This window comes from Ammospiza nelsoni, chromosome 3 (genome assembly GCF_027579445.1).
Source record: "Ammospiza nelsoni isolate bAmmNel1 chromosome 3, bAmmNel1.pri, whole genome shotgun sequence".
Classification (NCBI taxonomy): domain Eukaryota; kingdom Metazoa; phylum Chordata; class Aves; order Passeriformes; family Passerellidae; genus Ammospiza; species Ammospiza nelsoni.
Window position 1 is genome coordinate 20,387,795 of NC_080635.1, and position 72,089 is coordinate 20,459,883.

General features: G+C 42.9%; 2 protein-coding genes across 3 annotated transcripts in view; both read right to left on the bottom strand.

Annotated features, from left to right (window-relative positions):
- Positions 1-633: 633 nt before the first annotated feature.
- On the bottom strand, positions 634-59,210 carry TGFB2 (transforming growth factor beta 2). 2 transcript variants are annotated; one of them, XM_059468516.1, is made up of 7 exons: positions 58,350-59,195; positions 21,552-21,715; positions 6,722-6,854; positions 6,493-6,603; positions 4,594-4,768; positions 3,883-4,036; positions 634-2,143 (listed from the first exon to the last, which is right to left on the bottom strand). In XM_059468516.1, exons 1-7 carry the CDS (start codon positions 58,690-58,692, stop codon positions 1,985-1,987), a joined length of 1,239 nt encoding a protein of 412 aa, XP_059324499.1. In that variant the 5' UTR covers positions 58,693-59,195; the 3' UTR covers positions 634-1,984. The 2 variants fall into 2 exon arrangements, 1 of the variants encoding a protein (XP_059324499.1); XR_009418073.1 differs by having other exon boundaries at positions 2,063-2,143; positions 4,594-4,656; positions 58,350-59,210.
- Positions 59,211-70,694: 11,484 nt separating this feature from the next.
- RRP15 (ribosomal RNA processing 15 homolog) overlaps positions 70,695-72,089 on the bottom strand; it is a 21,988-nt gene continuing 20,593 nt past the window's right edge. Inside the window, exon 5 of the mRNA XM_059469287.1 lies at positions 70,695-72,089. This exon is cut by the window's right edge and continues 265 nt beyond it. The gene's annotated coding sequence lies outside the window, so the exon portion shown is untranslated.

Consider the following 72,089-nt stretch of genomic DNA (forward strand, 5'->3'; position numbering starts at 1 on the left):
GTTTGTTTCTTTTTACTCCCTCTACAATATGAAAACAACAAAACCCCAGGAATCCCCATGTTCCTTTCTCTTTTTTTTCAAAAGAAGCTTTAGCATCAACTCAATGGAGAAAAAAACTGGTAAACTTGCAAAAATCAAGGGTCTGATCCTGCCAATCCTTACACACACCCCAAGAGCCTGAAGGGCCCTGCTGTGCTGCTGCAGAGGCCAAACCTGTGTTACCTGCACAGGAGCAGCCCCACGGAGGAGCTGCAGGAGCGAGTTCCCCGTGCCAGGTGGATGCATCCAGGTGTGCTGTGCTCCCGCTGTGCTGCGCACACACGGGCATCGCCGCTGCCCACGGCCCCTGCACAGCGCTGGGCTCATCCTCTGCAGGGCTGGGACACCTCTCCTCTCCTCTCCTCTCCTCTCCTCTCCTCTCCTCTCCTCTCCTCTCCTCTCCTCTCCTCTCCTCTCCTCTCCTCTCCTCTCCTCTCCTCTCCTCTCCTCTCCTCTCCTCTCCTCTCCTCGCTCCCTGCCCACCTGTTCAATGTCCACAGCCGAAAGGAAACGGGAAAACGGGAAGGCCCAGAGATCTGAACCGCATCGCGATGCAAGCGCTGTGAACGGGGACAGCTGGAGGAGGAGCAGGGAGCAGGGGGGGAGATTGCTTTAATCCATCCTTTTTTATAAAACAGGAAAACAAATGGAGTCAGGTAGCTTATGTCATAATGATGAACAATATACAAAGCACATGTATAGCAATTATTATAAAACATGTATTTGTAGTGCAAGTCAAAATACAGGGACTCTACTCATACTGGCCAGCTAGAGGGAAACACGTGATTCTGAGCGATCAAAAAGAGCCCCAAATTCAAATTCAAAGTCATGAGAGCTGACAGTATTACAGAGTACAAAAATATGGTGAAAATTTACACATTACACATAAAGTACGTAATTTTTTAATAGTTTACAAATAGAGATCTACAGATATGTTTCCAATTAAGCTGGCTTTTACTACCCACCTATTGTAATACTCTAGGTATGGTTACATATACCAAAAGAACAAAAAAATTCCCATAGCATAGCTATACAGCAACATATTAAGGTCTGAAGATTAGACCAGTAAATGTTAAATATTTCACTGGTTTACTAAACTGACATTTTAAATCATTTACAGTAAAAAAAAAAATCTTATAGACTTGTCTTTGAGACTGAAACAGAGTGTCCTTTATTAGTAAATCATTCAGTAATTAAAACAAGGGTTTGAGACCTTACAAGAAGTCTCTCTAGGCAGCTGGCATGAAAAATAAGGTATTTTAAAGGCAGAGTTTCTCAGTAATGTAATAACTGATTTCTATTTTAATTGAACTAAACTAACCATTACTTTTCAGATTGTTTTGAGCTCGTGTTCCTTTAGGCTTTATATGTATTTCTGGCAGCTTATTAGGTCTCCACCTTGTCCACATTGGCTGGTTTTCATTTTCCCAATGGTGATACAGAAATGTTCATTTGATAGTTTTTATACACAAATAAATAATGCACTGTTAACTCTATAGCTAAGAGGAATGGGTAGGATGCCTATTGCATAACAATACAGAGAGATCAAGTAAGGCACGGGACAGATACAGCAACTCCACTTCATGGGGTTTTCCTGTTTTTTTCCTTTCACATAGTAACACTAACAAATTTCTTCCAGTGTTTATTTTTTAAAAGGTTTCTTTTTTTCTTTAACTTTGCTTCTTGTCTATCTCACACTATGTGTAGGTGAAATGTAGGAAAAAGCCTTCAATGTTTTGCTTCAGATGCCAGTTTAAAAAAAAACAACAAAACAAACTTTCAAACAGTTCAGACTAGTACCGCTTTTTTTTTTCTTCTTTTTTTTCCTTTTAACACTGATGAATCCAGGTTTTTATTTTTCTTTCTTTCCTTCTCACTCTCTCTTTTTTCCCTTGGTTATCTTTATTTTTTATAAACACATGTCATGCTGTTTCAGGGATATCCTTTAGCTGCACTTGCAAGACTTGACAATCATGTTGGAAAGCTGTTCGATTTTGGGTGTTTTTCCAATGTAGTAGAGGATGGTGAGGGGTTCCAAATCCTGGGACACACAGCATGGGGAGGCTGAAGCTTCTGGATTTATGGTGTTATACAAGCTGAGTACCTAGAAGGAGAAACCAAAAAAGAGAGAGATTAAGCTGCCTCTAATGAGCAAACTGTTTTCTGCATCCCTTCCTCCCATGGCACCTGAGAGAATGCCCACTGAAAATGGTATAAAGATTCCTAGAATTTAGGGTTTTTATGCTTTTCCACTTCAATCTAGTGATCACAATATGCCCGAATTTCCTAAGATTTTGTCCATACAGTCTTAAGCCTCAAAGCAGGCAAGTACCTGGAGTCTGTCTCTAGAATGATGCCCTTTGGATCAACAGGCACACCATATTTATGAATACAGAGGAAATGTTTTTATCTGTTTCTTCAGGTTGCCATTTGCTGTTTACAGATTTTGGAATTACAAATGACCAAAGAGAAGAGAGACCTCCTCAGAGTATAGGCACCCCTCTTCTTTTACCCTCTGCTATGCTAATTAAGTCCATTAATGCCATCCTGCAAGCAGCAGGACTCAAGGTGCAGCTACTCCTGCTGAGAGCCAGATGCATGGAGTCACCACCTATGTCACCCTGATTCCTATGCATGGTTCTCTGCAAGGGAAGTATGTAGGGTTAGCCACTGATGATGCACAGGTGCTCCTGAGGATGCCATTAATGCCTTAGCCAAACACCAAGTGACCTTTTCCTAGAACTTCCACACAACATTTGCAGCTTAGAGAGACAGAAGATCTGTTCAGGACAGCAACACTAACTACTTTATTAGGCAACTTCTGGCTCCTGGGGCAATTATCCAAACCACGTATTTGTGACCATGACAGTTACTCTTCCTCTTTCCTTTAAAAACAAGTGCAGTTCCAAAATGTGTACACCATTACTCCACACCAGCACAGAAACACACTCACCTTATTTATCCCTCTGCCTGCTGACATTGCTAACAGTACAATGTCACAGACAGTGACAGCTAAAAAGGGGTCTGTAAGCTCAGGAAGAGCATGGTATCATGGTTTTACCAACCAAAAGAAACTCAAGCTGTCCCTTGGGCTTGGCAAGTTGTCCCTGCTGACTGACACTGATCTGTCATTTTAAGGAAGGCTTGAAAAAGGGGAGACATCATTCTTAGCATGGACCCGAGGGTGAAATTCTCACTTTATGACAACTGTGATGCAAATGTCTAGACATCCTTAGTGACAGCTGAGAGGAAATTAGGACTTCACAGCAGAATACTACTCATCCTAAGGCAGTTAGCTAAAATACCACATCCAATCCCTAAAATAAAAAGTCCCATCTCAGACAACTATGATTCAGTTTATCAGCATCCCATACAAAAAAAGTCCCTCCTTCCCATATACATTTTCAAAGTGTAAGAACGAATATGTCTTTTGAAGTAAAAGGAGGACAGCTATCAGTATGGCAGGTCATAAAAGAGGTGATAACCCGGTGGAAGAACTCAGCCCTTTTGTTACTCTCAAAGTGCCTCCCTCGGTGTCTTTGCTGACCAAACTCATCATGCCATCTTCCACTCATGTCTGTATTGAAAGGCCTTTTCCAAGCCACCTCCAAAGGCTACACACTCACGAGAAGTATTCAATCCAACCATGTGTTCGTATCAATGAACACATAAAAGAAAGTAAATCTCTGGGCCAGTACATTTCTCCTGCTTCAACTAGCTTGAGGCCATGAGTGAGTTTCTCTATAGGGCCACATTTCATCATCCTTAGTTACTGAGACTAACTCTGGATACTGGTGCTGATGTCAGTCCCAGAAGCTGAAAATTAGCAAATGCATTACTCACTCTGCTGTGCTGAGTATCTGAGCTCCATAAATATGGGCAGGCTCCTGCACAGAAATTAGCATGGTATCCTTTAGGTTCATGAATCCATTTCCAGCCAAGATCCCTCTTGAAGTCAATATAAAGTGGACGCAGACAGCAATTATCCTGTACATTCCTGGGAAATAAAATACAAACACATCGGTCATAACAAAGACAATGCTGGGAATAAAAATAATCCAGTTGCTTGCTCCCTGGAAATCATCCTTTACAGAAAGGCAGGTCTGAGTCACAAAAATTCTCAACTAAATCAGATCAATAGTAGCTTATGCTGTAACTGAAATTACAGTTATTGCAGGATGCTGGGACATGGCAGGACTTGCTCATACAGACAAAGCTAATGGCTTCCCTGGAGGATTATTTAAGTGCTTTTTTCCAGGTCCTACAGAGGAGACTCTGAGTAGGTGAACAAAGCGAAGGTGGTAATTTTGCTCTAACTATGGGGCAAATGCATCTGGGAATCATCCCACATGGAACTGAGCTTCTCCTGTCTAAGGTCACAACAATCTGTCTCTGTGGGATTGGAGACCGCTGGGCAGAGACCTGCTGCACACAGACCCCTGAGGGTCTGCATTCTGTATAAAGGCTAACTGTAAAGAAACGTGATCAACAACTGCATGACACCTCCAGTGTCCCACCACTGTGTAAGAATACGGGATGTGCAGGCATAGTTACCTAAAACAATAGGCAGCATCTAGAGCACGCTTCTTCCGCCGACTGGGCTGTTGCGACTCAAGTCTGTAGGAGGGTAACAACATTAGCAGAAGATGTGGGGTCTTCCCACTGTATTTTTTCCTATTGGACTTTAAAGCTTTCACATCACCACTGGAATATGTGTAGTCATCAATACCTTCAAAAAATACATTTTGGTGATAAACATTGTGTTGCTTTTTCTTCACAAATTAAATAAACCATCTCTTAAAAAAAATCTCAGAAACTGGGCCATGATGGTATCAGCTGGGCATGTTTACTGGGGAAGTGGGGACAAATTTCAACCCAAGATGCCTAAGATACTCACAGTTCTCATGTTAGCTATTGTATTAACCCTCCCAAATTCACATCTGTTTAATGCCATTTCAGTACATTTACTAAAAACGTTTCAATGAGTAACAGAGAAGGTAACTTCAGTCATTGCATCTTGCACGTCTTAGCTTCAAATGCCCCAAGCAGTGATTCTCTTGTTGCTTCAGTCAGAGCAGTACTCCCAACTTTTAACAGGTATGTACCTTTTAAAACCTTTTAACACACTTAAAGATGCTCTGGATACTGCACCTTCATTTTCCACTCTTACTTCTATCCCATTAGCTTCCACCATCATATTCACTCCTTTATGATACTTGTAAATTCCCCATCTTTCATTACCAGTTTATTTAAATCTGCTAATTTTCCCCAGAAATTAGTTATTCTAGTCTCTTCCTTTATATGGGCATGGAAAAGACACTGATTAAAGCATTTCTTCTTGAAATGGCAATCTATGGCCTCACATTCTGTATTCTCTTTTAACACTAACTGCCTTACTAGCTTCTTACCATGGCAATAGCACAGACAAGAGACTCAAGGTATTGGCCTTTCACAGGAGTCACATTATGCCTTTTGTTAACATCCTTTAGAAAATAATCTCCCCAACCAGATAATACCATCTAAACAGAAAGAGATACACTATTCTTCTCTTAACATATGCAATTCTAGTGACCAAACACCATACTAATCACTTTTTAAATGCACACAATGGCTTTAATCATATATACAGTACATGTATTTACTTACAGGAAAAAATTCCAATGCAGTGAAACAACAGTTAGAAAAACTTAATACTTGACAAGGAATATAGCCAAATACTTGGATCACAAGTGAACCAAATCATGATACAGTTCAATTAATGGGAACTTCAGGAACAGAATTTAGGTTAAAATTAGCTATAGATTCATGTGTGCTGGTGGACGGTAACTGTAGTACAGTCAATTAAATATAATTTCTCTTTTGTGAAACTGAAAGTTTAATGGCTCAAAAACACAAGAGAGCTTATACAAACTTCATATATTTACTCTGTATCACTTTGCCTGCTGTCCATAAAGAACACATATAGTCATAACCCTCAGTACACAGTTTTGTTTTTAATGCCCACTCATTCCAAACTTTTCAACTAAGTCTGACTCACTACAGTACTAGGATGGAAAGCAAAAGGATAATTTTGAAAAAATTGAGCTATTTTCTCATTATTATCCAAGAGTGGATGGCAAACTGTGCAAGAGTCTGCACAAAATCCAAAAATGTACATATATCCTGTGAGCATGCTGCAAACTGTAACACAGATTTTTAAGGACATCAAAGCTGCATGCATGGAAAGAGACAGCTTTTTCATGCCTTGTGATTTTAGAATTGTGCAGGTGATACAGTTTTACCCTTGTGACTTTAGTATAATTTCCTACCAGCTGAGAATCACAATTCTCAAATGAGCAAGTTTTCAATCAGCTGAATGCCATTTAGAAGGCAGAAACAGCTTTTTATTTCCCTCCTCTATTAGTACATACCACAACATTTTAAAAAGTTGGAGTTTTTTTTTACTTTAATTACCTGCAAATCTTGCTTCAAGCTCCTCACTTTTATTTGGGATGATGTAATTATTGGAAGGCACGAAGGTACAGCATGGACAATGTAAGCTTATCTTAAATCCAAGATTCCTGTCTGCAAAACATAAAAGTGAGTGGAGTTGGTTTTCACATGTGGAATGACTCTGAAATACTCCTGAGTTACTGGAGGAGCATCTGGGGCAGGAGTGAAGGCAAAGAGCACTTTTTGTCACCTCTGTGATGGAGCCATTCATGTACAGCCTCAGTGACATCAAAAGACAACCATTCTCCTTCAGCTCTTGTTTTAACTACTTTGCTGTCAATATAGCGCTGTCCTGGTGATGATAATTCTTTAGATTTTAAAACCTGAAAGAAACAACAAATAAAATTTCCTACAGGTTAACATTTACCTGGTTGCCTTTAAAATGGACCACTAACATTAGAAACTAGCACAAGAAACTATTACAGCTGAAACCTCTATGCAGCAGATGAACATTTGTGCACATTTTCAGAAAGAATCTTCTCAGGGTGTGTAAGGAGAAGAAAAATATAAAAACACCCTAATGAAATCAGCTTAGGCTCCCAAGCAAAACATACCATCACATATTCCTTAGTGAGAGAAATCACACAGAAAGAACTTCCCTGAAAACCTATCCTGTAATACAACTGCTGAAGAGATCACAGTGAACACCAAAAGAAGCTATTTCACCTTCCTCAGTAATACTTACACTGGCTAGAGCACAAGATGCCAAAGTCCAGGCTGTACAATGTAGTCTGTACACTGAAGATGTTACATTGCTCCCCTATAACTAACCTATGGTATTGCCTTATTCATGCTTTTAGCCTTCCCTCTGATTTTGGATACTAATCATACATTAAACAGATGGCCATGCATAGATTCGTGCCAGGTGAGGCTGCTTCCATCCAAACTTTGATACAGGCCGTATTTGTATTTTTGTCAAATGTTTCAGCAAAGCTTCCACTGATCAAGGAATAAAAAAATACCTGAACAAAAGAAACCCAGGCCCTGCATGACCAGAATTTCAAGTGTCCACAGTCCTCCTCATCCCAGGCAAACAATTCAGTGAGTGCCTTCCCATATACAAGAATAGCCTGCTATTATTTACCCTAAGACAAAAACAATTGGACTTCTGGCTGTTAACAGCTAGTTTCTGGTTTTCTCTTTATTACTCCGTTGATAGTCTTGTGAGGCAGGGAGCTGGAATGCCATGCAACATTTAGTCAACTCCAATCAAGATACCACACGATAACATCACTTTGTAACTTTTGGCATGCCAGCTGTGCGACTTCATTTTTGTTTCGGGTTTTTCCTTTCTTTAAGCACCCAAATCCATCTCCAAATGAGTAACTGACAACATCTCATTGTTTCCTCCTATTTTCTCAGCCCAGAACAACCTGACATCTAGCAAGCACTGCTGTAATAAAATCATGGTGAAACCACATGATACATGTAAAGAAAAATATTTCAAAAGAGGTGTGAAACTATGTCATCGTGATAAAATCAGGCTTTTCGTAATTAAACAAGCTTGAAAAGCTCAGATTCTGTCCAGCATGTGGAGTCAGCATGCAGAGTCTCCCTGTTTATGGCAAGGCAGTGCTGGATCTCTCATAGGCCAACAACGTGGCTCCTATAATAACATTTGTCTTATGAAAAGAACAGCAACATGACAGGCTCTTTGTCTTCTTTCTGATCAACACATTTAGCAAAAAGCCATGAGAAGATGTTGGTTCAAGTCCAGACGATTACTAAGGGCCCCTGGTAGGCAATGCTGAGCTCCCCAGTAGAAACTAAGGGCACTCCAACACTGAACATTGGGACTCCTTTTTATGAGGTAACCTTCAAACAAAGTGTCTGAACAACTGTTTACAGAGAGTCTGGCAGCAGCAAGGGGACTACCACTGCTCAGAAGTGCCAGAGGGATGAGAGAATCAGTAATCAATGCTGGGAAAGTCCCAGAGAAGTACAAATATAGCTTTGCCTTCCCTTTGGTCTTTATCAGGTCAAGTGTTTCTGAGGATGTAATGCAGCTGTCATTCTGCAAGGATGTGTTGGGGCTGGGGGGTGTGAGGCAAATGGGACACAAGAACTTGGCTCATTTCTCTTCCTTTCTGCACAGTCATATCTTTCCAAAGACTCCAGAAACTGCATACCTCAGTTTTGGCAGTGATGTAAGGACTAAAAGTAAGTAATGTGCCAAAAGCAATCTCCTGATGTTAACTATAATTGGTCTTAGACATATTCTGAAGACACAGCTGTGCCTTGATATCAAAAATAAATGTATTTATTCCAGTCTTTATCCCAATTGCTACCAAAAGACAGAGTCAAGGGCTGTCAGTGTGTACCTGGAATAAAAGGCATTTGTAAAAGTACAAGAAATCATCACTGTATGTATCCAATGGTCCAAGGGAAATCCATCCCCACTGCTGAGCTGAATGGCAAGAAAATGCTTCTGAGCTGTATGGCACTGTGGGACAGGACGGATACCATGGATTAAAAGAGCTGGATATTATCCCCCCTATGGTACCTACAACATCTGAGAGTAAAGTTTCTCTCCATGTTGCTTACACAGCATGCCCAGGAAGAAAATTATAAAGAACGAGGCAAAAAGTCACAAACTAAGTAAGAGATAATTTCCACAACTGACACCATGGGCACTGGCAGTTCTTAAGCAAAAGGCTGTTAAGAGAGAAGAGTGTTACACTTAGTGAAATTAACTTAAATCTCCTTCTCTTGAGTTAAATATCTTTATAATGTTAGGGTGATGTATGATCTTAACAATCTGAGTACTTATAAGCAAGAATGATCTTCTAGTCTCACCATTTCGATTTTCTCCTCTTTTCCTCTTACATTGTTGCAAGTGTGGAAAGCTAATGAAAGATAAAATCCGAGACTGGAGCCTCAGAGTCTATTTTCTCCCTCAAATTAATCTGATTAAGTTTCTTTTCCTACACTGTTTTTTATTTCCATCCACACTGAAGCAATTGCACTCTATAAGGGGGGTAAACAAAGGGGCCTTTTTGTGGGAATCTCTCAGAAATTTTTACAGCTGCAATATATTCTTCAAATGAGTCTTCCAGAAATCGCTACATGAAATAAGCATTTTAGGCTCTCTCTGCCATTTCTCCACTTTGGTTTGCTTCTTTTTACTCTGCCCTACATTTCTGGTTTTAACCTTCCCCATCAGCAACACACCTTTTTCTTCCAATACACCCTCAAGGAAAAACTTCTCTTTCACCATTCCAACCCTTTCTTCCTACTAGATCAACTAATTCAGCTTCAAAAAAGAATAAAAGCCTCGCAGCTTATGTGCTTGAAAGCTTGTCTACTTCTTCCAACCACACTTACTGGTCTTAGAAGAGATATTACCTTCACCTATAAACATTGCCTTGCCTTACCCATAAACACCACCTCACCTTCATGCTTAGCCCATCACAACCACATCAAACACGGTTATCAGAACTGCTGCTGCACAGCTTGTACCTGCAGGAGCTAAACAAAAGCCTTTGTGCAAAAGTTTTCAGTGCATTGAAAGTATTAACAGAAGGCAGGGGGAAAAAAGAAAATCCACAGAAGAGAAAGTCAACTGAGTTGAACTTCCCCTTTAATCCTTTCTTACTTCCGTTTGGCACCTTACCCAAACGCTCCCTCTCGAAGAGGTACAAAGAGCCGGGTCTGACTACAGGCCATGATGGGAAGGCAAAGGTTTTCCGGTGGGGGAATCCTGTGCATCACCCACGGCGTGCAGAGACACAGATCCCATCATTTGCATCAGCAGCAGACAGAGTTTCCACAGAGCAGCCCCACCTTCCTCCGTGGGCAGGGACACATCCCAAGAGCCCCAGGTACCGGCACGGTGATGCACGATGGCTGTGCAGGACCTGCTGTGAGCACGCACACCTGCACACGCCTCAGACACAGCCCAGAGGCAGCAAACACGGGCTCTGGACATGGACATGTCTGTCAGGGATATCTGCTCTCTCGTCTTGCTCCCACTGCCTGTTAGAACAATGATTATACAGGGAACGGACATACACGATCACACACTGCGGATGAGCTGAACTGGGAGAAGTGTTACCAAAGGGTGATCCGCCAGGCTTCTAGGCCAGTACACAGAGTAACTTTCATTAAGTAGCAATGCCCTAAATTCTTAGAATGATTTCAGGTTTTTTCTACCCCATTTTTGTGTTTGATTCCTCCCTTTCACACGAAAACCACCAACTAAAACACTTCTTAATCTTCTTTTGACCAATGCCTTGCACACTGCCTTCTACCCACCTTTTTCAACACCCACTGCTAACCTACCTCTCATACATTTTATTTCAATTCTGAGGTTTCTTGAAAACACCTGGTGAAAAAATTATCTTACAAATACCCATGAGGAGTCTCTAGATACGACACACATGCAGCTACTGCCAGCAGACCAAGGTGAAACAAACACATGAATAAACGAAAAATGCAGTTAATTGCAGGAAATGGCTCAGGAAGAAGCCAGATGCAAACAAAGCATTGCTCTTTTTTGTACAGCTCCATATGTTTAGGAAGCCCAGCCGGGGATCTTGGTGATGACAGCACTCACATGCCACCCTCATCAGGCCTGCCAGATTTCTGGTATTTTACAAATCCTGTTGAAATATACTCTTAATTCTGCTCAGTCTTCTGGGGGAGAACCTCTGCTTGGCTGGCAGGGACTTGTCTGTGCTCCTCTTCATCCATTAGAGGAGGCTGACCCATGATGTTATCTTGAAAGCTTTTCCCAAATCACCACGACCAGGGCATTCAGCAGTGAAAAAATTTAGTTTTGTCACAAACTGGTTTCAGAAGCATGAGGAGTTTCCAGAAAATACTGATTTGTAAATTACTTCTGTCACTTCCTATGCTTATTTTTCAGACTAACTGGAAAGCCTTGACAGATAAATTTTTTTAAAAATTTAAGTATCAAGTAGCTGAAATCTTCATTCAAATACTGGAGGATGAAACTGTTTATTTATAGGCACACACATTTATACCCTCAGGAAACTATCACACAGTAAAAGTAAGGATAAGGATTATCTTAGTCTATATTTTATAAACTGTAAAGTACACTGAGAACACTACATAATTCATGATAACAAACAAAGCAGAATGCTTGCAAAATTAGCAGAAACTCTTTAAAGAATGGGACATATCAAAAGTTAACATGAGCAGAGCAGCAGCACTCAGTGTCAGGGTAATTAAACTGGTTCAAAAACAAACTTGAAAAAACTACTAAGCTCACGACTGTTAAAACAAACATTATTTTGTTCAAAGTTTCCTCTGCCTACTCCCCCGCTCATATATTTAGGGAGCTAAGGCAGGGGATAACTGAATCAACACATCAGTGTATGCATTCTAGACAATAACCACTGACAGCAGACGCCAGAACAGCCTGTCTTCGTGACTCATTACACAGCTAAAAGGAAAAAATTTGACATGAAGATACACTGGTTCTTTCAAATAACTAGAGCCCCAGAACAGCAACTTGTTTAGTTCATTTCAGATTTGGTATTCTGGCCAATAACTACTTCTAGTCTTCTATTGTCACCACAATCAGATGCAGAAGAATGGGAAAATTACAATTAAGTATAATTTACAGTGGAATAGTTTTGGCTAATAAATTCACCACCTCCCCAGCAAGCAAACAAAGAAAGAACTGAATGTGGTTCAGCAGTGATGATACACAGGCTGATGCATCAATGACATACATCTGCTGCAGCCAAGAAAACCAAGAGCATTTTATGGCTGGGTTTGGGAATTATGGTCACCAACTCTTTGGAAATATTTCTGGTGACTTACAGTTTCTTAAAACAAGTTGATGAACTTTCCAAACATAGTAATAAGACCATATGGCCACTTAAAAATATCTATCCTATTTCCTGTACTGCATTAGAACTTGAATTGGTCACTGCTATCAGCCAGTGTGGGTTCTGCAGTCACTGAACAGAAGTAAATGTGGCATTATCTTGTGAAAACCTGCTATTAATCTGTCTTTCCTCTCCATTCATTCTGGACTGTCAGATCTCCTCCCTCCAGATGCTGTTGGCCCCCTGATAACTTCCTTCCTTTCCCTTCCTTTCTCTGTCATTTCAAACTCCTGTGATGTTCTTGTATTACAACATCTTGGCAGGCTCACTGCTCTTTCTCTCACTTATCAGTCATTATCCATGATTTCCATTGGAACTTCATGGCCCTTTTAAAAATAATGGAAATAACCTGACATGTGCTTGGTAAGCCTAAAGTAAATAAGCACAAACAATGAGATCCAGTGGTAAATGAGGTGCTTATGCTGGTTAACATGAGAGCAAAGATAAGTTCAGCTATGCACACACCATGGCTGAAAACTGCCATTTAGGATGACCTTTCCTGAACCAGAAGAAACTGCAGGGGACTGCAGCCTAACTCTTTACACTGGAATGACCACATTCCCAAGGTCTGCATACACAGCTGCTGGGAGTTTCCAAATTCTTACATCCGACTCACCCTACTGAGAGATTCACTCACTGCCTGGTTCCAAATTTCAAAGGTCTCCTCGGACAGCTCTCAGGGACTTCAGCCAGCTCTTTCTGAAACTTACAGTTAAAAAATGGCCATGCTAATTATCAATCCTTTCTCATTCCCTGGTTAAATCTGAGGCCTTTGATCCTATTTTGGACATAAGAAAAAGAAAATCCTTAATTCTGCTGCAAACCTCTCCAGTTTATCACTCATTATATGTGAAAACATATGGTGTAAAGTGCAAAGCTTCCATAAAGTACCTTTTGCCAGATAATTGGGAACCTACTGGCTATCAAAATCTTAGCTGCTTCTAAGTGCAAGAGACCAGCTTTTTTAAAAAATGTCAGTGAATTTTTAAGCTCTTCTTGTAGCCACTCCTGCAAAGGAGTAATTCAGACTCTGCTTTCAGTGCTATGGAGTTAAAAGGGCATTACAGTCCCCCTGCTTATCAATGAAGTCTTTCCATTACTTGCAATGGTCTCCGAATCAGGCTCAAACTGAGGGCAGAATCTTTAGAGACTACTATATGAGATGCAGAGTTCCTGCCAAAATACAAAGAAAGGTATGGAGTACTTGCCAAAGTTTGTAAAAAACCCATAGGTCTCTGATCCATCTGCTCAGAACTTGCCAGACACGTTCTTCATGCAAACTTGCAAATAAAAAGAACATATTGCACACATAACCCAACTGCTTTTATATCTGGATGGGCTACAGCTGCAGAAGGATTCTCTTACAGTGCTGGCTGATGCTCACTTAAAGGTAAAAGAAGGTGAAGTGTGAGGCAGGCAAAGAGATGAGCACTTCAGCAGCTCAGAAAGGGAGGGGAAGTCAAGTGTGCCATGGAATCACTGTGACTGACTCCTTGCATCACCCTGCAGTGAGGGGATGAGCTCTGGGAAGAGAATGGATCCTGGGAAGGGATTTCCTCTCCATTTGTTCCCCAAGGAGGGCCTTCCTCCTGATACTGAAGATACATTTGCAGTGTAAGTTGGGGACAGAGCCCTGAGGCTGTCCAGCCTGATTTATGTTTAAGCAAGCAGGAAGACTCTGCATTGTTTAAGCAATAAAGAAGAATGGAGGGTCTGGGGTCCTTCTCCTGGAAGATTCTGAAATATTGAGGGCAATTTCCTGCCATTTGGGAGATTTTAAGATAGCTCCAAAGAAAGATTTTATATAAAATGAAGCAAAACAAAAAAAAATCCCGTAAACTTATCTAGCCTTTAGCTTTAACTTGCCAAAGGCACATTATGTTTTATTAAAGTATCAACAAAGAGGAGCCAAAGTCAACAGAAACAGAGTGGGTTCTCCTGTCTTCTAGCCAAATATCCCAGATCCTGCAGGGTACTCCTGTGTTCATATCCCCTTTATGCACAGGTCTCCTAAGGCTTTTTCTCTTCCTTGGTCCTGTCCCTGACAGAACTATCTCATCTTCATGTGCACTTTACTACATTCTGGCATGCAGCTTTCTTGGCTAAATGAGTATTTGGACACAGTACTTTCTCCAAGATGTTGTCTTCTTCCACAAATCCCTCCTCTTTCTTCCCTTTCTCTTGCCTGCCTTGTTCCCTCACTTCTCCTTGTAGTCTTCTCTTCCCACCACCTACAGATTTCCACACAAATCACTCCCATTCTCCTCCATTTTCTCCCATCACCTATTCTTCTTCGCGTAGGCTTCTCTCCAACAAAGCTTCACATTGTTTCCTAAAGCTCCCCAGAACAGGAGCACCACCTTCCCCCCTCCAACAGCACACGGCCATAAAGCCAACCTGATGTTCCTCAGCCAGTGACCACCACGCTGAGCTGCTTGCTTCAAACTTGCTCGTGTCCCAGTGTAATGTAGGCCTGGCTACCCCAACAAACCCCAGCCCAAAGAACAGGAACACAAAGCTAGCTGCTGTTTTCAGACCCATGCCCTGCATTCCCACACCTCCAATACTGCACAGGCAGAACAAATGGCAATACAGCCACCTGTGGCCTGCATTTCTTGCATGTGGACATGGCAGTGTCCAGCTGGGAAGGACACACTGGCTCTTGCCAGGAACTGACAGAAATATTATATATTACATTCCTTCAAGTTGTCTTCAGTAACTGCTCTATTCCTGACAAGAGGCGGGTGCAACTGAGATATGCTCCCAAATTACAGTAAAGATGATGGAGCCCTAAACACTTGCCCTCACACTCAAAGAGTATTTGCCAAAGGTACTCTAGATATGCTCTCTAATGTTCTGACAACTTTTTGTAGGGCATATAGCATCTGGAACCAGAAAAGAGGGATTCAGGAACAAGAAGAAAACAGTAATTCAAGTGAAATATACTGCAAATGAACTTCCTCTGGTCCTGAGCTGCTGCTGGGGGAAAGTGAAGGAGTTTGGTAGAGTGGAAAGTTATCATATCCATACCTTATACTGGGTTTGGCACTTCAAAGAACACCTTACATTTGCCATTCAACATAACCTCATAACCCTTCAGAATGCAAGAGTCTGGTTTCAGGATAGCAACACATAAATGGTGAGATCCAAATGCACTACTTTAGATGTGGGTCACAGCCATGGCAGTCAGTTACAACCAAGTGCCCCAGGTGATATCTGTAATACAGACATCCTGAGCCAGCTCACAGCCACAAATCCTGCTTCATGGTATCCTCTCCCATGCCATCAGAGACGGCACTTTTTGGCAAGAAAAGAGAGCACAGCCCCTCTGCTCCTGATTATACGGAGATCAGTCTGAAGGATCGCAGTTGCAGTCAGTGTAAATTGCCTCAGATTTGCACTGCAGAGATTTGGCCCAAATCTATGGTAGCTCATTCTAAACATATTCCCCAACTGAAAAACAAGACAAAGCACTGTCTGAATTGAAAGTATTTGAACAACCGACTGTGGTTTAAATTTAAATCTGACTCATAATGGGGTGTATGTTCCACAGCATCTTCCTCCTCTTACCTCCAAGCAGGGAGAGAGGCCCTGGAGGAAATGGGGGCTACCACTGCCTAGAGGACAGATAGCTCTTCCTAGACCCTGAGCAAGCTCCACAGGAGCTCCTGACATGGACTGGGCCCTCCCCAAAATGGAAAGACCAGAGGTCTCCTCCTGTTTGCTTCAGATTCTTCACTGCAATCTGATGTGTCTCCCCAGCTTTAACCTGGCACTGTTCATTTGCCTCAACCCTTGCTCTGATACATCCTGTGGATCCATCCCTCCCATCCACAGCCTCTCAGGTAATCCCACCCACAGCAGCCTCAGACAACGACGACAATAAAACACAGAGCTTCAGCTGCACTTTTTGTGATGCTTTATGACGTGTTAACAAAACATGGCACCACTTCCACAGGAAGTAATTATTATTTGTTATTGTTTGACTGCCTGTACATAATAAAAATACCTTAAACCCAATACCACAGCACTCTCTGAAGGATGTCTTTTTACCCTGTAAGGGTTTCTATTAGTTCTGCTTTGCAGTGGTGCCTATTTGTTTTTAGGAATGCTTATTCATAAAAGACGAGGCTTTTTTTGAAGGGTGCAGGAACTTTATTCATAAATACAGAAGCACCTTAATAAAAGAAAGATGTGATGAAGTCTTCAAAGCAGGCAAGAAAACTGATGAACAAAGACATTCCCATAACAACTGAGCTTTATCTGATCAAATTCCAATAAAGCCTGCATTTGGCATAAATCTTTAAAAACATAGCAAGGGCCACTGGAGGATGCTAAAACTTGTTTATTTAATATTATTTCTCCTCCCTTCCTCAAAAGCACTTTATCCTCTTAATATTTTCTGAAGTCTTGGTGCACGCTGGGAAGCGCACTGAGTGAGCACAGCGTGGTGGAGGGACAGGAGAAGCGCGCCTTGTCCGAGGTCACGCCGCTTCCTTCCTTCCTTCCTTCCTTCCTTCCTTCCTTCCTTCCTTCCTTCCTTCCTTCCTTCCTTCCTTCCTTCCTTCCTTCCTTCCTTCCTTCCTTCCTTCCTTCCTTCCTTCCTTCCTTCCTTCCTTCCTTCCTTCCTTCCTTCCTTCCTTCCTTCCTTCCTTCCTTCCTTCCTTCCTTCCTTCCTTCCTTCCTTCCTTCCTTCCTTCTTTCCAATGTGCTCTGCTGATGATCAGCAGCATAACCATCTGATTAAGCCTCTCTTTTGGGCAGAAGAAAGAACAGAAAGGGTAGTGCCTTTAAAGAATTTAATTCTCTGCAGATTCACTTAACCAGAGCCAAGAAGAGACAGAAGCCTTCATACCAGCCTTTTAAAAGTAACTTAATTCCTACTTCTGTGAGTTTTATTATTTTCCATCCTAAGACTTCTTAGTATGTGCACTGTACTTCCCATCTGTGCAGGAACACACAGATGTGACTGACTAATCCTTAAATACCAAGAGAAGTATTCTGGGTGAAAACAGACATTTTCTGCACACAGGGATTACTACTTGCCCATTGGCTTTGTGGATGCATGCAGGGCACCTCCATGAGAATTAATCTCTAGGATTCACTGCCTGGAGAAATCCAGATGGCAGAAAACCTGACAAGCAGATTCATAACCATTCATTCTCAGCATAAATACGACGGGGTGCTCTCTGCTCCAGCTCAGGCTCTGAGGTGGGAACAGGGTCCTGCTGCTGCTGCAGCGCCAGGGGCCTGGAACAAGGGGCCACAGCCCTGGCTCACCATGCCAAGCAGCCCCAGACTGTCTTCCTGGAGTCAGTGCAAACAAGGGCTGTAAGAAAACACAAAGTCCCTTTCTGATGTGGTTTGGAAAAGGGAGCCAAGTACAGCCTGAGGAAAGCTTAGCTGAAAAGGTGCAGTTTTGCGTTTCTTCTTTCATTTTAAAGGGTAGATCTGTAAGGTCAGAGGACCACACAAAGAAAGAATCAGGAGGAAAAACAAATATTTATATTCTGCTTGCTTATTTTTTCAATTTACCCTTCACATCTGTCTCTAGCTGTTCCTAAAACAGTCCTTTAGAACAACGTTGTCCCTTCTGCATCAGTGCTATATATATCAGTGCTACTACTAAACTGCCGCTGGACTAAATCAGAAAGCTCTTGGAGGGCAATCAGAAGATGTGCACATGGTCAGGGACTATCTCAGTGAACCACAAGAGAGCTCTGATTCTCCCCAGAAGGCTTCTGCCTTCTACCCCTCTTCCCCAGAGAAAGACCAGGGGACAAAGGAACAACCATTCCTTGAAACTGCAGGTATGAAAGGAATTTCAAAAACCCTCATCAAGAAGAGCTCCACAACAAAGCAAAACACTAGGCAACCTGTAACTTGGTTGGAGGAGAAAAAAAAAAAACCCCTAATAATTAAATGTTGCTTATGCAAGATGAAAAACCACACTGTTCCTTCTGGGCACAACAGCCCTGGCAAGCCCAGCACGTATGTCACAAGACAGGAAGCAAAGCTCATGCACAGAGGAGGAGCGGCAGCTGCTCATGCCAACTCCACCGGCAATCTCCTCTGCAAGGCTCACTCCCCAAGGCTTTTCATGCTGGAGTCAGAGATCTGACTAAGGGTTCAGCCCTTACAGAAGATAGCTGCCTCTCCCACTTCCACTGAAATGAGGATCTTCCTGACTCTCCCCTTTTACCTCCCATGCTTGTACCATGTTCACCACTAGACAACTCTTATCTGCATTCTCAGTACATTAATACACAGCCCTGAAGCTCCTCCATGACCACTGGGGCACCAATGCCTCCTCTATCCATACCTCTTCACCTTCATCTGCAAATATTTCCTTCTTTCTAATCTCTAGAATTCATACAGTAACTTTTAGAATGCTTTCTATAGCACTGTTCTATAATACACCACAGAATCATAGAATATCTCACATTGGAAGGGACCCAAAAGCATCTTGGGTTCCTTGTCTCTGATTTCTCCCTGCTTTTGCTCTTCCTGCTAAACACTGCATCCTAATCTCATGTGCTGTGATGGACATGAGCTGCAGGAACATTTAGGGACTCATGCTCCGGGCAGAAGAGCTCCTGCCAAGGAACTCATGCAGTTCAGACTGCCCACCACAAAGCTGTAATACCCCCGTACAAGGTTTTGGGAGAGCTGCATACAAGACTGCAAGAAACAAACATGACCAAAAGGAAATGATCCAGAGACAACTTGCCTCTCTACAAGCAAGGGAACAAAGTAACATGCCTAAAATATGCCTGGCACAAACACACAGGGCATGCTGCCTTTGGCTTGCCTGTTACTTGGTGGAGAAAAGATCTAATCCTACAATAACCTGCACTCATTACTCACCTAACACTTCACTTAGTTTGCTCCACCCAGCCTAAAAAAGAAACTGCCTTACTCACCAGCCATATATTTATCCAGGGACCCAAGTACCTGCCCTGGATGCAGGTGTCAGTCATTTCCATGGGCACAGGCTTGCTGGAGTCAGGCTCTTTCAAGTAAGCCCCAGCTGTTTCTCATCAGAAGGCAAAATCCCAGCCAAGCAAAGGCCCTTTCTTCCATACCTCTGCTGAACTCTTTGTGTCCCATGTTCCTCAAACACAGAAAGGCAATGAACTGAGCTCAGGCAACCACAGCTGTATTCTTTTCAGGTGGCTGACTAACAGCTCTCAAAAGTAGAACAACAGAAAGCCCAGAGATGCTATCAACTCCTTTTAGGGTGTCTGAGCAGTGAGGTCAAGCCAGAACATACAATTGTTCCAGCAGGCTGCTGTGGCAGCTTCACCGGGACTCACAGAGTATTTCTGTGGGATGGCTGTTCTATACAGGCAACACCAGTGATTCTCAATAGAGGTTCTTAGCTTTAACTTTTAATAAATAACACATTATCTGCTCAGCTTTTCTGCCATCCTGCTCTTGGAAAGAATGGCAGTCAGGTCACAGCCACCAGTGACCACCTGTGGACCTGAACCACATTCAAATGGGAATTAACTTTTCCTACACTTAAACAACTAAACAGAACAATGCACTTTTCCTGCTGCAAGCCTCCATGACTGGCTTCTACTATCACTTCAGTGAGCCCGTGAACCCAAAGTGCCCCCTCTCTCTGCTTCAAGTTTGGCTTCCACTTTACCAGACCAGGCAGGAAAAGCTGAACTTTCAAAGTGAGGGAGAAGACTCAAATTTGCACCCACTGGAGCCAGCCTGCACAGCTAATGCAGGCAGTAAGAACAGAGCTAAACAAGGTCTCCACACACTTCTACAAGGTGGTATTCTATCCATCAGGATTTTCGGCAGAACATGTCACAGGTTGCTGGGACAACCACAAGTTTTACTCCGTATAAAACTTCTGGGAGCTGGGCCCCTTTTAGTTGCTGTGTTTCCCAGTGAGGAGAACTATGCTTTAAATGAAATATGCTCTAGACAGTATTTGCACAAATGCACAGACTCTGTTAAATGAGGTTAAAGGCTCCAAAGTCCTTAAAGATTAAATGACATAAATCTTGTCAACACTCAGGAGTGAGTCATAGGGCATTTTCTTACTCACTCCACAATCCCTGAAGTGTCCACTCCCTCGCCTCAACCCTGGACTACTATACAGAAGCCAGGTTTGAAACTCCTTAGCTTTGCAATTCAGTTTTAATTCCATTTCTACAAGGAAGTCTTAAAAAGCTTCTCCTGAACATGGGCCAGAGAGAGGAATTTGACCTCTGTGTAAACTACAGTTCAGGTCAGGTGTTGGGAGACAGAGATCTTGGGAATAACTTTTTTGATGTCTTGTTCTCTCACCTTTTTTTATATGCTGTGAAACACAGAATCACAAAGGTTGGAAAAGACCTCCAAGATCATAGAGTCCAACTTTTGACCAAAAACCACCATGTCAACTGGACCATGGCACTAAGTGCCATGTCCAGTCATTTCTTGAACTCTTCCAGGGATAGTGACTACACCACTTCCTTGGGCAGCCTGTTCCAATACTTGATCACCCTTTCATTGAAGGAATTCTTCCTGATGTCCAACCCAAACCTCCCGTGCTACAGCTCAAGACCATTTCCCTTTGTCCTGTGGCTGGCTGCACAGGAGAAGCCAATCTCCACCTGGCTACACCCTCCTTTCAGGGAGCTGTAGAGTGATAAGGACACCCCAGAGCCTCCTTTTCTCCAGGATAAACAGCCCCAGATCCCCCAGGCACTTCTCACAAGACTCCCTCTCTAAACCCTTGCCCAGCTCTTCTGCCCTTCTTTGGACATGTTCCAGCACCTCCTTGCAGTAAGGGGCCCAAACCTGGACACAGGATTTGAGTTGCAAGCTCATCAGGGCTGAATAGAGAGGGAAAATCACTATGCTGCTCCTGCTGGCCACACTATTGCTGATACAAGCCAGGATGTCATTGGGCCCCTGAGCCACCCGGGCACACTGCTGGCTCAAAACTCTGGAGTCCTGGGGCTTTACTGCTAGAAAAATTTGCACATTTCAGCTTTGCATGGTTTTGAGTGAAGTCCTTTCTGGGGAAGGCACTGCAGTGAGAGGCTCCCTTGCAGAGAGGGGACTCAAGAGCTCGTCCCCAGCTTTGCTCTGCCGGCTGGATGGGTGTGCAGCAGCAGGGCAGGGGGAGCTGAAGCGTGGCAGGCGCCTCCATACCTGGTACAGCTCTATCCGCTGCTCCGAGACGCGCGCCTTGGTGTTCTGCAGGCGGAAGACGCGGAACTCGGCCTTCACCAGGTTGGAGGCGTTCTTCTCCATGGCCGACACGTCAAACCGCACGATCCGGAAGTAAAGGCTGTAATAGCTCGGCGGGATGGCGTCTGCAAGAAAGCACTGGGGGTTTATTCCTTTTCTTGGCGACAAAACACACTGTTCCTTCAAACACTTTAATACAACACAGCCCCAGACAGGGAAATACCTGAAGCGTGGTTCGGTTTCCAATGGTCAATTTAGTACTATTAACAATTTAATTAAAATTAAGAAAATCTATGCCATGTGTTTTTTATAAGACTGCCATATTAACAGAGATTAACAACTACTTTCAACTCTACTTCAGGTCATGCATTTAAACCTCTCCTCTTTCAACCTACGGGTGGAAAATCCTGAATACTTATGAACTGAGGAAAAAACATAGCAGTTGGTCCATGGTAAATGCCTTCAGGCTGACAGAGAGTTCACAGGGATCTGCTAAGACAACAAATAACAGCAGCTCATCTGATCTATATGTTTTCTGAAACCCACTTCCCCTCTGAATATGGAGTATGAATTAGCCAGCTTCAGATTTTATTCCATACCTAGTTATTAAAGGATATTTTTGGAACAAAATAGTCATTCTAATTATAGTGATGAGGGCTGGAACAAGAGAGAAAGGAAAAACAAGGGGAAAAGGCAAGCAGACAGTAGACACTATGAACACGATTACTTGAATTTTGACCCCTGGAAAGCAGTAAAAGCCATAAACATAACACCCCTTACTATAAATTTGGTAAAAACAGAAAAAAAAACCCAGAGAAATGGGCTCAAGTCTCCAGCAACAGTGCCAGACATCTCAGTTTAGGCTTCAAAACAGTGTTCCTGCCTTCCAGTGGTAAACCCTGACCGAGGGTAAGCAGCAAGGCAGTTCTGCACAAACCAGGTAACCCTAAGGCATTCAGCCATCACCTGAGGCCCTTTCACACTGCCCAGAGCAGCAGCACCACGAGAAGTTTGCCTGCAGCTCTCCTGCCTGACACCCAAACTCGCTGCAGAAGAGACAGGAAGAGAGTGGAAGGAGACAAGCTCACACTCCCTAGAGGGGAGATGAAATTACTGTAAGGCCTGATAAAAATCTCAGTTCAAATGAAGAGAACAGTTTCTTCTTTTCTTACAGTGTGAAAACTGAAGTGGATAAATTAGAAAACAAAAAGAAAAAGGAAAATTGCTTTTGAGGGCTGGGGAGGCATTTTCAGCTGAGGAAGCACATGTGTTCTCACAGTTATATGTTTAATAACCTGTTGTAGCTCTTTGAGGAAGTTCAAACTGACTATTTAATAAATGTAGCTATGAGAAAATCTTTGATAAGAAATAATCTCAGCCTCAACTGCAGATGCATTGTGAGAGACGACAAGTTCTCAAAGCACTTCAAAAAATTCCTCTGAAAGAGTACTTCCCAAAGCAGACCCTCAGTATGATCAAACAGGTACAACTACGAAGAGGAAACTCCAGACTTCCTTATGATTCCACTTAATTTAAAAAAAAAAAAAAAAAAGGTTCTCGGATTTTCACATCTGCAGTGCTTAAAAATAACCCCCCAGGCATCATAATCACTATTCTTGGCTACCATGCTCATTGACAGGAAACTGCCACAATCTCACAGTGAGAACTCAAAGGCAAACAGATGCAAATTACTCCTACACCAAAGCTGCTCCTCTCTCCCATCAGCAACATCAGTGCCAGAGTCTCTCAAAACACCAAGGGAAGGGGTTGTGAGAAACATTTAACTGTATGCCACTATGACCTAGATATATGTCGCGAATTCTTATAAAAGCTACTTGGTTCAGAGATTACATCCTTCTTTAAGAGAGAAATAGTATCTTCAGTTTATTTTTCTTGCTGTAGGAAACTCCAAGACTACTACTTGCTTTTCAGCCAAACCTAATCCTACTAGGAATATAATTTGGCATAATAGTATGTATATATAAGATTGATGCTTCCAGGATGAGTTGTAAGTTGTCCTTCCCTGTCATTTGTTTGAGGCATCAACCTACCATTTCGTTCACTGTGGACAAGCCAAACTAGCAGCCCTTCACTTGCCCTGGCACAGACAAACCCTGTCCATCTTGACTTTATTTTAGATTGAAAAGCCCTATTTAACTGTCAGCTTGGTTTATATTTAGCCTCTTATTCCTAGAACCTTCTTGTGCTATATTTGTAGGCCTTCTTTCCAGTTTCTTTGTTTTAGATGCTGTGTATTACAAACCTCTGAACATGTATCTGAGAGGATATTCCTGAGCCATTCCTGCATTTACATTTTTTCTCTCCTTCGTATATAAGGAAGACAGAGAATGAATACTCTTTCAGTGTGCCTGTTTTTGTGTGGCATATGTGCATTTGTATACATTGCAAACAAGTATTTACCTTCCACTGGAAGGCAGGCATGGGAAACCCTCTACGAGTAAGCAGAAATTCTTGTCTTACAGAAGTTTCATCTCTCTTGTAAGACAGTTTTACATCTTTATATACAAAACCTCACATAAGAAATTTAATTTATCATTCATGACAGTATCCACAGGAAGTCAACTGAGGAAAAGGCATTATTCATGGAGAGATGAAAAAAAGAAGGAATGGCTGACTGCATAATTGGGGTTTATTTGAAAATTAATCAACATGAAGACTGAGAAATGAGACGTGCAACTTTCTTTAAAGGAACGCTAAGAACCCCATGGAGTCTACAGGCTTTTGGATTGGCCTTTAAGTGATCTCAGATGCTGCAATTTATCTCTCTTTGTGACTCCACCTCAACCTGACAGTTTTATCAATTCAGATTCAGTTGGATTCCTCTGCACTCCCCTCTGGTTTTGGCCCCATGACTCCAGCAGACACCAGGACAACTCTGGCCAAGCTAGTCTGCAGTCACAGTTACCCTGCTGCAGACTAGACTCCTGAGGCATTCTTTGAACTATTATCAGTAATGAGTGGAATTAAATCAATATATTTCCTGTAGCTAGGAAAACACAGATTTCTTTTGTTTTGGTGGGAGAGAGAATAGTAAACACAATGAAAGGTTCAGTTTTTATCATTTTTAAATTAGCCATTAAATCAACCCTCAAAAAAACCTGAAGACTTCCAGCTGTAATAATCACAATCACCACAGCTGAGATGAGTTACACGACACAGCTGGAGAAGGTGAAGGCAGCATCCATCCTCCTCCTCCCTTTAGGCTGCTAAACACCGAGCATCACAAGTATCACAAGGTTACTCTTTTTCTTTCTGTCTTTTTTTTTCTGTCTTGAACAAGCTGAAACTTCACCAGCTGCTCCACGTGGGACAGTCCGAACTGCCAGGTTGAAATGTACTCTGCTGTGTGAGTGATTAAGTGCATAAGGACATGGTGGTTTCTGTGCCTCTCTCAGACTTTGTTCAATATCCAGCATCCTCCAGGCTCCTGTGCCAGCAGCCTGGACAGAAAGCAGCCCTGCTCTGACAAAGCAGAAAAACACCAATGGGAGGGTGCAGGAGACCCATCCCAACACAGCCTGCAGTACTGCTCCAGGCTGAACACTGTCCATGGGAGAGACTGGACACATTCTCTGACCAACCATCCAAAACAGCATACAGGCCCCCAGGAGCACCTGGGAGGAGAGCAAGGTGCAGTCAAGCACCCTGAAACTGAAACAGGGATAGAAAGTTTGTTTCATGCTGAAGATACTCCCCAAACCAGGAATAACCAGCACAAAAGGATGACACTTCCGCCTTGTGCAGTTGTGTTTGATGAACTGAGCCCTGCATTTCCACAGCTTTCCTCACAAGTACTGCATGTACTGACATTTCAGGAGAAACAAAACACTCTGTTTGACACAGCTCTTCTGAGAGTTGAGCTTTGGTTCTGGCGAGGAAAAAGACCTAAATTCAATTGTATCCAAATGAGGCTTTTTTTTCCCCTCTGAATTTTCATTTCTGCTATTGAAACAAAAAGAAATCAATTACATGCACAGCCCAAGTTAAGAAATGTAAACAACTTTTCTTTTCTCGTTGGAAGAGGCCAGACAGGCCGCCTTCACACATACACCCACACTGGAAAGGCTGAGAGCTTCAATCTAATCCTTCCATCAAGGGCTTGTAATAAATGCTCCAAAGATTTATTTTTATTCCCTTTTGTGTTTATTAAACTTTGGAGGGTTTCTTTTCCTTTTTCCTTTCTTTCTGGTGCTTTGCCCATTCTTTATTATGGCAGCTACAAAACACGGAGTGCCCTTTTCTTCTCGCTCTCCTTTTTATCCCCCTCCTCATCTTTCTAAATGCAGTACATGAATGACCGTGTAGTAGGCTTTGAAGCAGCACATGCAAATATTTGTAAGAGTAGCTTGATTGTTATTAAATGCAGTTGTTATGCTTTCCATGCTCTGGCAAGCTTCCCTAACCTCTCTGACTATTAGGACCATTTAGGCTGTTTAGATTTCAGCTCACTGATAGCAAATTCAACGTGTTTTTTTCCTACCAAGCAGCATAACGTGACATAGTTTCTCCCTCTGTGTGAATTTCCCTCCCTGCTCAGCTGTGGGGTCCCTGCCAGGAGCTGGGTCAGGCTGCCTCCAAAGACATGCAGACACGGTAAGTGAAGCAGCATGCGCTGGAAGGATGAACATCTTGTCAGCTCTGACAGCACATCTTTCCAGCAGGATCCCATCCTTCCTGTCAGGCACACTTCAGTCACCAATCCTCTCCTCTCTTCCAGGGAAAGTCTCTCCAAGAAATTAGAAGCTTGTTTAATGCATCTGGGCTCCCAAAGCCCATAATAATCACTCTGCTCACCCCTCCTGACCCTGATGTGACTGCAGAATCCTGCTGGAAACTGCCTCTCTGCAATCAAAGGGGACCAAATAATGGAAGCCACAGGTCATATCCAGGAACTGGGACTGGCCCTCAAGGGCAAATCAGTCATACACCACCTTCCCATTACTCTGAACCTCTGTCCCACTATGACACTAAGCTATGAGCACATCCATTAGCTGATCAGTGCTCTTGGATGGAACACTTGTGCCACTCTTCCTCAGGCATCACTTCCAGGCTCTTGCCGCAAGGCTTCCAAGTCAGACAGCACAGAAGTAGTGTAAGAGACTTACTCCAGTATTCCAGTTTTTATCTACCAAGTTGTCTCTGAGGTATTACCTTTATCTGTCATCAATCATTTGCTACTGAGGAGGGACTGTGCACTGGAAGTCAGGAAAAAACCCACTGGGAACACAGTAGGTTGAGAAAGAGTAACTACCAAATTACCAGATTTTGGGACATGTTTTTCACAGTTGAACCACTTGCTATTCCTTTTCTGAAACACATTTAAGATCTATGACAATATATGAAAAGTAAACAACCCCAGGACATACCAGGTTGAAAAAAAGGCACAATGAGGCAAAGAGGGAATTTTTGGAGGACACATTTATGAAATTATGTGCTCCTTACTTAAAATCTGACAAGAGCCTTCTGGTTCTGATGCTACTTCCTCATTGCTTCACCAAGCCTGACTCAAAAGATGACTAGCCAAAGCAATGACTTCAACAGCAAACAGATCTGCTAGCCAGGTTTCCAACTACCCAAATAATTCATTCCCTCAAGATACTCCTACTGCTCTGGAGCTTGATGGACTCTGACACTTTTACACAACTGTCTTTTTTACTTTTACGTTCTGTAATGGTGAAAAACATCCTGCAGTTGTCTTTGGGTCAAAATGCAACTGGCATAGTAAGGATTCTTAGACATTGTAATTATCCCCTGAAGAATCACAGGATTAAGTTTAGGTTTCAAGTTCTCACAAAGACAAGAAGTAAAACAAACTCAAGTAATTGTTGGTGGTGTAGCAAAGCTGCTGCATACAATTCTTGTACAAAACAGGTTTAAGTCCTGGCTTTGTGGGTCACCATAAAGATGCAAAGAGAAAGGCATCTTATTACATGCTCCCTTAATTTCTGTCACTTCTTCCCTAGCAGCACATTGGAGCTGGATGTGAGTCTTACAGTGGGCAACAAACCTTGCTAGAAAAGCTACCATTGCTGTTTTGCTGTTTTAAGGCTGTAATAATTCAACACATTTAAATTTTTTTTTGTAGTTGTTTTCCCTGGGCTGAGTCAAATTGTGTTGCAAGTTTAACCTCAACTATGTTTAAATGCTGCAGCTGAAACTGACTGCTTTGGATGTTATTTGGGTATGCAGACCATCATTAGAAGAGCTGTAATTTTGCTATATCACTGATTTAAGTGAATCTTATCAGCCAGAAAGCACTCATTGAGATCCTTTTTTTTCCACTGGACCTTCTGCCACACTTTCACAATTATTTTCAAGCTACTAGTCTTTGTACACTCAGTCCAAAACAGCACTTAGTATGAAAAAGTCCATACTACTCACACCAGCCAGAAAGAAAGAAGAGAAAATGTCTATCCTGAACAATCAGTGATGGCTTCTTCTCTCCTCCCTCTCTTTCCATAAGGAAATAAAAACCCAGGCCAACATCACACATGTTTGTTTACCTCCTATGAGTGCAACCCCAAGACTCTGGGCTACAGGAGATGCCCCAAATGGATCCCTTCTGGGAAACATTCCCAGCTATTCCATCACCCAAAAGGCAAAGGAGAGTCAAATCTAACACCAAAGAGAAAAGCTGCAGGAGCATTCTGCTGTATCTGAGATGACCAAAAGCATCAGACAAAGTCTCTAGGATCCTGGGAATGACAGGGAGGAGCTGCTGCCTCACACACTCCTGCTGCAAGGGGAGGGAGAGTTCAGGTGGTGCAGCCTGCCACAGAAAAAACAACTGTCCCCCATCACAGCGAATGTGTTTCAGCAATGGGAGAAAAATAGGAAAACATACATAGTCCTTCCAGACAAGGTACACAATTTACTTTGGAGGAAATCAGTAGTTTGTGTGGGATGTCTGGAGCAAAAAGGTGACACCTGTGGAACACACAGGAGGACACCTGGAACTAAGGGCTACAGACTGCATGTGTGAGTTTACATCTCCAGAGGCATAGTAAGGTAAATCAGTACAGAGATTGCAAAAAACGTGTAACTACTTTAGCATCACAGAGCAGTCCTGAGGCCACTACAAGAAACTATCCTGGTCCTTTACAGTCTCCTGTTCTGAGAGTGTGTTCTGTTGTGTGAATTCCTTTAGGAAAGTTCACTTTACCCCCACAACTGTGAAGAAAGCAAAGGCTGCCCAGATCACTTCTGCTATAAAACAAAATTCTCTGAGCATTAACTACTAGAACAATCTGAATAAACACTGAGCCTCTCGAATCAACTGCCTGGATCCAAACTTCTGAAGCTGGAGGAGAATCAAAAACTTGTTGAAATCACTGAAACCTCTGGCTAAGATGAAAGGGGAAACTGTCTGGTCCCTCTCAGGAACACAAAACCAGAACTCCAACCCAGGCATATTTGATGTGACCACTCCCAAATACTCCCATTTCTTAAAAAGGAGCATGGAATCCCTCCTAGGGGACAGACCCTCTGGACACAATGTAGCACACAGGCCCCAGGCCTGGAGTTTCTCTTCCCTATTTGCAAAAGCTGGAGTAGATGGGAGCAGGTAAACCAGCACCTCGCATGACAGCACCTGCACAGTGCTCAACAGACACTTTCTGCCCCTGCCTTTATGACTGCTTGAATGTGAATTTCCTGAAGAGAAATTCCACCATATTCACTAGACCCTCCTCTCCCTGGAAAGCCTTCAAAGCTTTGAAGGAAAGGCTGTAGGCTCATTATCCCTCATCCATGCTGAAACACAGGGGCTGGGTAATGGGAACAACTCTGAAACATCACATGAGCACTGTTCTCTTGAGCACTGTAAAGTTTGAGCCATTTGAGCAATGCTCAATTGGGGTAACTTAATTACTTGGGATTATTTTGGAGAGTGGCAAATGCTGAGTTTTCCATTCCAGACCATCTTTCACATATATAAACCTCCAGGCATTTTAGGAAGTCTGAAAGGTCTGACCTCAATTCTCCTCTTCTCAAAGTCCTCTTTACACATCACCTGTCATGCAAAGCATCCGGAGAGGGAATGTAAACACAAACCCTACTGCTATCTTTGTTTCTCAACAAAGAAATCTTAATCTTGTGGCAGGTTAAAACATATGGGGGTAAAGGTACAGCAAAACCACTCTCTCTCTCACACATGAACCCCCTCTAATCTCACTGCTGTGTATGCAGTGTATGCAACACTGCAATTTTCATAGTGAGACAGAAAAACACATCTTCAGATGTGCCCCTCACTCCTGTGCTGGGTGCCAGCACAGCAAGCCCATGGCCATTCTCAGGAGAAACTGAGCCTTTTCTGCAGGCAAGGTGCATGACAAGCTAACAGGAAAGCTGCTGTGTCTGTCAACAGACATTAGAACAACCTAAAAAGATGCCAAAGCCTCTCCAAAACCTGAGTAAAGTTTTGCTCCCAGTGAAGTCACCAAGCAAACATTCCCAACACTTTCAAAAGGGCCAGGAATTTACCCCTGCAACTGCAAGCACAGAGAAGATTTTCAGCACAAGGAAACTGTCTCCAGCCTTCTCTGTGAATTTATCTGCCAACAAAAGGCCCTTCAGCTTTCAGCAGTTATTTTGTGAACATTCAGGGAAGAAGAACTCCTTTCAAATCCCCATCAAGATCCTTTGAATGAAATCCCAGGTTATCATGTATCACCACTGAAATCAAATATGTAAATAGATGTGTGTTGTGTTTGGAAACGTCTCAGGTATGTACTTCGCTATTCTACTTACACTGGAATGTAAGAAAAATACTCCTAGTGTCTTTCATCTCTCTCCATGAAAGGCTGCTCCTCTTTCAGCTAGGAATCATAAGGAAGAATTGCAAGTACAATTGCCTATCTCATCTCAAAAAAAAAAAAAAAAAAAAAAAAGGTGGGGCGAAAAGAAAAAGCTCACCAGGGAACACAAACCTTTCTCACAGGCAGAGTAAGACTTGACTTGCTGGCACGGTTCAGCTGAGGTTTTATGGCTGCAATGACCTCAGCAAGTGAAAACAGAGCAAACCAACCTTCTGCTGCTCACAGGACTGACCAGCAGTTTTCCCTGTAACAGAGACCTTTTTTCTCTTGCATTTCCCAAACTCCTTCTGCTTGCATGCTACTGAGGAGACCTCTCTGCTGGCAGGCTGAAGAGGCAGACATGATCACAAGTCCAGCTGCACTGCTGCGTATCCCACTGCTTTACACAGGCACTGGGATGCTGACTGAAGGGCCTGAGACCCCCTAGCAGCCACCAGTGCTCCAACCTCCACCCCCAAACCCGAGTCACCTTGAATAATTTTTATCTCAGGAAAACCTTTTGCCTTCTCAACAGCAGATTAGGTGTAAAGTTAGATTTATGTGTGTGTGTTTGAGAAAGTCTATATATGTTTATTATTTTTTTAAATCCTTCCTCTTCCTGACACCCTTCTGATGAATTTCACTTGCACTCACAGGCCATCCAGCAGGATTCAAACTGGCTTCACCACGTTACTACTGTTCCATTTTACTAATGAACTACATTTAAAAAATATGCTTTGTTCAGACATACTTTTATTGAATCCCTCAAATTCCCACAGAAAATTATTTCTGTTGTAAATCCATCTTCCCTGTCAGTCTGTGAGGAGAGCCTGGCATGCCTGCACGCAGCTCTGCACACTCTGCATCTCTCCCTCCTCTCAGCTCCAGGGCTTCCACAGGCAGGAGGCCAAAGCAGCAGCATCCTGCTGCCCTGGGAGGGGACCTGCCATCCATGGTAAGGTGAGAAAGCTGCACTCCCTCAGCAGTGCCCAGGGCAGAGAAGCCAAGCAGCCCACAGGGTCAGGATGCTCCCAAGAGCCATGGGACATTGGTCCCACAGGGCCAGCCTGGCCAGGTGCCCCCAGAGCTGGGACCAGGGTGGCCTTTTGGGGACCTCCAGTGTCACAGACTGTGCTTAAGCCTGATCCTTGGACAAAAGCACAGGCATAGGAACCAGGCTTTACAAGGCTTACCTCTCTAAGGAGATGGACTCAGTGCCTCCTTTAAGGCGAGCTATGGTCACCCATCTGTCTTGTCCGTCTGTCTGTCTGTCAAACCAGGCTGCTGCACTCTGACAGCAAACATGCTCCTCACAGGCTCCGACCTGTGCCTTTAGTGCTGGATGACTTGAGCTGCCTTTTAAGCCCTGAATGCCATCTCCATTTTAATCCTCTGCGTAGAAGGGCTCCTAATCACAAGCTTTGTTACGAAATCCACGGGGATGGCAGGAAATCTCTTGGATATGTCCTAAGGATTTTACTATGCCAGGGCAATGCAACTATACAAAAATCTATTTTACAAAAATGTACTGCTGCAGAACAAAGCTGCACTGGAGAGAAAAAAACAGAACTGGAAAACATTCTGAATTATTTAAAGAACTAAGAAAACTTTTCCCAAATCCAATTTTCTCCAACAGTGTCACAACAACCACAAAGCCGTCATACACGACAAACTCAGTAGTGTTGAAATCAAGGAAATGGCAGCAAAAAGACATTCTCAGGCTATTTCACAATTCGCTTTAAGCTGCTGTGTTTATGTGCCTCTCTACCTTAGTACAGAATAATCCAAATATCACTTCTCTTGATCTCAAGTCCAACGTTATACTTCTCCTCTTATACATCTGCAGGGCAATTCAATCAGCTGGAATTCAATTTAAGTGATGTAAGTGGTAAAACCAGTTTGAATATTTAGCACAGTAGCAGGGCAAGAAGCCCACCACTCTACTTCAGAGAAAGAGTACAGGCACAGGTGTCCCTCTAAAAAGAATCTTCTCAAAGTCACCCCGTGAGCTTTTTAAGCAGCCATGTGCTTAAAGGATTTCCTGCCTCAGAGCCCGTAGCAGTGAGGGAGCACAGGTTGAACCCAGTCCTCGTGATGCTCCTCAGACTGAGGAGAGCCTGCAGGATCAAATCCTCCATGCAGCTCACATGTGGAATGTGATTTTTGTTACTGCTTTCCCAACCTACCCAGCCTGTGTTTTGAAAGGCCTCCCCCAGCAGGAGCAGGAGTAGGTAAGAGCGTTCCTGCTGTTGGTGGCCTTGGCAGCTCACACTCCTCATGAGGGAGGTGAAAATGAGCGCCCACCTTCTGCAGAGATTGCTCCTTCCACCCTTCTCAGGCTGGCCTGGGGACAGTCCCCTCCTACTAACACTCTCAGGCCTCCCAGCCTGGATTACATTCCAGGCTAGACAGAGTCATCCAACCTCCTCAGATTTTTGGTTTCAACACGGGAAGAGAGTACAGTTTCCACTGACAGAAGTTGGTCAAGGCAGGTCCCTTGCACAGAGATGAAATTAAACAGTGCATCCCACAGAAGCCAGCAGGGCAGCAGTCTTTGCTCAGTCACAGATGATACTGAGTAAGAGTACACCATAAACCAAGCTGTCCTAAGCCACTTTTCCTTTTATGCTGGACACAGAAAGAGCAGTGTCCCTTTGCAAAGGTCTGGAGCACCAAGTCCTGTTACCTATGGCTGCAGGTTGCATGTAAGGCAATGTACCTCTGAAACTGTGACCTCTCCTTTTCCTCCTCCTATCTGCATATTTATGCAGCCCCAGAACCACAGTTTTAGGTGCACATCTGTCATTCATCACAGTTGGTGGTAGCTCTTTTACTTTTGCTGCCTCATCTCACTTGGAGCTCTCCCACCATTTCATTCCTTTAAACCACTCAGGCATTTTCCCTCTTCAATTAGTCCCTTAAAACTTTCCTTCCTCTTTAAGCTTATGATTATTCTTTCATTAGTGCATTTTGTGGTGGTCTCTAAGGAGAACAAAACAAAATAAACCTCTTTCCCCCCAAAATTACACTGCCATGTTCTGAACAACTTGTAAGAAAAGAAGCCAAGGCACAGACTGATAATGAAGGTAACACCACCAGGTTTCACCCTCTTCTGGAAGAGGAAGAGACTAAAATTGAATATACAGCCATAAACCATAGGAAATCAAATAGGTCTCAAATGAAAGTTGCCCGTGAAAATAGTTTCCAGGTTTATGGTTTTAATTACTACATAAATGAATGGAAAACAGGATTAAGGAATTTGTACAATTGTTACACACCATATTTGGAATCACAGCCCTTTTTTTTCAGCTACAATACCATGAAGGCATAATCCAATAAAGTCCAACAGAACTAGATCCAATTTCTCCTTGATACTTAGCTTGGTAGACAAAAGTCTGAAATAATTCTCCAGCAGCACTCCTGTGGGACTGAAACATGCAATATCAGAGTGATTTTGCTAAGCTTCCTCACTTATACTCAGCCTTTGGATTTTATGATTTGCACCCATTAAAAATGTCTATGACTTCCAGTTTTTCAACTTTGCTCATTTACTAATTCTGTTTCTAAACAAGATTTCAAGCACCAATTGAACCATGGACCATGACCCCTCTACAGAGGTCCTCTGAATTGATAAAGTCATCTGGGAATCAATCAAAATGTGCAGAGGAGCCGAAGTGTTGGAAACACTCTTGTGCTTTTTGAAGAATCCATTCATATTTGCAAACACAAAAGCTCGGTGCTTTTCATTCACAGCTAGAGTAAGCCTTTCCTTTTTCCTTCCTTCCTTCTTTTTCTTGTTTTCCTTTTACATGCTGATTTTAGCACAGACAAACTGCCCATGAGTGACTGCTCTTTACACATCTCCATGCAAGTCAGTTACCTAGGGAGAATTTAGTACGCTGTACCAGCTCAGTCAAGCTTTTCTTCTACAAGCCTGAAATCCCCCAAAGGCCCTTCTCCTTCACAGGCTTGGTGCTCTTCATCTCCAGCTGAAATGAAACTCAGTAAATATCACACTTGCAAGGTAACAGGTCTGGAATGTGAAGCTCAATCTCAAGCTCAGCAGTCCCTTCTTGGAGTCTCATTCGTACCTTGTAGCCTAGTGCCAAACAGTATGTGACTGGCTTTATTCAATTCAAATAAAGACACTGATTCCCATGACTGTACAAACCTCTCAAAAAACAAAACCAAGTTAAGAGAAATGCCCTCTAAGAAATGCCACTAAGGTAAGATAAGATAAGATAAGAGTGCTACATGCCTTTTTGGAGTCCTTTTAAAGAGCAGCATCTCAAAGAGACCTTTCCATCTGGAATATACTCTTACATTTTTGTTATCATCCTTCACAAATTAGAGACAAGAGAAGGAAGATAATGGCTGGGGTCTCATGCTTTGTCCTACAGGATCCTTGCCTGTCACATTATGAACTGCACAACAGCAAGGACCAACATGGGCAAACTTTTGTCATTCTGTAACTGAGTTTACACAACAGCACTGAGAGTCAGCTGATATTTAAGTATAAGAACAGTCACAAAACAACAACTAAGTCACAAACCTCTTTATAATCAAGCCTTATTGATTGGCACCATGTAGCATATGTTGGCATGGATAAACTCTAAGCATTTCTCACCTTCTAACCTAGGGCTGTGCCCATACAGACTCAGTCTTAACTAATGCTAACTTCCAATGCTCTGTTCAGAACTGCAAGACCCCTAAGGCTGGAAGAGCCCTTCTGACTTTAACATTTGCTTCTACTAATTTACTGGATGTATTAGATGCTTTGTGTCAGCACAAGTTAGAAAGAGACAGCATTTCCAGCTTCTCTCCCATGGGAATGCAATGGCTGGCCAACCCAACAGGCACAGGCTCTGAATGGTATAACTTGACTAATTTGCAAGGTTATGCCTTGCTAACCTAATTCTCATAAGCCTTGGACCAAAATGCCTCTCAAAATTTGAAACAGAAACAAACAAAATGAATCTGAAAAGACACCAATATTGATCACAGATATTTATGCAAGAACTTCTGACTAGTAGCAAGGTGTACAAGGGAAGACCATAGCTTCTCAGACCCTCTTGTTCCAACTTGATCTTTTTTTTTAATCCAATGCTGGAAACATTCTAGGTACTTATGACTAAAAATGCTTTATTCCAACAGTCTCCTTTATGAGCAAACCCACCTTTTTCCAGTCTGATCTTAACTGTGGCCTCCAGTTTCTACTGGTCCAAGCACAGGAAGAGTGAGTAAACAATGGCTTTAATGAGCACATGAGAGCCCCCCCATATCACTCCTCAACAGTGAAAGAATAAAAAAAATCTAAAAAATTTTAAAAATGTACTGCCAGAAAAGCTTGAAAAAAAAGAGGACAAAAAAAAGAAGGGGAAAAAAAAAGATGAAAAAAAGAAATTTGTTTTCCTGAATAATTTCAAGTTAACATAGTAAGATGTCCTAGACAGTTTTCTGAGTCTTAAAACCATCCCATTTCAAATGTTAGTTTATGTAAATCTGGAAAGTTGCCTTGTCTGGAGTAAAATCACATACAGACTGAAAAAGGATTAAGTTTTTTTTTTGTAACAATATATTCAGTTTTTATACTTTAACCTTCTAGTGTCTGAGATGGAAGAAAATTGGGAGAGTTGGGAATAAGGAGAAGGGGTATGGTTCACTGCAATGGCTGCTGCAGGTATGGACTCTCTTTTTGCATTGCACAAGGTAACACAGGGCATTGCAGACATGAAAATGTCATTTTATAGCGTGGCTCCTCCTTGTGACAGGTTAACACACAAGGAAATGGCAGAAGTTCGTATCATAGTGGGCACTCAGCTCTTGTCTGTGCTATTCCTGTCTGTGGGTGTTCAGGTTACAAGGCTAGACTGGCTTTCCTGCATCCAAATAAAACAGCCAGATTGATCCAGTTGGATTTTCCAAAGGGCAAGATAAACGTCTTTCCCTGAAATACTACAAATACCAATCACTCCGAGCACCGCCACCTGCCTGAGATCCATCTGCAGAGAACTGGCTTTTGGGCAAACAGCACCACGAAGGGGTTCCTGATTGCTTTGTCCTAGGTGAGCCTCCTCACACCCTGGAGGAGACCCTGTGATAACAGAACCGTGGCGCAGGAGAGCTGGGCACCAGAGGTACCACAGTGAAGGGCAGGGACACACACCTCCGGCAGGTACCACCAGGGCCACGGAACTACACCCCAGCTCAAACACAGATTGCTTATTGCCTCCTATTTTAACGACAGGTTTTGCTCAATTCATTTCAACTCTCTCCCTCCACCTGAAGTTGCACCTATTTTCTTTTAAATTGTTATGGTAATACCCCCCAAAATTTGCTTTACATTGGCAAGCAACTTTAGTTTCTGCTCTTTTGGGCACGCATAAATGTTTGAGGCAAAACTCTCTAGAGAAAGAGGCGTGCATACAAACAGACACACTTATATGCACATGAAGTAACAAAAAATATAAAAGAATATGTTTCAGACTAACAAAATGACATCCAACTAAATATTAGAAAAAGATGTTCTGACCATTTATGATTCAGAAGAATCCAAAACTAACGCAGACTCCAGACAGAGATCACATTCAGTGAAAGCGCTCCACAAATTGCATCATACAGCACCATGACTGCGATAATGAATACGGATAACAACTACAGGGTCAGCGTCTGCGTTTCTGAAGGATCAAAACGGACTAGGAATGCCTCAGCAGCTTCCTGGAATAAACTACAGAATGATTTGAAAACACTTTAGTTCAAAGGAGCATGAAAACCATGCAAGTTTTAAATTTTCTGCTCTACATGCATTATTAGTCACACTTCCTACTGGTGGGACTGCACAGGTTACTGAGCTGACCTGTGCCTGCAGAAGCAGGGCTCCAGAAATAAATCTTTATTATTAAAGACTTATTCTCTAGACATATGACACTGACACAAATTACACATGATACTTAAGTTTAAGGATCATATTCAGAGGGAACAAGCACTGGAAAATAGCTGTGAAACAGGGAACTGTTTGCTGTTGAGTTGGGTGTTTTGTCTGAAGTACTGGTTGCATACTCTGGAGGCAGAGTTGTCCTCAACAATGATACAAAAGAACAGGTGCCAGTGAAATATCACACCTATCTATACAAAACTTAGAATGCTTCAGAACTATTCCAGCTCTCCTCAATCCAAGGCTGACCCTCTATCAAAAGCAAAAGCTCCACATTTCAGAGGTGAAACTTCAGAAGGAATTTGTCTTCCAAATGCACATGAATGACATCAATAATGAGGTGACTCCTTTGTCCTGGCTCTGTACTCTTGACACACAGGTACTACCAGCACCTGAGCATCACAGATACAAATGAGAATTACGGGACACCAGCTAAACACCCGACAGTCACGTCAAGCAACAAAGAACAGTTTTTTGCCACTTTCAAATTTACACAACAGGTTATTTTACATGAACAAAAGTATTACTAGAACGCACAAAATGATCCTAAATATTAAAATCTCTGCCAAAAAAAAATTGAAAAAATTATTCAACTGAAAGGACATGGCAAGACGAGGGTTGACGGTGTACTGCAGATAAACAAGCTCTCAGTGCATCACTGCAGCAAAAGTAATGTGCTCTCAGACTGCAAGGAAAAGTGAGGTCTGTTACTACAGAAATTAACTGGGATCACACACACACAAAATATTTCCTTTCAGTACTGCACATCTCTTTCCAATAAGACAGAGTCAAAATGGACAGAAGTCAAAGCTAAGCAAGGAGATCCAATGGCTCCAGGGTGTAATGAAAGGAAACAAAGACTGAATAGCTCATTTTGGAAATAAGTTATGAAAGTGCTAATCTAAGGATTAGGTGAATAGCACCTACGTATGATAAACCACATCTCCAGTTAATCTGTGGCACCACTTGCCTAAAGCACTGCAAATACATAATGCCTCCTTCTTCCTTGCCAGCTACCCCAAGGGTGGAGGGAAGGGCACCTGGATACAGCAAAGGAGCCACTGAGACTTGAAGCAAAAAAGGAGAGAGGAAATGTAAAAAAGGATAAACTCATGCAAAGTAACATAATCCATGGCATCGAATACAGGCCACTGGAAAAAAATAATGCTTGAAAATCTCTGTTAATTAGAAGAGATGAAATACCACTGTCCTGGAGACCAGGGCAGAGTACTGTGCTAGCATGAAACTTGAGTAGTCCCTACCCAAAGAACAAAAGCCCAAAGAATGTAGAAAATTATTTTTCTCGTAAATATCAATTCTATGTCTGGGATAGCAAACCTTGCCAACATTGTACACTGAGTCAGAAAGACGATACAGCCTTATTTTGATTTCTTGAAAAGAGTAAGAAAAAGTTACTTCTTAATTAATTCAGTTATTTTAAAAGAGTAGCCAAAGAAAAAATGCTTAGAAGTTGTTTTCTCCATTCTTTTCATAGCTTCCATTTTTTTGAAAGGGCATCAAATCCTAATTCCATTTTTTTGAAAGAACATCAAATCCTAATTCCATCTGAAAAAAGGAATCAAAATAATAATAATGTGAGATGGGGAGAGCCACAGCTGAGCTCTATTCTTCTCAGCTGACAGCCTCCTGTAGGCACTTAAGTAAAAGATACTACAGAATACTACTGCACATACTACAGATACTACCCATCATTTCACAGGTTGGTTTGGAAAACAAAAACAGGTATGATCGTGACACTGTTCAAATTTGACATGTGACTTTAACATACAACCAGCAACTCAGTTGGCTGTTTACAACTATTTCCACAGGCTTCCCAAACTTTCTTTTGCTTCTCCAAAAACGTAGCAGGCAACAAACCAACTAAAAGGCCAGCTGATGAACCAGGGTCACAGCACAGTGCAAAAAAACCCCAGACACAGACCATGATCAGAGGCAGAGATCCATGCACAGTCTCTCTGATACACACATTCAATCCTTCTTTTTTCTGCCTTTCTTATACAAGCAATGCAGCTCTAGTGCACAGCCTTGCGTGCAAGGGACTATGGACACCTGCACATTCTTCTACAGTTACCTAACCTTCTGCAAATACCTGCCACACTACTCTCACAATTAGGAAAAGATAATTTTAAATACAGTGTCAAGCACTAGAAGATTGGAATGGAGCAATCTATGCTATCTATTAAAAGAAATAAATTAAAATAAAAGGGGAGGTGAGGGAAATGAGGGGTAGTGAGAAATTGAAGACAGAACGGGAGTGGAAAAATATTCAAACAAGCAATTTGTTAGCACCTGGAAGAAAACAAGGAGTTGAATAACTGCTCACATGGACTTGTCAGAAGCAATTAGTGTCCAAACAACCTGAAGTGCCTTCAGGACTGGATAACAAACTTTACAACTAGAGGAGAAACCACAGATGACATTTATCTTGACTTCAGTACGTCTGGACACTGACGAGCCTGTTAGCAAATGAGGGAAATGGGGTCTAGACACACACAGACAGTAGGCAGGCTGCAGCACTGGGACACTGCCCTGAGCCAGCAGTTATCAGTGGTTCCCGGTTAAAACAGAAGCTCTACCCACCTGGGTGCTGCAGAGGAATGAGATTACTACTGAGCTATCAAACATGGACTAATGAGTTGGGCTGCTCAGCCAAAAAGGGTGTTACATAAAAACAGACCCCAGCTACCTGAACAGCTCCCACAGAAAGCAGGGGATGACCCATTTTCCATCTTCATGAGGGACAAATCCTGAGCAGGTCTGAGCTGCAGCACGGAAGGTTAGCTCTAGGGATCATGAAAACCATTACACAACAAGGGCCATGCACAGAAAGCTCCCACTGCATCCAGAGTGAGGGGCAGGCTTCTGAAACCCTTCCCGTGGGAATGATTTTTACAGGATACCAATTACACACACAGAGACCAACTAACTTAAAAATTTAACAATGTTCCTTCAAAGCATTCTGTTTCCTGGGTAATGCACTTGGAAGCCTGCTGCAACTATCCTGGAACTAACTAATGAATCATAGCAGCTCCTTATGTTAAAGAGATAAGCCTTGTGTTAGAGGAATTTATACCATGATACTTGACATGTATAATAATGCAAGTATAATGAGTAAAATCTCTGGTATTAAAACCAAGTGTGTGCTCAAAACAACACAGTAAATAATTATAACTGATACTCTATTCCCTGATTGTGAATTCCCCAAACTAGGATGCTATGCTGCATGACACTTTCCTCCACTGGTGATTCATTATCTTGTGATTCCTTGTTAGATTGCTTGAAAAGTTACATTCAGTGTGAAGAGTGATGGGAGAATTTTTGTAAAATTACTATGACATGTTTTTTTTTTTTTTCTCTCCTTAGTCTTTGGCATTATTTCATGCTAAACTTTGAACTTGCTCCTTTCATTGATATGCATTTCAAGTTTAAAGTGAAACAGTCCAATAGCTGAAGCCAAGAGTTTGACCTCCATTATAACTGCTGTAATCTTCTGGGAAAATATCCTCATGACTCTAATTTCTCTTTTCAGACTCACCATGCTGCTGATGAGAAATAATAGTTATTGGGGCTGTAAGGCCAAGATTAATGTCTGGCTCTGTAAAAAAAGCCAACTCCAAACCAAAACAAAAAAAATGACCAGTAGCAGTGAATGAACACATGAAAACTCTCCATTTCTCATGTGCGATCACTTCCTAGATAAGCAATCTGGATGAGATGATGAACACTCTCACATGAAGAAATATTTCAGATCACAGGAAAATCTCTGGTTTCAAGCACGCGTGCCTTTTGCAGCGTAATTGATAATACCACAGAGCATCATTATCTGACTTGTCAGCTTAAATGGGAAGGTCTGTAGAGCTGGGAAAAGCACTGTGAGATCAACAGCGCCTCACGCACCAGGGCCCTGATCTCTCACTGGGACTTCAGGAACTACTGTAATACAAGTATTACAGCATTCTCCACTTTGCCTCAATTGGATAGTGTTGTTAGATGGATGCAGCATGTTTCTATCAAGAAATACTTGGCTGCGCTTCTAGAGGAGTGAAATGATCCCTGTAAATACACGGACAAATTGTGGTTGGCCCTTGGCTCCACACATCAGAAAACCTCTCTGTCAGCAGCTGCAATATGGGGTGAAAGTTGGCTGGTGCACTAGAAGGACCAGAATGGGAGCAAAGAAAAGGATCTCTGTTACAGGAGCTGTGGAGAGCCCTGACTCACTGAACATGGGCAGTTACAGCCTCCCCAGCTGCACCTTTCCTACCCATGGATGTTTTACTTAGCACCTCTCAATAACACCAAAGGGAAAAAAAAAAAAAAGTAACATCCATAGTGAACTTCTTTCTCTATTTTTCACTTTTTCCGGCATAGAAGAACAAGACTGCTTTCATGTAGATTTCTTCCCTTTGGTGGCATCAATAAAAGTTTAAAGCTCCTTGTCAAAGGCAATGAAAAGGTTACAAACAACACAGAGCATCTGCCAATGCCCCTGAACTAAGAGTGCTCATGCCCACCTGCTTAGCTGTCAATACCCAAAACCACAACCACTGCCTCATAATGCTAGAAGTAAGATGGTATTTTTGTATTTGTAACAAAATCTCTAAGGCAGAAGGATCCCAAGATCTCATAGGGTTTCCAATTTCCAGGCAGGGACACAAATTTTTAACAGAAAGATTTTGGTGGAGCAAATTCCATTTGCACAGCACACGAGATGTATTTGCTCTTGGTGGCACTGGCTGCTTTTTGTCAAGTCAGCCATCAGCAGTTTCTGCATCCAACTGCAGGATCATGAATTGCAACAATCCAAACTAGAAGTTGTAAAGCTCACCTCGCCATAACCAGACTTTCACAAAAGCAGATAAAAAAAAACCTCAAACAAATTGTTTCTTCCACCTTCAAAAACACATGGGAGCATGAGCAAAGTTTCCCCATGACACTGAGGTTTCGTACAGCTTAAAGATTTCACACCACTTTTGGTGCAAGTGCAGAATCAACTCCTCAGGGGAGGAGCTTTATCACCACTGGTAGGTCAGTTGTGACTTCAAGCAAAACCACGAATCTCTCACTGTTTGCTGACTCCACTTAAGGTTCATGGTAAAAGCTGAACTAGTTCAGATATAGAGGAATGTATCACTTAAAAAGGTGGCATGAGGGTCCATGGCATCTCCAGGTAGCACTGAAGTGCCTTAGGAAGAAGGCAAGCAAACAGTTACAGATTTAGGCAAGTCAGTCTTGGAGGCAAATAAAAGAAAGGCTTCTCCATGGGAGTCATTTTCACACTGGGACCTCTTCTGAAACATGTCTGTGATGAAACCATAAAAGGGATAGATACTTCCAAACTTTTTCCCAGAGGCTTAAAGCTTTCTTGCTTATGTATTTCTGATAAAGGCCCCAGCAATGAAGACCAAGGAATTAAGTTTAATTCGATTTTACAGGGAAACCTGCAACATTTCACTTCAGAGAACACTCCAAGAAGTAAAGCATTTGCAGTGCTGCTGACAGCAACTTGTCTGCAGGAGTCCAAAGCCAGAATGCAGTGCACTCCTCCTGCACAAGACTTCACCTCAGCAACAGGGCTGTGGTACTCTGCAACACTCAGTGCCCCCAAAAGCAAACCCACAAATCCAAACATGCCAAGAAATTTGGAAAAGAAAAAAAAAGGAATCAGAAGATTCCAGCACATCCAAACCCACCTATGATAAATAAAATAGAATAGGATAAACCATACTTGTTTTTAACAGAAGAAATGTATGTGGATGATTGTACAAAAAGGACACTCACAGCAGGTGAACAGTGATGGTGACCAGACAAGTGGGAGCACCCATCTTCCCTTATGAGCATTTTTAATCCATTGCTGTTTATAAGAGCAAGCTGCATTTTCTCCCTTTATAACTTTTTTTTCTATACAAATGGGCCTCACTAGTTAGATTAAGAAGTGGGAAGATTTCAGAGTGGTCAGGAAATTTCAGGAGTGCCTTGCAGAGAGTGGAGGAGATGAAAGCAAGTTCCTCCCGCCCCACCTCTGCCAGGAAGCACTCCTGTTCCCCTGGCAAGCAGCACAGCTGGCTGCCTGCTCCTGCTCGGCTAAGGGTCCAGGCAACAGCCCTTCCAAACTATTCCCTGGCTGCAGGAGGAAATGAAAGCAAGCTATTCTCAAGAAAAGCAGATTGGGTTGTCCAACCCTCTTACTCTGCGGAGAAAAAAAAAAATAAAAAGGAAAAAAGAATTATTTTTATTTACAAGAAGTAAAAGTATTATGAAGAAGGAAAAGCAAAGGAAAACTACGTTGGGGTTTTTTTTCATTGCAGAGAAGTAAAGATTCACAGACTCAAAGCACAGGCAACACATCTTTAAATGATTAAGATAAAGACAGCAGACAACAGATGAATGCTAGAGACAGAGGGAAGTGAAAGTTTTAAACCACATTAAAATTGTTCAATCCTTCCTGCTTTGTAACAGTAATTACAATTAAAATTATTTACACCCTTCTGCAGTGCAAATCAGGAACAGGAAAGCACAGAGATTTTAAGCCTCTCTCAGGACATCCCTGCAGCCACTGGAAGTGCCACTGGCTGCCCGCAAGCAGGGAACACACACCTGTCTGCCCATGCAAAGGCGCTCAGCTTTCAACTCCTTCCTCTGCTTCTTCACTGCAGCTGGCCAGGAAGCTCCCAGGCCACTTCTGAAGATCCCTAAAATGCATCATTTACTCCATGGGAAATGTGTCTGCTCACAGAGCCCAGAAACAGCCATAGAGATGGACGTGGAAGGATTAGAAGTTGTAGCACAGACAGGAGAGAATAGTACAATAAAACCTGGAGAAACTCCTCTGCAGAGCTTCAAGTTCAGCTAGGCACAAATCCTGCTACCATGGAATCATGGCTAACTCAGAGAGGATTAATGCAGAGGAACTGGTCACTCTCTTTGGCACAGTGACTTGTAAAAAAAAGTAACTACCTGGACTGCTCCATGAAGATACTTGCTAGAGTTAGTTCCAATTTAGTGCTCATGAGCATATCAACTCGTATTATTTAAGTACAGATAAGGAGCAAATGCCAAAGTCATTTACTAAGTAGCAATCACTAGGATGACTTATGATCCCTTATGCCCTCTACACTACTTTTGGTACAAGTGAAATTTCTTTATAGGTTAATGGCTCAGACCTCTGGGTAGGGTAGGAAGAACACATCCACTAACTACTTTGCACATGGAGTCACCAACTGAGTCAGTGACTTGGAGGTCTCCCATGTCTTGTGCTATTGAACATGGAAAAGAAACCCAAAAATATTATTTGCCTTCCAAAATTCTGGTTTCTGGCAGGAGAACTAACCTCACAGCTGGAGTGTCTGGCCCCTTGCTTCTCAGAGGAAGGGTTGCCAATGGTGCGAGCCCCAGATAACCCATCCCCACCCACCCTGCAGCCTGGAGCACTGGGTGCCACCTCTCCTCGTGCCACCAAATTCTGCCACACCGCGTCTTTGCACCTGGCTCCTGAGGAAATACGGTGACTTTCTGATAAGCTGGTCTCTACAGAACCCTGACTTTAGATCGCTGGCGCTTCAACAACTAAGCAACTTCAAAGAGCCAGACCTAAGTACTGATTTATTTCTAAGACAAAGCAAGGTGCTTGACAGGCAAGATTCAAAGCTCAGGTAGAAGACAGTACCTCATGTTCGGCACAAAATCGGGAAGTCCCTGATTTTGGGAGAACTGAACATATGAGTTTAGTATTATGAAGCATACAAAGATGATACAATGATGAACTGAATCAAGTGGACAGAAGTGTTTACAGAGAAAGCAGGACAGGAAAATGGAGTGACAGCTTGCTGGACAAGTAGAAATGATACACAATCAACAAAGACCACTCAGACTAGAAAATTGTCTGTGAACCATAATAAAACCACAAGAATGCCACCCTAAGAAGATAAAATTAAAAAGTGCAACTATGTATTACCAAAAAGCCTAAAACTAAAACTAATAGCTGCTGAGAACTACTATAACATCAGAAAACAAGAAGTGCAGATAACTGCATGACATGAAAAAACAAATGGGAAGAGCAGCTCCATGGCCGAGAAACTTAGACATGAAATTTACCTTAGTACTGAGGAAGCTTAACAGTGATATTCCTCCATTACATAAAAACTATTGAAGTACAGAAATATGAAATATACTTCTGTAGATACAAAAGCTAGGCAAGTATAAGATGAACAGATTTCTTATTTTTAATTCCAGCAGCAACTTAGAAGGCCTTAAAACAACATCGTAAAACAAGTAAGACTGGATAACTTGCATAAGGACTTTTTAAAGAGCTGTCCAGGAAAGAATGGAAATTATTAAAACTAGTTTTCAATCAATCCTAAACACCAAAAACTACCTTAAAGATTTGAGTCAGAATGTAATTGTTCATACACAATCCTAACCAGGCAATCCGTGATATCGCACTTACACAGTCAGCCTTATACTGATCCCAGAAAAAATATGTGAAGTGTGGGAATGAGGATGAGCTCAGAGGAACTAAGGGAGTATAATCCATAGCAGCTCAGGCAAAGAGATCCCACTGGTCTGTACCTTTGAGTGCAAAAGAGACCTTTTTGCTCTTTACCCTGGACTTTACTAGCAGCAATTCAAGCTGCACCAGTGAGTGACACGGGCAGGTAAGACAACTGTTTTAATATAATGTACTTGGGCAGCTGCAAGACATTTAAGCTGGTGCTACATAATGGCTTCATTAGGAAACAAGAACAACAGGACACCAACAGGGCCAGGCAGTAAATTAATCAAAGCCTTGTGTTTTTATGAGACTTCAAATACAATGGTAGACAGCAAACCATTATTGAGAGGAAAGCATCTACAAAGGTCCCACTTTAATGTACTCTACTATCTAATATTTTCATCCATCATCAGGAAGGAAACCAAACCATTACTAATCAACTGCAGATTCAACAATGATATGGGTGTGTTAAATAATGAAGAAGATGCACTGAAATAGAGTGACTTGAATCCTGAATTATCAAGATGTCCATGTTTTTCAGTATGGGAATACAGCTGTAGGACAGAGAAAGTGGACCATACTCACAAAGTAGGAGACTCCATCTGATGATAGTCAGCATCTCTGAAAAGAACTTGGGAGAGACCCTGGTGGATAATTACCCAAGCATGAATTTTAACTTCTCCTCATAGAGCTCCTGGCAAAGTTACTGCCAAAGTTAGCTGCATGAACTGTGTAGTATTGAATTAAAGGAATTTGCAACATGCATGTAACTTGATAATAGCACAGCCACTCCTGAAATACTGTGTCCAATACTGTTGTCCACAGTCTCAGCAGAACATGAACAAAGCAGAGGAGTTTTAGAGGGGAGCCATGAGAATAACTGAAACGGCTAGGAAGTATCTCATGGATTACATACAATGCACTTAACTTTAAAGAGATGTGGCTTGATCCCAGTCTACAGATCTGAAAGACATCTGAAATTGGATAAAGCAGCCTGTGCCAAGCTCCTGGCTGCTTATTGCAGGGTCTTCCAGCAGCCATGCCTGCTTACTCTCAGCCAGATCTGTTCCCCCTCCAAAACTTCAATTTTTTGTGGGTACCTACAGAAAGCCCACAGATCTGACAATGGGTCTTCAAAATAGCAAATGAAGGTTTAAACCAGATTCAAATTCTAGAACTTGAAGCTAAACAACTTAAACCACAAAGATACTCATTTTTAGTCCCTGTAATTACTCAATAGAATAATTTACAAGTGTGTAGTGAACTCTCTTTCAAAAATTAATTAATACAAAACTCATTGGCCTGGAATATGCAGGTAGAGAGATCAGAAGACCATAATCAGGGCCTCCAGCTTTTTTAACCTGTCCATTCTATCATAACTCAAAGCTTCCCAGAGCAGTATCAGTCTCATCCTTTCTGAAGTATGACACCAACTGTTGATTAGCAATGAGTGTGAACAGACCTGAAAGACCCTGAGAAGAACACCTCATTCTTGCTGAGATGAGCACCTCCTTCAGCTGCCAGGCAACATACAGGCTCAATTAGAAAGGTGTCTGCAGGTCTGGCTGTACTTAAATTAAGGCACTTTATATCCTGCGACATTAAAATATCGCCTTATATTAAACAAGAACCAAAACACTTGGATTCATAACCTGAATCAAATAAAATCTCATCCCACCAGGACACAGGAAGTACCACATAGATAGAACACCAACCGAGCTTTTTGCTTTGCTTTTTTGCAAAAAAGAAAACACACAAACCCCCGACAACCTATGCTGGATGTTGAGTCCTTTCAGGCTTTGAGAAGTGTACAGTACAAATATGATACAAAACAGCATTCAGGACATTTCTTATCAGCAAAGCAGATTGAACTGCCTCAGTCTTCATCTGAACAAAAGGCTGGTATTCTCCAAGGCTACAAAGAAACCACTCCTTTCGGTGCTGCTTACAGCCCTGGCCACAAGGACTGTTCCTCTTGCCTAAACAATCGCTGCACAGAATCCAGTTTCAACATCACAGGAAAAAATCTGGAGTGACTTTACTGACTCAAATTAAATTGCTCCACTTCTTCATCCATGCAAAAAAATGTATCTCAGAAGTTAACTCATTATTTTGTGAGCTTAGAGACACATCAAGTCAGAGAGGCTTTATGTAAAACCACATGCACCTTCATGCTATAAGCACAGCTCCTGTTCCCAAACTCCTTGGCTTTCCAGCTTGTAAACTCAGAATATATCATGTAGCAAAAAGACTTTCAGAAATGGTCCTCCTGGCTCCCGCTCCATGCAGAACTGACTTCTAAGATTTTATTGATAACATAAAAACATCTTGTTGGCTTAGCCCTGACCTTTCTCTACAGTCCACTGCACAGAGATTTGCCACATTCTCAGTCAAAGCCTTTAGATTCTTCCCTGCTCTGGGCACTGAGGTCTGATTTTGCACATGTTCCTAAGAAGCCTCTGGATGTGGAGTGATGAACTTCTAGACAAAAACTCGCTGTAGGGAGGATGATAAAGATATATTATGGCATGTTTATTTGCCAAGACCTTTGCAGTCAGATGGTCATTTATTTTAGACCAGGGAAGATGTGGAATACCTAAGAAGTGCAGGACTTTAACTCATTCCTCCTTCTCTGCATTCTGCAGTTCTTGCCATATTGCCACCATATGCTGATGCCAGATGACATCTGCCAACAAATGTAGTCCATCAATAAGGCTAACTAAGGTGTTTATTTTCAAACGTGGTGTTTGTTTTTCAGGGCCTTATGCAGAAGAATGTCTCCAGTGGAAGCTCAATAAAGGGCAAAGCACCATATTCCAGTAATACGCCCCAATATATATTGGAGATGTGGCTACTCCCTGAAACAAAGGAATGACACCTAATACCTGACAAAAGACTTCTGCAGCCAGTGGAAAGACTTCCAGCAGGCTTTGGACCAGGGCCCTTAATCTGGGGAACATACTCTCAAACAGCAGAGAAATGGAAAGGTTTGACTGCATCATGTATAGTTGGCCCGGTGATGCCAAGTGCGCATGAGGCAGATCCCTTTCCAGACTCCACCCCAACAAATACACTTCCAGCCAGAGAAAATTAGGTTTCCCAATACAGTGTGGTAAATAATGGGACTGCAGCTTGGAAAGAAGCAAGTTCCTTCAGACATATGATATTGTTGTAATAGACTATGGCCACCTTCATAAATACCTCTTTTACTAGATTTTTTTGGGGCTCTTTTCTTCTGTGATTAGCAAGGGGAATGCTAAACTTCCAAATACGTGGCTCCTAGCATCAGGGAGCAATGCAAGCTGGAATCCAGATTCAAAGAGGGAGAGAAAGGTCAGGCCCCCAGCAATCTGTTCCAAGCCCATCCAAACTGGGCCAAAGCTGCTCACTTAGCTCCGTTGCTTTGCACACTGTATATCCTGGCAGGGAGCCTCTCAGCTCCTATCACATCACCAGATCAGAACAGCAGATTGATTTTCAAGAAAGCTGGAACTTGTTCCCCCCTCACAGACCTAGGGATGTGTGTCTGCTGCAATACCCTGCCATCATGGGCTGGATAAACATGCAATGAGCACGACAAGCAAAACCTACAGACATCTTTCAGCAAACCTCAGTGTTGAAATGTGGCTACTTCACTTCCAAAGCGTGCATCAAGAAAAATCTGAGCATAAAGCAGTGATTGGCACAAGACATACAAGGCCTTGCTCTGCCAGGGAGGCCCAGAGCCAACTGCAACAGCCAAGAAAACTGGGTTGGATCTCTTGGAGATTGGGCGAGAATGAGAACATCAATGATCTGCACAGATCCAACACATCTCCAGACTGTTTACAATGTCCTATCATGTTGGAGAATACAATATATCATTTATCCTTCCTTGAAGGCAAATATCCCTTATATCCCCTGCAGGCATTTGAAGGCAGAAATGAACTGCCAGTGGACCTGAACTTTGGCATTCATAAATTTTGCTTGCTAGGCATTCATTAATTGCTCTGCTTAACTATTCTCCAGTCAGCTGGATCAAATCCTGCACCAAAGCCTCCAAGCACAAAGGGCAGGAACTATGATGCAAAGGGCAGAGCTGCCCCTCCATAGTCAGGGAGAGCAGAGATGTCTCTCAGCTTTGCTAGTCTGGGCCACCCATGAGACCAAGCAGAGACGGGACCAGGAGCAGCAGCCTGCCCGAGGCTCTGGTGAACACCAGGCTCTGATCACCACTTGTGCCATTGTTTCAACCCACTGCTGCATCAGAAGAGGCAGAATTTGCAGCATTGTTTTTACATGCTGTTTGGAAGATGTAAAGTTTTGCAGGTGTTCTTTCAAGTGTACATCTTGGCAGGCCTAGAGATCTTTATGACTGTTTGCCCAAAGCCCAAAAGAAGTAATTTTATACATACTGGACAATGCCCACGCAAATAAGCAAGGACTGCTCTCTCAATCTGGGATACTGGACATCAGCTGTAAACATAACTGCAGGCTCAAGATTAGTAAGTATTATTTTGCAGAAGCCTCCATCAAATAAGTGATTGTGAGGTGTTTTCTGACCACTTCAAAAGAGTCAGTGTGCTTACACCTATTAGTTTATCAGCCTTGTGATTACAAAGTTCACCCACAGGGCTGGGGGATTTTGTGGATTGTTTTTTTTTTCCACCCCAAGGAATGAAAACCAACATGTTCTGATTCCTATCTTTCAATCATCACTATGGTAAAGATATATTACCATCACTATTTCAGCTGAGATAGCTGCTGAATTGCAAATGCTGTAAGTAAACAAAAACAAGTATAGGAGAAGGAACTTCAACAGGCTTAGCTTGCCTTTTAAAATTCAAAGCAGGGATTTAAAAGAGATGAAGCCAGAGAAAACATTGGATACTAACACCAGCCAAACAGGGAAAAATAACGAAGTTGTAAGCCTGAAAAACTGAAATGGAAAGAATGACAGATTTACGGCTGCATTTGATGCACATAACCACCGATAGACTCTCCCCAGGAAGTGTTGAAATTACCATCACTGAAATGAATCCAGAAGCTAAAAATTAAATTATCTTTCCCAGAACATTCCAATTTGGGCTTTGGCAACAACAGCTGTTTCAATGCTGTGAGACCCACGCACGCGCGCGTGTGCACGCCTGCACACACGCACCGCGCCCCGAGCACAGCGTCCCCTTTCACCGAGACCTCCCTCCGAGCCCTCACAAAGTCAGCCTCAACTCACGGGCACTCTGCAGAGTCTCTGCTTCAAAGTCTCTGCTCAAATGCACAACTGTCAGATTAAGCAATCCATAAGGAGTCTTACAGCAGCTCCAAGTTATGAATGAATGGTTATTTGTGAACTTGCCTGTCAAGACAGATGCGGTATTTGTCAGTGCAGCGTGGGTTAGATACGATGGGAAGGAGCCAAACAAGCAAAGTGAAAGGTCAGTATCACAACATTTTCCTTCCCCGCCCCTCCTCCGTTTGCCTAAAACTATGCCACAGCTTTTGCTGAAGTCCAATACAGTAGTCTATTTTTATGCAACTTACCATGCTTATTTGAAAAGCAACATTCAAGCAAGAAAAACAAAATAAAAGTGTGCACAGAGGGAGAGAAGAACAGGAACATTCTGATGCAAGAAAGCTACAGAAGAGGGATAAATCCAAGACTGGCAGAAAACAGCATACCTTTAGAAATGTGGTGACACTTGAATCAAGACCACCCTGTGGAAGCTGAAATACAATGCATTGTTTTCCTTGCATTAAAATGTAGTATTACAAGGATTACAGGTTAATTCATGTTGGAAGTCCAACCTCCAGCTCAAAGCAGGGTCGGCTATGAGGTCAACTTATGTTTTATAATTTATACAGTTATTTTTAATAACCTGAAGTCAGCACCACACTGTACTAAGTATTATATAACAATAAAAAGAGGCTCCCTCCTAAGGGGGATTCAGAGGAAAAGCTCAGCTCTACAATGAAGAGCCTGAACATGTCAATGAGCATCGCACCTGAAATGAGAAGCACTTCTCAGTCACTGTCCAAACTAAAACCTGAACAAGGGAGAGATGTTTCAAAGATCCTCTCCACACTCTGCCATAAATCTGCTGCAGGGGTGCCTGTGAGGTTCAGCATCTCCTGAAACCAAACATGGATGCCAGAGAGCCCAAACAACACAAGATGTATTCCAGCAGAGCCTGTCTGCTCACGGTGAGCGAGCAGTCTCTCTGCACAGCTGCCTTAACCCATCCAATGGAGCCTCCAATACAAGGAGCCAGAAGCTTTCCCAGTGGCATGAACTGCCATGTTCCCTTCGGAACACCTGGCTGTTTGAAAGAATGCTCTTTAATCCAAAGAAGCAACTTCTCTACTGTGGACCAACTTGTATAGCATCAAAAACACGTAAAAAACTGTTCAGACCAGACAGGTCTAACAAAGCCAGGTCTAGCACTTCATTTCTGCAAAGCCAGTCCTGTGCCATTCAAGCTAAGAGAACCACAGCAGTGAACAGCCTCATGAGTAACTCATAAATCCAAACACCACTGGTCACACTGGAAGGAGATAAAACACAACCCCTGACACTAAGGCTTTTTTCCCCCAACATTTTATTGTCTTGTTACAGACAAATCTTTCAGTTTCTCCTCTTTACCTTGCAGCTGTGTGCTTTGTGCAGTCAGGTGCCCAGCTGTAATCACTTAACACGGCACAGACAGCAAGGACAAGCACGGGGGAGATGTTTTAAGAAGAAACATTGCTGCTTCAGATTGACTACTACAGGAGGCTAAGTGAGAGTGATGCTGGAGCTAGGCACTGACTATCCACAGCACAGACTGAAGGGGAAGCAAACAACAGCCTGTGGTGGAAAGCAGGGTGCGAGCTTTCCCTAAACAAACGACCAAGCCAATCCTTTTAATCAAAACAAACCAGCAGAAACATCCGTAACACATTATTACATTAAATAATACCTGGGGAGCAAATCATCCTTAAGCTAAAAGCTGCCTGCTTGAAAACCTGCTGCATGTGGTTTCACAACAGGAACAAAAACATTTGTGTATCTTCACTCATGACTCGTTTTGTCACCATACCCTGGGGTTCCTCTCTTTATCCGTAATACAGGAGCAGTCTAGCACATCACAGCAGCTGCCCAACAGGGCCAGCCTTCTTCAGGATCACTGAAGAGTTTCTTCTTTCCCCTCTAAAATATGCTGTAAAGCATTTCCTTCTCACAGGGCTCCCATGCCCCAGTGGCAGATCTCAACACAGTGAGAGGGATTTGAACTGTCGGGCTTTCTTCATCCCTGCAAGTGCACCATAAATTGGGCCCCAACTCAGGAAGCTAATTAGGCATACACAGAGCCCTAATGCTAATAAGCCTGTTCATGTGTGTGAAGCTCCGTGCATGTCTCAGGGCTGTGCTGAAGAAGCTCACTGAGAATGACAGCCAGTTCTCACATTCATCCTCTTCCTCACTGCTGGTGCAGACAGGAATCTCCAGCTGACAGCAAAATGCTGGAAGTAGTAACTTCAAAGTAGCCCAGCCATCCTGATGGCCACTACAGATCTCACGCAGAGTACCAAAGAGGAGAAAGGCTAAAACCAGTATCTAATGAAGATGATGCTCTGCTTCACCAGTATCTAATGAAGATGATGCTCTGCTTTCCTCACTCAATCACCCACTCACAGTAGTCCTGGGCACTCCCTGCACATCTCCGGCCAGGAGAAGAAGACAAGGGCACATTTCCAGAAAGGTCTCTGGGACTATAAAACATTCACTGTCAATGGCTGGAGGGTGGGGAGCAGCAGGGCACTGCTGCATATTCACCAAAAGGGCTTTTAAGTATGGGAACAGGCTGCCCAGAAAGTGGCTGAGTCATCATCCCTGGAGGTATTTAAAAGTATACCTGTGGCACACAGGGACATGGCTGAGTGGTGAACTTCACAGTGATAGGTTAACACTTGTACTCAGATGACATAAAAAGTCTTTTACAAACTAAATGATTCCACGATTCGTTCAAATCTTCTCACTCACCAAACTACAGTAAAAAGTGCCTCTTTCAAACAGACACAAGAGACGAATTCCAGGAGGGTAATGGAAAGGACTTGGGAATATAGCCCTGTCTTGTAGCTCATCTGACCAGGCAGTATCAAAGAGGGGGGTCATGGGTGTTTAGCTTTTCTGTAGGCTTCATCCTCTGGAAGGAACTCGAGGACCATGTATCACTCCAGACTGCCTCCTGGACCTTCCCCCTGCTTCCCAGCTTGGCACCCTGCTCACAGCAAAAGTGGCTGGTGATTCAGAAGCCAGGCAGGAAGCACATGTGGTGCTGCCCTTCATTAGTGCACCAGAGCATGTTATTTTATTATCCCTCTCAGTATGTAGAGGACTACTGTCTAGAAAATTACCCTGTGCCTTTCTAAAGCCATTTGCAATTTCCTGGGGTTTTTCACCTACGAAGACTGCATCAAGTGTCATTCCTTATGGAATAAGGAACTGTTCCCCCCATGTCCCTCCTTGGGAAAGCCTTCACATTGCTGTCTGTAATACAGAGACTATGCCTGGCAAACACCATCTCCACCAAGAGATGCTTCAGAGCACAACCGTAGGTCCAGCATAGCTAGAAATTTTTTAAATAAGTTGTTCCTTCTGAGTCTGTTCCCATATAATTAATAACACGGGAAAGCCTGTCAGGTTGGACTGTGTGCTGTGCCAAATGCAAACACAGGTGAGCTGTTAACATTGTGGTAATGATGCAGTCAGTGCTGGGAGCCGTCTGCAGGAGCTGTTCTGGTACCCTGAAGACAAGGAACCCACATATGTGTAATTGCTGGTAAATTGAGTCCTTGTTGATAAAGTAGAAGCATGTCACTGTGCCCTGACAGCTTATAATGTTGTCTTTCATGGGGCAAATATTCAGCAGAAGGATGGCCTGTGTAAAGCAATATTCATGGGACAGAGCTCCCGAGAAGACTAATCCTAACCACCAGGGCAGGATGGAACCCATAGAGGCTCCTTCACACTATGACAGCTTAAAACTCATGAAAAAACAGGCCCAAACCCAGAAGAACTGTGTTTTCTTAGCCTAATGAGTACTTATAAACCTATCTTCAAGAATGCAGAAAACTTGAAAATTTACCTGCATTGGCCTTAAGCTATCTCTGCAAACCAGTTCACTGACTGTAGCAGAAATTGCTTTGAATGAAGATGATAGAATGGGCCTTTGCCTCCAAATACAAGTGTTGCCTGTTCTTCTCAAGTATGCCTGTTGTTCATTAGCATTACAATTCACAATCCTTAATTGTGTTGGCATTTAATTTCTGTTTACTCTCAGTGCAATAGCAATCATCACCTAGCTTAAGTATCAGGCCCTAGATATTCAGGGAACAACTGGTAAGTAATAAGCTTCTAGTGTGATCCAGGATTCACAGTAACCAGTTTTAAGCATTTACTCAGGTAACTTTGCCTAGACACAAAACTCCCAAGAACTCTGCGATGTCATGCTCAGAGAACACCATATCCAGCCTTCCTCTTTAAACTCCTCTGAAAAACCTTTAAATTCTGAATTTAGGAGAAATTCAGACTCACACAGATGCATACTGTCCTGAGCACAAGGTATGTTTGACAGACAAAAGCTTTCTGTTTCTTCCAAGTGTCTTTGTAGTACTTTTTCTGACACTTCTTTTGCATCTGTTGCTTTTGGGTCATGCAGTCCCTGACTCACTGAATTTCACCTATATCTCGATGTGTCCTTAACCTCAAGTGGACCCTCAAGCCAGATGCCCCCTTAATTCCTCAGTGCAAACTATCACTAAACCTTAGCACAACTTTAGTTTGAGCCTTAAATTAACAGCATGTGAAAAGATTAATATGAATAATTTCAAAACTAATCAGATCCCTTCTTTAAATGTTGACACAGTATTATTTATATCCCGTAAATACCTTCTTGACTAAAATTCATCCCAGGAGATTGGCATCTTGCCAGTTCTATTCATATTTACTGTATTTATACAGTACAGTTGGCCAAGGATAATATTTAAGACAAAATATGCCTTAGGGTATATACAGTATCTCTTATAGTTTTCCTTTTAAATCTCTTCATTGCTAAAAATATTTAGTCTGAACTTTAGAAAATGCTCCACTAAGACCTATCAGCGATCTGTAGTGATATATTGGTGACTATGAGTATAATTAGAGCATATTTGTAATACTTGGGTTGTAGTCAGTTTCTGAACATTAACAACTTGTGGTAAAAACTGAACCACTGATCTTTCCCATGCCTGCCTTCCAGCAGCTTTTGACCTCCAGTGCATTCACACTGATGCCCTTCTCCCTCCTACCACTCTCCAACACAGCAGACACTGCAGAGTTAAAAAAATCCACTCTGAAGTGCTGATGAGAAAGTGCCTGTGGCCGCCAGAGCTGCGCTTTCAATTTCTTCCTTTAAAATATGGTGGAGTGATTTCTTCCTTACTGTCTTTTTTGGAAAGGTTCGCTCCATCCAGCGTAACTAGAGAGCAGTGGAAAAACAGTTAACCTACTTACTCTGATGTTAGCGACAGCCTGCACAGTAGTGCTGGGTGTGCTGGCCCTCGCATCCCAAACGTCTGATGCACTCTGTTGGTAGATACCTGCAATCTCCTGCGCTCCTCCACAGCCTCCATCGATACCTCACACCAAACCTGGCCCCTGACAGCGTTTTAAAAATAGATCCTCTTTTGCCAATATCATCCAATTCACACACCACAGATATTTTAATTTTCTGGGAAGTATGCAGCTGCATTTTGGACTGCTGGGTCTCCGCAGTCTGCTGAAGCGAGGACTGATGTGCTCAGGACAGATGCACTTTACAATTCTCAGAGACTCTCTGCTACAGGGCCAACTCCCCAAACCAAGGCACTGCTAGAGGTCTTCCCAACCTTTGCCCATAGGTGCTCCTCTGCCCCGGGTATGATCTAACAGATCTCAAAACGAAATGCTGACTTCTACCACAACCACCAGCAAAATAATACAGCACATCAACGTGGAAAACAAGCATGACTTCTGTGTTCTTGCTATGGCTATGAATTATATTGAACTGCTCTGCTCATACCCACTTGGCTCCAAATATGCAGGGTTTTTTTTTAAAAATAAAGTATTTCTTCCCCAAGGGTAACAAGGGTGGAGTGTATTTATCATGGCTATTAAGGATGGTGCCATAATTACAATAATAAAATGGCTCTGACTGCCAGGATGTCCTGTACCTGATGTTGTCATTTAAGACTAAAGGAAGAAAGGGAGGCAGCTGCACAGAGCGTGGGGCTCAGATACCTTGGCTGGCATCCTAGGACTATCCCATGCAAGACAGAGCAAGCCCCAAAGCTACAACTTGCTAAACCAAAAATAAATAAGGGGAAAATGCAATTAGAAACTCTAGGATAAAGTTACCAAGATGGCTGAATTATCTATTTAAGCAAGAGCTATGTGCTTTTGAGAAACAGACAGCAAGTATATAGGGCATCAAGTGGTGGGGGAGGGAAGCGAGCTAAATGAAATGACTAGGGACTAGGGTTTGGTTATGTGAACGGTGAAGTTATTTTCTGCTTCTGGTATTTCACTTTCCTCGGTATGATGATGATCTAGATTCTTTTAAGGCAGTGCGGTGCTTTTTCTTTCTTTTTTTTTTTTTTCTATGCACTTAAGCTTCACTACCAAAACAAAAAGGCACGTAATTATGATTATTAATCATTCTAAGTGGATTTGGTCAGCACAGAGCATTTGTACCCCTTTTTTTTTCTTTTTTTTTTTTTTCTTTTTTTTTTCTTTTTTGTGCTAAACGTGGCATGGATCACCAGAAGGTCGTTAAAAAAGGCAAAAGGTAGACGGGCTGAGACAGGTTCCAAGAACCGAAGCTACCCAGAAGGGAAAAGTTTTTCTGTACCTCAAATGAGAAGTGCCCACGAACCGAAAGGGGAGGTTAGTTAAAGTGGGAAGAGGAGGGAGGACGTCTCTGTCCTCTCTGAGCACCTACGCGAACAGCAGTCCCCGGGACAGCGTTCTAAAGGGACACACACAAGACGAGCTGGCAACCTTTTTTTTTTTTTTTTTAAGACCTCCTCTCCTTTTCTTTTCAGTTATGGAGAGATGGAAACCTGCCCGTTCCAGACACTCCAAGGGAAACAAGAGCAGTGGAAAGATATTGGCTCTTTCTGGAGGCTGCACACGGGGCTGCCGGGGAGGGAGCGGGATCCCGGCAGGGGGAACTGTGCCCAGGTACGGGGGGCGGGCAGCACAGGCACCCCCAGGAATCCCGAGGGGACCCCACAGGGGTCTGGGGCAACAGGTGATCCCCCAGGACATACCCACCCAGTCACGGGTACCCTGCCACCTAAATTAAACCCTACAAGCCGCCACCTAAGCGATGCTGAGCGTGACAAGCGAGCCGAGCGAAGAAGGCAGAGTTCGATGCTTGGGGGTGCTATTTAAAGGCGCTGAGCACCGCTAAGCCTCGGGGGCGAAATTACGCACGCATGCACACACACAGAGGACTTACTTTCGGGGTAAAAAGGCTGCATGTCTATTTTGTAAACTTCTTTGGCATAATACTCCTCGTCGCTCCTCTCCCTCTCGCAAGTGGCGGCTCTGTGGTTGGCTTTTTCCTGCAGCAGGTCCCTGGTGCTGTTGTAGATGGAGATGACCTCCGGGGGCACCTCCTCGGGCTCGGGGTACTCGTCCGGGGGGCTGGTGAGCTTCAGCTTGCTCAAGATCTGCCCCCGGATTGCCTCGATCCTCTTGCGCATAAACTGATCCATGTCGAGGGTGCTGCAGGTAGACAGGCTGAGAGCCACGGTGGCCAGATCCACGGTGAGGAGCACGCTCAGGAGATAGCAGTGCATTTTAAGTGTTTAAATACAGCGCCCCCCCCCCAAAAAAAAAAAAAAAAAAAAAAAAGTGACCTTAACAACGAACGACAACAAGAAAAAAAATTCAAAAAGTAAAAAGGGGATCTGTGCAAACAAAGGGGAGATCTGCAGACAAAATGCTCTTAAAATCTGGGCTGCGAGAGCGGCCCGCAATCGGAAAACGCACGGGAGGCGCTAGTGAAAAAAACACCACTAATATAAAAAAAAAAAAAAAAAAAAAAAGGAGAAAAAGAAAAAGCAAGTTGCTACAACTAGATAAAAATTCGGGAGCGGAATGAACCGGACAGCAAAAAAGGAGGAGGAAAAAAGCCCCCAAACAGATACAACAAACCTGCAAATCAAGTAAATGGCAGAGAGGCTGCTCTCAGCGCGCTGTAAAACAAAAATCTGAAGTGGTGGAGGAGAGAGGGGGGAGGAAAAACCCAAAAAAAAAGGAGGAGGACGAGAAGGCGCAGTGATGGGTATCGCAGGGCGCTGCCGCAGCCGGCAGAGAGAGGGTGCCGGCGCGGCGCTCAGCCCCGCCGTGCGCCCGCGGCGCCCGACGGCTCCCGGAGGGCAGCGGCAGCGGCACCGCCCCGCGCCCGGCGGCGCTCAGCCCCCGCGGCGGCGCGGGCGGGCACCGAGAGCCGCGCACGTGTGCGCCCGGCCGGCGGCGCCGAGCCCCGGGCCCCGCGCGGCGCGGCGGCAGCGGCAGGCGGCGGCTCCGGCCCCGCGGCGGCGCCCGGCGCCCGCGGCGAGCGGCGATCCCCGGTCCGGCCGCGTCCCGCAGGCTGCTGCGTGCGCCCCGCGCCGCATGCACCGACCCACCCCCGCCCGGGCCGCTGCGCGCCGCACAGCTCTTCCCAGCTCCCTCCTCTTCCTCCTCCTTCCGAAACGCCAACCCCGCGCCGCAGTCAGCGAGGCAGCGCCGCCGCGCCCCGGCAGCCTCCCGCGGGTCGCAGGCGCGGAGCCGGCCGCCCGGGGCTGGCCGCAGCGCAGCGCCGCTCTACCCGCCCGCCGGCCGGCCTCCCCCGCGGGGCTGGGGCTGGCCCCGTCCCCGGCGGCTCTAGCGCTCCGCCCGGCGCCCCCCGCCTGCCGCCCCCGGCCCCTCGGCTCTCCCTGCGCGGAGGGGACGGGTGCCAGCAGATAACATCACGGCCGAGCAGGGAGAGGGAGATTTATACGATCTCCCCGCCCCACGTGCTCGGCTCGCTGCGAAGTGACGTGGAGGGGCTGCGGGAGCGGAGGGCTCCGCGCCGCCGCCCGGCTATTTATTCCCCTCCGCGCCACCCGCCAGGGACTCGCCGCAGCCCGGCCGCTGCCGAGGTGCCTCAGCCCGGGGCGAGGAGAGGCGAGGCAGCCCGGAGTCGAGAAGGAAAAGCAAGTCCTGCCAGGCTTTTATTTTATTTCTTTTTAAAATAAAGGCTTTAGTGCTTCTTGCACCTATTATTAAAGTAATTGGGCCAAATAGCACTCTGGCGTTAGAGGAAGAATAACACGCCTCTTGGACACCTCTCAGACGCGTTCCTGTTCAAGGTTGCGGGGCAGCTCTGCCCGCTGCTCTGTCACAGAACGCTCTTCGGCACTGCCCCTCGCTTTCACTTCCAAGCGTGTTTTGGGCAATGCTCGCTGTTCCCCGGATCCCTTGGTAATCGGTACTACCGGCCAAGGAGGGAGAGACCACAGTTGAGGAGGATTTGCTCCTTTGCAGAGGTCTCCACTTCTGTCAGAAGTGTGCAAATACATCCTCATCTGCACTTGACAGAAACTCTCAAGCCCCAAATGCTCTGGCTATGCCTGTAATTCAATTTTTCCGCTGCCTCTTTTGGCCAACAAACATCACAGCCTCCATCCATACCCTACTCTGCCCCAGGGAAATCACTCCACAGTCTACTAGGCATCCCTCAACTTAATGCCATAAAGCTTTTCTTTTACAGTTCATTTATCACCACTGTACATTAACTTTAAAAAGTGATCAAGTAGCCTTTTTATTTACTCTCACCCATTTTACATTCCCTTCTGAATTAAGTTATCACAGGTTTTACTTGCCAGAACTTTCCAATAACATCATCCTAAGTGGGGCAAGGGTGTTTTTGAAGAACCTCTATTTTCAGAGATGAAGGAAGATGTACAAAAGGTACTGAAAGGGCCATAGGTGTTCCCAAGAACAGCTCAGCCATTGCCAGTGGTGTTACGGGTAAACACACCCAGGAGGAAGGAGGTAGCATGACTGGGACCTGGAAGCACACTGAGAATCACGCAAGACACAAACCAGCCCAACACCACCAAAGGCTTCCTCCAGCTGACCACACCTCAGGAACAATCTTCTTTCTGCAAAATTTTCAACTGTTTTCCAAAGCTGGAGACTGCCAGTCCCCAAATTAAATGTGAGTTTTTCCTTCCCAGCAAGGAAAAGTGCTTCCTGTGAGCAGCTGTGTGCTGGGCTGATGGAGGCACCCAGCAGCATGGAGCTGCCGCATGCTGTTTGCCTTGGCAGGGCTCTGCTGCAGGGGAATCTTGTGCCAACACGGCCAGCTAACCTCGGACTGCTGTGGGTACCAGCAACGATGGCATTCTCCGAGAGATGGAGGAGCTACGGAAATATATTTTTGACAGGTATGTGTACACACAGAGACCTAAAATAAACTTCATTCTTTACCAGCACGTGGGTATGTACAGCCCTATGTGCAACCAAGATTGCATCCTCATGATGCAAGAGTTAATAGTGCTTTCCACTTAAATCCATGAATTCCTGCAAGGCCAGATTAAACCTCTCTGCCACAACATCACTCTTTTACTGCCGTACATGTCAATGTCCTGCTCCTACTGACCTCAAAAACACAGCTGCAGTGTCAGGAATGGCAACGTTTCCAAAATTACTCAAATAAACAAGCAAGCTCAACATGTAGACTCAGCTGGTTTCACTTCTGCAGCACACCTGTACAAAACCAAGGGGACAGTTCCTCGAGCTGTTACATCTCACAGCTCCACTGCTAGCCAGCTGAGGAATCAGCTCCGTTACACGAGGTACCTCAACCGCAAATACTTCTAAAGAAAAGGGTTATTAAATTATTTCCTCCAAAAGCTACAGCTGAAACCATGAAGGAATTCCTTATACAGCAACTGCAGCCCTGTAACACTTGGCTTTGCATGCCACTCACCTTGAGGGTTTCAGAGCAGTGACTGGGACAGTGCTGGACACCCTCCTCAGGGAGGGAACTCACCCCATCTCTCAAGATCCCTCTGCAGTAACAACCCACCAGATTACAAAGTGTTTTGATCCTTAAAAGTTTATTATTGGTGGGGGAAAAAACCAAAAACCCAACCAACCCAACCTTTGCAGTGCCTTTCACACACCCTGTGCCTCAGGGATGCCCTGCTAGAGGCCATCAGCCCCCATGTGTTCAGTGCCCAGCTGGCCACGCTGCCCAGGGAGATGCAGGGGGTCCCAGCTCCAGAGAAGCTCTCCTTGTAAGCTGCCAGGGACCCAGCCAGGCTGACAGCAAACCAGTCTGACTAGATTTTAAAAGTTGCTGGGATTCCTTCTGATTTGGCAATGATTCCTAAGTGTCCTTTAGACCATCTAGGAAAAAAAAATTAATATAAATCTTGGGTTTGTTCTCACCAGAGAAAAACACTTTGCTTCTCTTCTGACCCTTTTAGTTTGACATGGAGTGTCAGGCTTACCCAGGTGCATGTCTCCATTTTGCCTTACGACTGCAGCAAAGCTGGATTCCCTAAAACTTCCCAACGTCACCATGGTGATGTTTTTGCCATGCAGAACTTCCCGGGCATGCATACTCCATTCCAAAAGCCCTGGCCACTTGGGATAAATCCCCAGCAGCTGCAGAAGCCCACCACACATGCCTGAGCTGCTCCAGTTTGCTCCAGGAAGGGACACCTACCTGCTAGGCAAATCATTCAAATACACATCCACATTCATAAACATCGACTTTCCATTATGTAATCTAAATGGAAAATACCTGGAACATATACATCATGATAGATCTGGTCCTAGTTCTAAAATCTCCCCCTTGCACATTTAAGGAGGCTTTTTTTGCCACAGAAGTCCTACAAACTAGACTCAAACAGGTGTCATTTTTTACCTTGCTAAAATGAGGAACACACGGAAGAGGCTATCAAAAATTGTCAGAAATAGCAGAACCAAACTGCAGGCACTCAACAAAGCTGGATAAAGTCTTATATCACAGAATTCAACTATAACATGACCTTTTACAGAGGTAATTCTGCTTCTACATTCTACTGTTCATTTTCGTGACTATTATCCCAATTATGGTTTTGTCTTTTATCTTGCAAAGCTTTTTCATTTTTATTCATTCCACAACAGCTTTTACTGATGACTACCTGTTAGTTTCAAAAGTTGCTGGGATTATCAGACACTGAAGGTTAACTCAGCTTACATTTATCTCTTCCCTTGTCCTGTGGGGCTGCTCTCAGTGGAAGCTTTGTAAGTCAGAAAGTGGGAATGGGACCTTAGTGTGCCTATGGGAAAAGAACAGACCTTATCTGTTTTGGTGCTTTTAATTCAATACAATACCGTCTTTTTTACATATTCTTTTTTTTTAATAAACACTGACTGTTTATTAGAAAAACAGGGACACCTGGAAAGTTACTTCACTAAATGTAAAGGTTTCGTGTTTCCTATTAAGTTAAAAATTACGTGGTCGGGATTTTACAATTTGTGGTTTCTTTTTAGATTGTTTTGGTTATACGCAAATGCGGTGTGCAAAATACAAAGGCAATAATCTTTCTAAAACTGCTGACGACCAGGCCATTAAGTAAGGTGGCTGGTCACATTTCATAAACTAAAGAACATTGTTGGAAGAGGAATAACTTTTAAAAGTTAAGAGGTGACTTTTGTAAATTCTCACACTGATGACGAGCGTAGGATGATTGCACAATTAATTCTTTGTGGCACACACAGAAATCTGCAGCCATAACTGTGGTTGTGTAGAATCTCAGTCATTCTGATGCAGGGTGCTGGAGAAAAAAAATTTTGAATTCTCCTTTTTACAAAAATACACGTATAAAGGTTCAACTCGGAGAGCCAAGGTGGCACCTAATAAAGGTGAGGCAAAGAGGAGATGACAAATAATGGAAAATTGTAATATATACTGTAATAAAACCTTAGATTTTACTGTTTATTATCCTTAGTGAAATAGAAGTCCATACCCCTGTGCTGCACATTTCATTAGTGCGCGCTGTAACGCCTGGATGAATTTGAGAGCAAACCCTGCTGACCTTACTAACACAAGCAGCCCCACTGGCCCAGGATTGCATTTCACACAACCTCAGCCCATTCCTGCAGCACTCCTGTTCCAGAAGATAAAGGCCATTTTATAGAACATGCTGTTTGACACGCTAGACTGCTACCCATATATACACATGCAACTACTTGTCAACTTGCAAATCAAAGGTATGCTTCTGATATATATATAAAGAGATAATTTATTTGTGTGAGCCAGAACTTCTTTTAAATATATATAGAACAAATATCAAACAGGAATAAGAACTTTTATTTTAATATTTATTTATAGACACACATACATTTTTGTGTATTTATAAATATATACATTCGTACATAAATATCTATATACGAAAAAGAAGTTCTCATTCCTACAAATAGATTTAATAATTTCAGTGGAAACAGCCATGAGTAGTCAACAGGATCTGATCCAAAAAGCCATTCAGGTGTCATCTCTGAGAACTTATGGAATGGCATCATCTTCCACCATCAAGTAAGGACACAAAGCTGTAATGTCCACAGAGCAGTGTATAGTCTGTGTTTAAAACTGCAGCTTAATAAAAGACATCTAGAATGCAATTAACCCAAAAAAACCTGTTACCAAAGACCACCAGAAAAACTCCAAGACAACAGCGCTGGAACTTTAGACAGGACCTCAAGCCAGAATGACTAAAATCTGAAGGAAAAGGGAAAAATTCTTATGGAAAAGAAGAAAAGGGAACAGAAAGGAACATCACCATTAGTCTGTATTTCAGTGCTATGTTATTCTTCACATTTTTCAACTCCTAAAATAGCTTCTCTCCAGAAAAGTTGCACCCTGTCTCCACAGAGTACAGCCAGACATTAGGGGTCTAGGGGAAGCATCAACAGCCTAAACCCCAATATGCTAAAAACATACACATCTCCCATAAAGGCTGCAGACATCACTGCTGCATCCAGAGAGGTTTCTGCTTCCAACAGCTGATTTCCAGAGTTGAATAAGTTCAGATTCAAGTATTCATAAAAACTTTGCCAAAGAAATTTCCCCATGGTTACACCTCCCAGAGTTTGATCCCCTCCCGTGCTTTCCTAAAACTGCTTGTCAGCCTTGAGGATGCCACACTAATCTTCTATGTATCATTCCAGTTTTAGTCTGTATGTCACTGAGGAAAAGGCCTTCCTTAATCCTAGCACCTGTGGTTTTAATCACCACAGGAAATCCTGTTTCCACTTAAGTCAGTAAGACTTAAATATCAGCAGAGGCAAATGATCAGATTCACTAACTAAAAATAAAAATAATTAAAATAAGACAGAGAAATATAAGCTCAGTGGTTCACAAACCAGAGGGCCTTGACATCTACTTATAGCAAGCATGACAAAGTAAAGACAGTAGGGTAAAAGTCATCCCTTTAATCTCAAGGTTTGAACTCGTGACCTGCATCTCCTTCTCAGAATTACAGCTGTTGAGTTCTATTTCTGAACTGCATGGTGATGATTTGGGTTATACCTCATTAAGTAACACACAAATGATATCTGTAAATATTGGATTCCTAACAGAGCATCCACTGGAGTTTATTCAACAAATTAAAACCATGTAACTCAAGTTAGAATGTGCACCCAGACTGCACTGTTACATGTATAGCAAGATTAATTGGCAGCAACTTCATTAATGGGCCAGCCAGTAGTAATGCCATATTTAAATCATATTCTGCAGCTACAAAATCAAATAGCTCTGGGTCTGGCATCCTGACTTCTTCACAAGCTGCCTATGCAGTCTGCACAGATGAAAAGCTCTAATAAGCTAACACAGCTTCAGAAATGTTTTTTTCCCTAATGGTTTTTAAGCAACACGTGTTCAAGAACACCCTACAAAGCTTACAGAGAGCAATGCATTGTTTCTTATTACCTCATGAAACAAAACCAAACCCACAACCAAACCAGACCTCACGCAGTACCAAGATTTTGTGCTGCACCCATCAGATTAGTGCAGAGGTCTTTGCCTTTCAGCCTTACAAATTTTTAAACCAATTTTCTATGCCTGGCTACTGAAATCAATGAATGCAGTATTTCTGAATGGCTGATCAAACTACATCCTCCCAGACAGATGGTTTGAGCTTGGTGACTCCATCTAGAATTAGAACAGAAAGATCTATTTCTGTATCAGTACTTTTGATCCATATCCAGATTATTTTAGAGCTGGATCTTGAACAGGCCACCTGTGTGGAGTGGCAAAGATGTTCAATATTTTCTTCTCCTCAATCAATGATCTTTTAGATGGGAATGAAATTAAATAGGTTACTCCCCTGATTTTAGCTGGGCTCTAAGGACCAGTCTCTAAGCTTCTCCATCATGGACATTGACTGACAGCTGAAATGCCTCCTCTCACAAATTCCAGTGTCATTTGAACATCCACCTTATCAACAATTAAATCAGAATGTAAAAATGCCTACAAACTGGCTGCAAATGTGCATCAGACCCAGTAGTGTCCCACATAAAGGACCTGAGTCCACAAGCTCATCCCTGCAGTCCTGTGAAATTAAAAGCAATTCATTCACCATGAGACAGATAGTCCAGCAATGTGCTTCAGCAACAACTGAAGTGAATGAGAAATCAAAGACAAAAGCCTGTGTCTGGGAGGCACAGTATTGACATAGAAAGTTCAAGTAAGAAGGGAAATGTGTGTCTTGTCTATCTTCTTCCCATAAGATATGTTCCACTTCTTTAATTCTAGGAAATGACACTAAAATTTAAAATAAGTCCAGCAGTTAAAAAAAAAAAAAAAAAAGGCAAAACATAGCAGATGGAGAGAACAGCAGTGGCACTGGCAATCCTGGTCTGACCTGCTGGCTGCAGTGCTACAACATAAGAAAGATGTTCAGCATCTTGCAAGGCCTGACCAGAACCTTTCTAACACAATCCACAAGAAGGAGTATCAATATATCATCCTCCCAATTTATACTTGGGTCTAATTCATTGTTTTGGCTGAGTAATGCATCCTTAAATTGAAGATCTTGTCTGAAGTTCTGAAAAATCTCCAATCTTTTTCTATTAATCATGAAGAGATAATTCAGAATTTTATGAAGTCTTTTCTTAATTAAGGATAATCATAAGGATATAGCAAATTTCAGTAGGTACTGTCAAATACTTCACTCCTTTAAAAAATCCACATAAAAACCACACTGTTGTTACCTTTTGTACAAAACTACACCGTTGCAGCAATATTGCACTACTGTGCAAAGTGAACTCTTGTGAAACTCGTTGGGGTTGTAAGTGGGGGTGCAGAGTAGCCTGTGCTGCAGACTGACAATGTGTGTTTGACTGCCCTTCTCCTCCAAGCAGCCCTGCGAGGTGTGGCTGGGAAGGAGCCATGGGCAGGTATGGCAAAGGCTCAATTCCCAACAGCTCAGGGGCTCAGCTCTCCAGTGACAGTTTTCATTCAGCCGCCTGACCTCAGGCACCCTTTCTGAAATGGACACAGGCCAGCTCTTGTCCCTGGACATAGGCTACCCTAAGTTAAAGGCTGCTTCACTGCCCACAAAACTTGCAATTTATGGATCACTTAAAAACCAAAGAAAATCCTCTTGAGATAAACTGTACTCAACCTGAAAGTCAATGCAAAATCCACATAATCAGGAAAGCCTGTCACTTTCTTGTTGCTTGAATCAAGCAACACTTTTGAGCTTTTCTGTTCTGAACAAGATTAGAATGTCCTCCTTTATCAGGATAGAAAAGCAAAGTTCAAAGTGAGAGTGATTGAATAGCTATGAGCCTTAAGTCACAATCTCCATGATTATATTCCTAATGCACTTTATAATGGGCTCATAAGTGCCTAGTTCAATCTTTATGTACTTCAGATTTTTAAATTATGGCAAACGACCCCTTGTTACCTTCTACGTATGATCATACATGCCTACAACACATGACTTAAAGAACTACTAACATAACATCAGCAGGTTTTATTTTTAACCATTTCTTAATTATGGCATGAAGTTTCTGATAAGAAATGTAACTAGCGTATCTTGTAGGTGAACTGTTTCTAATAATTTATTCAGCTACTTCTGAGAACGCTAAGTAAGAAATCCTAGTGGTATGAAAACCTCAGTGCAAGTCTGATCCTGGTTAGCAGTTCACAATGAACACCACCATATTTACTGAAAACAAAGTGAAGAAACACAAGGAAAATGTTGTAAAATTATGCTCCAAAAGTTCATGCACCGGCATGAGAGAATGAGCTATTGAACCAACTGTGGCATTGGGAAGAAATAATGCTTTTTATGAGTATTCCTAAAATAACGCTCCAAAGTGCCCCTTGGAAACTGCTTGTGCTCATGAGTTCACATGAGCACAAGCTTGATGAAAGAACCTTAATTAATTTAACAATTTTGTATCCAACAGGTTAAACACATGGATTTAAGCAAAAGGAAGTCATTTCAAGGGATGGAGTATTACACACGACCTTTCGTGCTGAAGGGATTCAGTTTGACTGGAGTTTCATTTTTAACATGTCCCTTAAGACAGAACAGCAATTGAAAAAGATGCATTTGAAAACAAGTGCTTTGTCTAAGAAGGATCAGCCATTGTTAAAAGTCTGAAGAAGAGTGGTTAAGAAAAAGCCCTTATCTGCTAGATCACTTACAGAGGCGAAACACTGGAGGTTTACACACTGCAAGAGGTTGGAAGCCACTGCTTTAGAACAGCAGTAAATGAAATGTAGAGTCTCCCACCATCTGTTAATCAAGACCTTCTTCAGTCTCCAGTGTCTAAGGTCTTAGACTCCAGAGTTTAACAACTTATTTAACACAAGGACCTAATCTGTGTAACATGATCCTGAGCCTCCACTACCTCAAGCCTTCTCCTGGCCCTCTCACTCCTTACCTCAGCAAGTCTTGAAGAAATCATTGAGCAATTTGCAGGGATTGGAAGTGAACAACACTGATGACTGCTCTGTGTGTACATTAACTGTGCCAGGACTCATTTCATAAGAATGAGAAGCTTGTCATTTTCAGTTGTGCAGAGTGTTTTGCGCCAGATGACTTCTGCCTTCCTCCCTGGAGACAGCTACTGAGCCAGCTCTGAACAGATGCAGCTCTACAGACCACCTTCTTCTGGAAGCATCAGATAGTCAAAAAACTTTTATGGCCTCCAAACATTTAATTTCTCTCTTTAAAACAAATCAGACAAAAAAGCCCTATCTTCACTAGGAAGCAGCTTCCAGCTCTTTTGTCCTGCTCAGCTTGTGAACCCAGGATGATCTGCCTCACAGCTGCAGAAGTGGCAGCTCTACCCTCCAGGTTTCAGCAGAGATGATGCTGTGGTACAGTGGCATCAGGCACAACAAGGACATTCCATCATCACTCCCAAAGTGTTTCCCTAACAGGAGGCTGAAGAAAAGCAGCAGCAAGACAGTTATTTTTTTCCATAGGCCAACTCATGCTTTCCTTGCTGAAAAAATGTTAGCACAATTAATGTGAGGAGAAATTAGACCAGGGGACAAGAGACATGGGGAAGAGCTGACCCTGTGCCTTCTCTTATTAAACAAAACTCCTGCTTTGCGTGCAATCCATAGAATATTAAACTTTACATACTCTGGAGTTGGCTTGAAGCCTAACAAAACTGGAACCACCCCATCCTTATTGGCTTTATATAGATAGGTACAGAAATATACAAAGTTGAGATGATTCATGCTCTCTGGAATGAAGGGCAGCAGCACAACTTTGCTTGAGCAGAGATATTCATGGGAGCATAAAAAACAGAGTGAGCACTCTGACTGCTGGGAAAGGCTGCTGAAGGTTGTTCTTGGTAGCTGTTGAAGAGGAAGAACATTACTGAAAAAGGGGGTAGGGCAGCCCAGAGAAGAGACTGGAAGGTGCCTGGGCCAAAGAAGATCTTTTGAACTTCTAGTCAACAAAAACAGAACTTGTGAAATAAAGCAGTCTAAAATCAAAATATGTAGTTAGCAATTTTAGCAACTCTTGGAGCTTCTCGGCATAAGGCACAAAAAAAGGACAAGGCAAAGACAAGGTACAGTATCAAATTTAAAAACCTACTCAATATATATAAAAATGTAATTACTATGCTTCTTAAAAGGCAAGAAATGCTCTCCCCTTATAGGGTAAGCACTCTAAATGAAATGGAAGCTCAAAATACTTTTGGCAATATTGATGGATTCCACATTTTTCTTAAACACACAAGATTCACTTCAGTGCTTTAATCAAAACATTACTCCAAAAATACACAAATAAACACCCAAGCATTCTAAAAGTATTTGGAAAGCATTCTGAAATTTTTAATAATCACCTCAGGATGTCACAGCTCCTAAGGAAAACTTAAGATTATTTTCCAGAAGTTTGATTATGGAAAGAAACTGCTGATATGAAAGTAGAGAGCAACTGCAGATTTAAGGCTGCTGATGTAATTTTTCCACAGAAAGCAGCTGAACTCTTTAGAGAGAGAGAGCAGTGTCAGGTTAGACTGTTATGCTGCTTCATGGACTCAAGCCCCATTGCAGCAGTTTCTGCACTGCACTCATGAGATGGTGCCTCTCACTGCACAGCTGTACAGATGTGGAGCCTTCAGAAGCTGGGATAACCATATGTCAAACTTGTGTGGTTTTGCCACTTGGTATTTTGGGTGTATGCCTTCATTTGTGATAATAAATATCAGGCCACAAACTAATGTCTCCTCAGATATCTAATATGCTTAACACTCAAAACAGCTTGAAAATCTAAACATTTCTGCTGTTAGCTTGGAGTTCTCCTGGAAGAATTATGCTACAATATATACCAGATGAATAGGCTAGGGATAAGACAATGATTGCCAGTTGTTCTCTGCCATTTTGTACCCATAGTTTTTATCCTGCAGTACAAAGTTCAAACAACGCCTTTGTTAGGAAAATCTAAATCCTACTGCACATTTCCATGCTGAAGACTGAAAATTTCAAAGTAGCTCCTAATCATATCTTGGCTATAAGCAGGTATAAAGAAAGGTTTGTCTGTAAGGCATCTGTTGAAATGGACAGAACAGTGCTATGCATTTTAACTATCAATTAATGGGCCCCAAGGCTTTTTCTTCATGTAGCAAATGGGGAAATGTGATAGCAAAGCTAAACAAATGACACAGCATCAGACAGTCAGTCTGGAACAGCAAAGGCAGCAGAATTCAACCCCAGCCTCTCATTTAGAACACCCTTATCACCACACAATTCCTTCTGCATATGCTTACATAAAATATATTCTTATGTGTGTTAGCTTCTGCACCTCTGCAACCAACAACTACTGAGGAGAAATTGCTGTAGCTTAAAGAAAGGCAATTGTGTTATCCTGACAGATGCTTCCAAATTTGTTACTGTTAGGCCCACACTAAGAGGAAGGGCTTTGGTTTGACCCTTTGCACACCTGAGGAATTAGCATTAGAGCTGACTAAACCCACAGGATCAATCTCAGAGCTCTGGCTCCTCATTGAAAAAGGCCAGAACACCATAACTCTAAATGAAGCAACACTGAACACCATTTTCTGTGGTATTGTTAGAAAAGCTCTCCCTCCCCAGTGAAATAGCAATGACTGCTCTTTCCTACCAGACTCTTAGCCTATACAATCTCAGACTCGCAATGGAAAAACCATATATATACATATATAAATACTAAACCCTATCAGTAGGGTCAAGTCTCTGTCTTTACAATTCTGTTTCCAGAGTTGTCTCCAATCAAACTAATGCTCCTACACCAGAACTATCACATGAATGGTTACTTTCCTTTATTATCTACAGAACCTTTTCTGGCCAAAGCAGTAAAGACTCTATAGGAGCCCAATAACTTTACAAGGTGAGGGCATTTCTGTGTTTATTGTAAGCCATTTCTATTGCAAATTGCAACAACTTTTCAAAGTGCAGCGGTGATTTGGAAATGCAGGCACACTAATACATCAATTGCCATGACTAATGCGTAAACTTTTAATGACCTTGGCAAAATCTATCTTTCATTGGGCAAGTGCCACTATTTTGACTGTACAAAATGTTTTGGAAATATGTTGAAAATTATACTTGTTTTGGAAAATATTTCAGGATTTCAGGATTTCAGTATAGCAAATGGAGCTATATTAAATAAAATGTTGACATGGAGGAGAAAACACTCCAAGGTTGTGCAAGTCT

Bases quoted from the DNA above. Each gene is read 5' to 3' on its own strand.
- TGFB2 (XM_059468516.1), bottom strand. From the start codon at position 58,692: ATGCACTGCTATCTCCTGAGCGTGCTCCTCACCGTGGATCTGGCCACC. The intron at 21,716-58,349 runs GTAAGTCCTCTG...GCTTTCTTGCAG, and splicing joins GCAGCCTTTTTACCCCGAAA to ACGCCATCCCGCCGAGCTAT. The intron at 4,037-4,593 runs GTAACTATGCCT...TTTATTTCCCAG, and splicing joins GATGCTGCCTATTGTTTTAG to GAATGTACAGGATAATTGCT.